This window comes from Pan troglodytes, chromosome 8, assembly GCF_028858775.2.
Source record: "Pan troglodytes isolate AG18354 chromosome 8, NHGRI_mPanTro3-v2.0_pri, whole genome shotgun sequence".
NCBI lineage: Eukaryota > Metazoa > Chordata > Mammalia > Primates > Hominidae > Pan > Pan troglodytes.
In genome coordinates, this window is record NC_072406.2 from 59,209,048 (window position 1) to 59,281,136 (window position 72,089).

The window sequence follows — 72,089 nt, forward strand, 5'->3', positions numbered from 1 at the left end:
AAGGAGCAGAGAGAGACGTCCCTGACACCTAACAACGGGTTGGCATGGAAACCTGCCCACCCCAGACGGCTGCCTGGGACTCTCAGGGACGAGGCAGGGCACACACTGGCATGGCCAGGTCCAAAGACTCTGCTGTGCTTTTGGGATGTCAGGATTCCCCTGGGCTGAGGGCTGCCCGGCCAACCTCTCCTCCGCAGGACCACAGACCCACCTGCCCTGGCCTGGGTACCAAGGACGCCTTGGATCTCCCTGGAGGGTCTCCTGTCAGGGAGTCACATGGGCTGGCTCAGGGGTCAAGTGAGGAGGAGGAGCTCCCCAGCCTGGCCTTCCTCTTGGGTTCCCAGCACAAGCTGCTGCCCTGGTGGCTACCCCAGAGCCCTGTCCCTGCCTCGGGCCTTCTCAGCCCAGAAAAGTGGGGACCCCAGGGAACTCATCAGTCCCCATCTGCTGAGAGAAGAGGCCTCAACCTAGCACCTTCTCCTGCCAACAAGTCCAAGAAGCGACCTCTCTTTGGAAGCCTGTCCCCTGCTGAAAAGACACCCCACCCAGGGCCTGGGCTCAGGGTCTCTGGGGAGCAATCCCTGACTTGGGGGCTGGGTGGCCCCTCACAGTCTCAAAAGAGAAAGGGTGACCCCTTGGTCTCCAGGAAGGAGAAGAAGCAGCATTGTAGCCAGTAGGGGCTTCTGAGCAGGCTCTCTGGGGCCAGTCCCCAAGGATGGGGCTCTGGCATCCGATGCCCCAAAGCGGTCAAAAGCTTCTTCTCCCCCAGTGCTGATCTTGCTGGGCCTTAGCTTTGGAGGGTAGGGGAGGGAGGGGAGGGAGAGGGTGGCTGAATGGGGAGGGCAGGAAGGGAGGGTCTGGGGGGAAGGGGCTGGGGAGTGGGGGTGGGAAGCAGTGCGTTGGGGGCCTCGTGTGTAAGTGTGAATAAATGTAGTTGTCTTGGAAAATGCTCTTGGGGCTGCTGCCTCTGTCCTCGGTGCTGTGCTGCTCCATGGAGGGTGTCTGTGAGGGAGGGCAGAGGAACTGGCAGATGCCAGGCTCTGGGAACCCACAGGGGCTGGCCCCACTCTTTCCTCCTGGCGTAGGGAGCCCCTTCAGATGCTCCAGGGACTGACAGATGCTGAGGAAGCCCTGATCCCTCCCACCACCCACTCACAAGGCCCTGCCTGCTTTAGGGAGGCTTCTTGGGGCCTCCCATCATTATCAGCATCCCTGGAAAATCCTGGGATTGGAGAATGCTGGCTGGCTCTTGTTCTGCTCAGTGGGAGCTGAGGAGAAGGCAGCCACCTGCAACATGGACATGGGGAGAGGAGGCTGCTCCTGCTTAACCTTCATCAGGAAGAGCGCGGGTACTGGGCTGAGGGGAGACGTTGAGGTGACCATCCACACGGGTGGTGTTTGGGATATTATGATGGGTGGGGAGCAGGGGAAGTCCTTCTGCCTGTTTCTGGGCAGGAGAGAGTCTTGTCCAACTAGCTGAAGCAGATGCTCCTTGCTGTGGCCACAGGGACTGGCCTCGGGACACTCAAGATCCTGCATGGAGCCCCCCACAGCGATGATTCCCTTCCCATATGATGACTGAACTCATGTGGAATTGATGTAGACACAGATTTACACTGGTATCTAAAACAGTTCCCTCCCAACACACCATCACCAATGGGAACAAGCATGTCCAGTCCATCAGGTGCAGGGTGGGTGTGTCTGCTGGTTCCAGGGCCCGGAGGAGCTGGGGCCAAGGCCAAGAGGGGCCGAGGGTCAGCCGCCCTTCTGCCAGGCACAGACCCCAAGGGCAGAGCAGGGGCTGCCTGGGATGTGGCATTGGCTGTCTGGGACGTGCCCTGGGAGTCGGGGGCTAGGTGTTCACCAAAGGGAGACTTCCAGAGTCTATGAGTGAGATGAGGACTGCATCAGGAGAGGGACCGAGGCTGGGGAGGATGCTCTGCTCTTTCCCAGGTTGTCCTGTCCTCCCAATCTCTGCTGAACTCCCCTCACCCCATGGGCCAACTTCTGCCCCCCCTTACCTCTAACCCACCCTTAGAATCTCAGATCCCAGCATGGACAGGACCTGGCACCCGCCCTGGTTCCCTCCTGGCCAACACCTTCTTCTGCACAGTCTGATTTCTGATTCCTCCCCCAGGGCCCTTATTGGCTCAGGACCCCTGTGACTGCCAGGGTACTGGTCCCAGCACTGCCTGCATGCAGAGCTGTGGTCATGGCGTGGGGGGCTGGCCCAGCAGCAGAGGCTGGTGGGGCAAAGCTGTCTGGTACACGGTGGCCTGGCCCCTCAGCCAAGTGACAAAGGGAGCCATGTTTGGGTCCTCTCTGGCCCCATCTGGGGCCAGATCTGGGGAGTGAAGAGTCACTGGTGGGTGATGTGGGCAGCTCCCATGACTCCTCTACATTCAGGGCCATCCTCAGGAGATAAGGTAGCACTGCCCTTTTGCAGGGTTTAGGAATGTTAAGTGAGCCGTGTTTGAAGGGAACATGGTCCATACTCTGGTGTGTGTGGGTGCCCAGCCTTCTTCCTCACCTAAGGGTGAAAGTGACACCTTGGGGCTCCTGCTGGTTACCCCACTGGCTGTTGTCTATCCCACTGTCTCTGTCCTTGTTTTGGCTGAGCCATTCCTAGGAGGCAGAACTTGTGCTTCCTCCACCTCTGTGTCCCACCTGAGCCCTACAATCTGCCCCTAAATGGGCACAGTGGGGCTGACTGGGGGGCTCTGTTAGACTGAACACACGTCCCCCCCCAGTTCCTGTGCTGACGCCCTAACCCCCAACCTGATGGTATTTGGGAGTTATTCAGGGTTAGAAGAGACCATGAGGGTGGGGCCCTAATGATGGGATTAGGGCCCTGATAAGAAGCAGAGACCCCAGAGCTCTCTCTCTCCCTGACACGAGGACACAGTGAGAAGGCGGCCATCTGCAAGCCAGGAAGAGAGCCCTCACCAGAACCTCACCACACTGGGACGCTAACCTTGGATTTCCAGCCTCCAGACTGTGACAAATACATTTCTTTTTTTAATATGTGCCACCACCCCCAAGTCTATGGCACTTTGTCCTAGCAGCCCTATGTGACTAGGACAAGGTCCATAATCTCAAGAACTTCCTTCATGACTGGTATCTGGAAACCGTGCATCAGAGCCAAGGGAAAGAAAGGCTCAGCCCTTTGCAACTGTCAGCACACCTCCACCCCAAGTGCAGTGTATCACACATGAACCAGGAGAGCCTGGGATGCAGTGAAAAGGAATCTGTAAATACCCATGATGTCGTCACATCCACGCTTGGGAAGCCATGCAGCTTGCTCACAGCAGGTGCTGGGGTGTTCTGAGGCTCTTGGTCAGCTTGGCCTCCCTGTTCACACACCCAGGTCACTCTCTGGGAGCCAGTGCGGCTGGGGCAGCCCCAGGCAGGTTTGCCTCCGGAGACCCCTCCCTTCACCACTGGATGACAGATCCCTGAAGAAGCCATGGCCTCCTGGGAAACTCCATCTGACAACGTGAGCAAGGCTTGCCCCTGTTAGTGAACATGCTGTGCTTTCTGACATCTACCAGGATGGACTTGATCCAGGCGGCTGCCCTTTTATAGCTCACTTTGATTCTAACTTCAGCGTTGCATGATGCCCTATGAATGGAATATACAATGTGTGTCTTTCACATCTGTCTTCTTTCACTTAGAATAATATTTCCAAGGTCATCTACATTTTTAGTATGTATCATTACATCACACCTTTTTGTTGCTGAATAATATTCCATTAATTGATATACTAAAATTTATCCATTTATCAGTTAAGAACATTTGGGGTTTTTTCACTTTTTGGCTATTGTGAATAATACTTCTAAGAACATTTGTGTACAAGGTTTTCTGGGGATGTATGTTTCCATTTCTCATGGCTACATACCTAAGAGTGAAATTGATGGGCCATATGGAAACTCTTATGTTTAACCATTTCAGAAGGTGCCAGACTGTTTCCAGTGTACATGAACCATTTTATATACCCACTAGCTGTGTGAGGTTCCCAGCGTCTCTCCATATTCTAGCCAACATTTATTATCAACTCTCTTTTTGATAAAGTCATCCTAGTGGTTCTGAAGTTGCATCTCATCGTAGTTTGCATTTGTGTTTCCCTGATGTTGAACCTCTTTCATGTACCTATTCGCCACTTGTATATCTTCTTTGGAGCAGTGTGTACTCAACATTTAGTAATTTTTAACTGGTTTGTGTTTTTTCATTGAGTTATAAGAATTCTTTATATATTCCAGATAAAAATGCTTTACAAGATATAATTTGCAGAAATATTCTCCCATTCTATGGGTTGTCCTTTACTTTTTTGATGGTACTCTTTGAAGCACAAAAGTTTTTACTTTGTTTTTGTTTTTTTTTTTTTAGCATTTTATGACTTTTATTTTACGTGACGACAAATGTTTGCACAACATACAGTGGCTACATCTAAAACTTTGAGCATTTTTTTATGGCGCAAAGAGACAGAAAGGTTAATGACATACTTAACTGTTACAGTGACTTTGGGTAGAGCCCTAAAGACAGCACACGCTCCAGAGGGCGGGCTGAGTGTTGTTCACACTTGGGTCCTGAATTGTTGTTGTAAGGTACAGAGACACACTTTAACTGGGGAATGGGGTCCCCGCACAGTGATCGCCCCATGGGAGGGTGACAGAATATGCCAGGAATTGTCTTGGACATGGGCCCCAGTCACCACAATCAGATGGCTTACTTGAAACAAACAAACAAAAAAACCCTTGATTACAACACACCAAAGCTGTTCCAATTTGTAAAAAATTGTAGTTATTACATTGCAATGAAATCTGACTGTTTACCAAATCTTGGGCCAATGTTTTACTTGGATAGTGCTTACATTATAAATATTGGTTTTTGCCCTTAGTGCTAACATAAGAAAAATCAGTTCCTTGTATACTCAATAACAGAGCTTGGACCAGCCAATGCTGTCTATTCACTCATGGCTATAATGCAGCCGACAGAATTGTTCACCATGGAATGTTTTATAAACCTGTTCATATTCCAGAGAGACAAAGACTCAAAACTACAAGTGCAAAGTTGGAGAAAATGTGAGGGTAGAGATTGCTGCCAGAAACACTAGCTCATTAGGCATAGAGGCCACAGCAAATCAAATTGTTCCACAAACTCATTCTTCACACAAACATTTAAAACACTATGCAGCCAGGTGTGGTGACTCACACCTGTAATCCCAGCACTTTGGGAGGCCAAGGTGGTCGGATCACAAGGTCAGGAGTTCAAGACCAGCCTGGCCAACATGGTGAAACCCCATCTCTACTAAAAATACAAAATTAGCTGGGCATGGGCTGATGGGTGCCTGCAATCCCAGCTACTCGGGAGGAGGCTGAGGCAGCAGAATCGCTTGAACCCAGGAGGAGCAAGTTGTGGTAAGTGGAGATGGTGCCACTACACTCCAGCCTGGCCAATAGAGCAAGACTCCACCTCAAAAAAAAAAATTTATACAATGGCTTTTCCATTTTCCTGGCCAACATTCACTTCGACTTTCTAAAAAAGCCCAACCCAAAAGATAGGGTTAGTGTTTAACACTTAAACAGTATAAAATATTTATGAAACATTATTTTGTAAGCCCTCTTTCCTTAGCACTTAATAAAATCCAAATGGCCTAATATAAAAGTTTCTTACATGACAGTTTAAAAAACATCTGCCCAATACACGATTTTGACATTCAGTCATGATTGTTTTAAAGTTTTATTGTAGACTCTGCTGTTGGATACAAAATGAAGGCATACAACTGTCACAGGCAGGGCAGTAAGTACAAAGTCTAAGCTGTAAAAACCGTTTGAAAATATAAACTCGTTTTTGGAATACATGTGTCAAAGGCTGCCCATGTTAATACCTTTGGTATAAAACGGTAACGATTCCCTTGACAAACCCATCCATCACCTGACGCACATTCACATCTGGTAACTACTCTACCTAGTCTAGTCTCAACCACCCCTGTCAGTCACGACTCACTCCTGTTCCTTTGCAGGCGCAGAGGAGCCTGGGAGGTAGGTCACTAAGAACACCCGTCCTACATAGGCGCTGCGCCCAGCTGGGCTCCAGCAGGGGCCACCTGTGCCCCACAAGCACACGTCCCCACCCACAGTCACACATATCCCTTAAACAAACATGAACACAGACACAAACCAGACCCAAAGTTATCTATCTACCCGCACATCCTCAACCTGTTCACTGCTGGCCACTCTACACTGTGTAAAAATCAGAGGCAAAGACAAGGGGGTCTGTGTTTATAGCAGGGAAGCTCCCTGGGGCTGGTGGTGTGAGGGTGTCCCTGCCTGGATGCCAGGCTGGGAGGACAAAGGGTATGGGCTACACTGAATTTCTAAGCAAAATGACTTAGAAAGTTAGCCCAGCTTCATGGGGAAGGAGGCTGAAGAGGAGCAGGATCCCAGGGAGGGGTAGTTTATGAGCTATGCCTGTCACAGGGTCAGATGGCCTTCCTGGAGTGGAGTCGGGTCAATCAGGAGAACAACTGGAAGGGGCTGGAGTTGGGGAAAGAACCAGAAACAGAGCTGGACACTTACTGCCATGGAAAGTTCTGCTCCTACGCAGACATGTGGGGTCCCAGTGAGCACCAGGCCAAAGACCAGCCCAAGGTGGCAAAAGGCTTGCTCCCTAAACAAAGCCTTGCACCCAAAGTTGCACTGGTCTCAACGATTTAGACGCTCATTCAGCCACATTTCCACTGCCACAAGCTGCACTTATCAACAAGCTCTAGGCCCAAAGCCACATGGCAGAAAGCACATCTAGCAAAGCAGTGGGGATTGTGCCCGGGCCAAACACACAGGAACCAGGAGTGGACCTGCTGGGGCTGGAGGATTATGAAATAGGAAGCAGGGAGCTCAGATACCTCTGGTGGCCTCCAACTGCAGAACAACTCTCAGAATTGTCAAACTGAACCCTTAAGGGAGTGTCACCCAAAAAGCCCATATAGGAAGTCGAAACCCACAAAAATAAATATTGCAAACAAAAGTTCTCACATACACTTCACACTCATTCATACTTTTCCTCTGAGAACCGAGAAAACCTGGCTCCAAAGAGTCTCAGATTCTCATGAAAAGTAGAGATCTTAGACACAGCTTGTTCAACGACAGGGGTCATACGCCTGGGTCAAGACAATCAATTTGCCTTGTCAAGCAATACCAAAATAATCATCTGGCTTGTTACAAAAGTATCTCCAGGCTGCAAGGGAAGCAGAAGGGGCCCGGCAGCCTGCACAGGATCTGGGTGTAGCACGGCAGGGAGTGGGGGCGGTGAGAGGAGGGCGGCTCGGTCTCTTGCCTGCTCACTGGTGGAGGTGGGCCCGGTCATCGGGGCGCTTGATGTGGATCCTCCGCACGCGCTCGATCCGCTCCCGCTCCCGCTCCTCGTCCTTGTCCAGGTGGTGGGAGCGCCCTGCCGCCCGGCCTGTGGCCTCCAGGAGCGCATTGTCAGGTCCCCGGCCATCCTGGGCCTCATACAGCAAAATGTTCAGGGTCTCCTCATAAATCCGGGCTTTGGGAAACTCCACCTTGGTCTGTTTCTTCTCAGTGGCATAGATGACGGAGGTACAACAGACTTCAGCAATCTTCAGGCCCTGACCATAAAAGGACCAGCAGTAGATTTCATCCCCAATGAAATTCTTTATGAACAGGACCCTTCCGTTAAAGCGCAGAGACAGCTTATCAAACAATTCAATGTTTTTCAACATATTGTCGTCAGAATTGCTGGTATATGAGTATTTGTTGTTACTTCTGTTGTAGAGCAACTTCACGGCTGGCTTATTTGAAGTCGCTATAAGTTTTTGTTCTTCCTTGGATGAGGTGATCACAGGGACCTTGCAGAAAGGCTCATAAGTATCTTTGTTTTGTAGGGCCGCCTGGCACTCTTCCACCAGGCCTTGGACTAGGTAGTACTTGGCTTCTGCTAGCAGCTCCTCGATCTCCCGGCGGCTCTCGGGTAAAGGCACCGCCCCGTCTCGAAGGTAGTTGAGTATCGTACCAAAGTGCTTCCCACAGCGGTCAATGAGGATCCAGCCTTCACTGTCGGTGAGCACTTCCATGCGCCCGCTGAACATGGCCTTCAGCATGTGTCCTGCTTGGTCAGCGTCTGCATGGTGGAATAGTAGAGGGCTCCACCCACATTCAGCTTCACGTATTTGGAGCTGGGGCTCGTGCCCTTGAAGGAAGTGGTGCGGGTAGCAGCCGCTGGCACCGCTGAGCTCACCACATTTTCTCCTGACATCTCTTCCATGAAAAGTCGGAGGACACAGGAGTCTCCAAACCTGGACTGAGAGCAAAAGTTTTTACTTTGGATGAAGTCCAATTTATCTGTTTTTTCTTTTGTTACGTGTGGTTTTGATGTCATGTTTAAGAAACCATTAACTAGTCTTAGGTCGTGAAATTTATTCCTATGCTTTTTCCTTTTTGAAAAACCATCTTAAACATTTTAAAGTATACAACTTAGTAATGTTAAGTATATTCACATCATTGTGAAATTTAGATCTTTAGAAATTTTTTTTTCTTTCACAACTGAAATTTTGTACACATTAAATACTAATCTCCCCCCACTCCCACCCCCAGCCCTTGGCAACCACTACTTTATGTTTCTGTGATTTTGACTACCTTAAATACTTCATATGAAGGGAAAGTATTTGTCCTTTTGTGATTGGCTTATTTCACTTAGCATAATGTTCTTGAGATTGATCCATGTTCTAGCATGTGACAAGATTTCCTTCTTTCCATAAGCTGCTTAGTCTTCCATTGTATGTATATACCATATTTTATCCTTTCATCCACCAATGGATATTTGGATTGGATCTCTTGGCTACTGTGAATAATGCTGTAATAGGGATTGTATTGAATTTGTAAATTGGTTTAAGTTATATGGACATTTTAACAATATTAAGTCTTTAAATCCACATGCATGGAGATGTCTTTTCATTTGTTTATATACTCTTTGGTTTCTTGCAGCATTGTTGTTTTGTAGTTTTTAATGTCCAAGTTGTTCGCCTCCTTGGTTAAGTTTATTTCTAAGTATTTTGTTCTTTTTCACGCTATTATAAATAAAATTGTGGGTTTTTGTTTGTGTTTGTTTGTTTGTTTATTTGTTTGTTTTTGTAGTAGAGACAGGATTTCACTATGTTGGCCAGGCTGGTCTCAAACTCCTGGCCTCAAGTGATCCGCCTGCCTCAGCCTCCCAACATGTTGGGATTACAAATGTAAATTGGGATAACAGGTGTAAAATTTCACGCACCTGGCCTGAAATTTTCTTCTTAATTTCCTTTCTATATTGGTCATTGCTAATGTATGGAACTGCAATGGATTTTTGTGTGTTAATTTTGCATTTTGTAACTTTGCTGAAATCATTTATTAGTTCTTACAGGTTTTTTGGTGGAATTTTTAGGGTTTTCTACATATAAAACCATATAATCTGTAAATAGAAATAATTTTACTTCTTCCTTTCCAGTTGGAATGCCTTTTATTTATCTTTTCCTTGTCTAATTCCTCTGGCCCAGTACTGTGTTGAATAGAAGTGGTAAGAGTGGGCATCCTTGACTTTCTCCTGTACTTTGAGGAATAGCTTTGTCTTCCACTAGTAAACATAATGTTAGTTGTGGGCATTTCATGTAAGGCCTTTATTATGTGGTAGTATTTTCCTTTTATTCCTAGTTTGTTGAGTGTTTTTAATCATGAAACAGTGTTGAATTTTGTTGAATGCTTTGTCTGAATCATGTGGTTTCTGTCTTTCATTATATTAATGTGGTGTGTGACTTGACTGATTTTTGTATCTTGACTCATCCTTGCATTCCGAGTATAAGTCCAACTTGGTCATGATGTATAATCCTTTTTTTTTCTTTGAGATGGAGTCTCACTCTGTCACCCAGGCTGCAGTGCAGTGGCACAATCTCGGCTCACTGCAACCTCTGCCTCCCAGGTTCAACTGGTTCTCCTGCCTCAGCCTCCTGAGAAACTGGGATTACAGGCACCTGCCACCACGCCTGGCTAATTTTTGTATTTTTAATAGAGATGGGGTTTCACCATCTTGGCCAGGCTGGTCTTGAATTCCTGACCTCGTGATCCACCTGCCTCAGCCTCCCGAAGTGCTGGGATTACAGGCATGAGCCATCACGCCCAGCCTGTAATCCTTTTAATGTGCTGTTTAATTCTGTTCACTAAAATATTTTTAGATTTTTGCATCAATATTCACCTGATACATTGGTCTTTAGTTTTCTTTTCTTGTGGCTTTGGTTGTGGAATCAAGGTAATTTTGGCCTCATATGAGTTTGAGAGCATTTCCTTTCCTTAATTCTTTGGAGGAATTGAATTGACTCTTTGGTTGAATTCCCTAGGGCTGGGTTTTTCTTTTTGGGAGGTTTTTGATTACTGCTTCAATCTACTTACTAGTTATAGGTCTGTTCAGATTTGTAAAATTTATTTGTGATTCAGTCTTGGTAGGTTGTATGTTTCTACAAATTTATCCATTTCTTCTAGGTTATTCAATATGTTGGCATTTAAATATTAGTAGCATTCTCTCATAATTCTTTTTGTTTTTGTGGCATCACTTGTAATGTCCCTTCTTTCATTTTTAATTTGAGTTATCTTAGTTTCCTTTCTTTTTTTCTTAGGCAGTCCAGTTAAGGGTTTGTAATTTTGTTGATATTTTAAAACATCTAATTCTTGATTTTGTTGATTTCTTTCTATTGCTTTTCTATTCTCTATTTTGTTTATCTATCTGATCTTTATTATTTCCTTCCTTCTGCTAATTTTTGATTTAGTTTGTTCTTCTTTTTCTAGTTCCTTGAGGTGTTAGGTTATTGATTTGAGCTCTTTCTTCAAGCTTATGCTGCTATAATAAAATACTATAGACTGGGTGGTTTAAGCAACAGATGTTTACTTCTTTCAGTTCTGGAGCTGGAGGCTAGGAAGTCCAAGATTCAGGTGCTGGTAGACTTGCATTCATAAACTCTTCTTTCATATTTTCTGTGCTACATTCTAACTGACTTTTTACATTTATCAATCATCCATGTCATCGATTTCCTCTTTATCTGTGTCTAATCTACTCTTTTGCCCATTCACTTTGATATGCATAAGTGTGATGCCTGCATGTTCAATTTCATCATACATTATTAAGAATATTCATTTTCAATGATCAAGATTTAATAACTTTAATAATTTTTACTACTTCATCAAGAACATTTTTTTTTTTAATGAAGTGCATTTTTAGGAACAACACTCTGAATACTCACAAGAAACTTGCACAGTTAACCCTAGGCCAGAGGACACTTGGCAACCACACAGGAAAAGGATACCAGGACAGAGTCCACGGAGGCCAAGGCGGGCCCATCACCTGAGGTCAGGCGTTCAAGACTAGCCTGGCCAGCATGGCAAAACCCCATCTCTACTAAAAATACGAAAATTAGCCAGGCGTGGTGGCATGTGCCTGTAATCCCAGCCACTTGGGAGGCTGAGGCAGGGAGAATTGCTTGAACCCAGGAGGCAGAGGTTGTAGTGAGCCGAGATCACTCCACTGCACTCCAGGCTGGGAGACAGAGCGATACTCTGTCTCACAAAAAAAAAAAAAGAAAGAAAGAAAGAGAGGAGAAAGAAGAAAGAAAGAAAAAGAAAGAAAGAGAAAGAAAGAAAAAGAAAGGAAGAAAAAGAAAGAAAGAAAGAAAAAAGAAAGAAAGAAAGAGAAAAAGAAAAAGTAAACGAAATGATTGGACTCAAAAGTTATGCTGCAAATTAACTGGCACTATAATTCCTACTCAAAATCATTCTGTAGCATAAGCTACAATGAGGCAAACTGTTGACACCTATCAAGCCCCAGGGGGCCCTCTGAGTCCCGCCCCAGGGGGCTCTCTGAGTCCCACCTCAGGGGAGAACCTTGCTAGGGTGTATCCAATGGCCTATGTGGTATCTGTGCTCCTGGAAACAGGTGGAGGCTTTGGGATGAGTGTGGTGCTGGGAGGGTGGTCTTGAGCACTTGTAGCCTCAGGTGGAGGAGAAAGCACAGAGTGAATTTTATTTTTCCACATTTGCCTCCTTTGATGCTGTATATCTGTGATGGTTAATAGTAGATGTCAATTTGACTGGATTGAGGGATGCCTGGATGGCTGGTGAAGCATTGTTCCTGGTTGTGTCTGTGAGGGTGTTTCCAGAGGAGATTGACATGTGAGTCAGTGAATGGAGAGAGGAAGATCCCTGCTCAATGTGGGTGGCACCATACAATCAGCTGGGGGAGTGGCTAGGACAAAGCAGGTAGAAGAAAGGGGATAGTCATTGCTCCCTCTCTCTTTCTCTTTCTCTCCCTCTCTCTTTCTCTCCCCTTCCCACCCCCCCACCGCGCCCCACCCCGTCTCTTCATTCCAGAACAGGATGTCTTTTTCTCCTTCTCACCTTGGACATCAGACTGTAGGTTCTTTGGCTTTTGGACACTAGGACTTGTACCAGCAGCCTCCTGGGGGCTCTCAGGCCTTCGGCCTCAGACTGGGGGCTGCACTGTTGGCTTCCCTGGTTCTGAGGCTTTCAAACTATTGAGCCATGCTACTGGCTCCCCTGGGAGCCATGCTGTCATTCTCCAGCTCATGGGACTTTGCCTTTGTGATCATGTGAGCTAATTCCCCTTATATATCCTATTGGTTCTGTCCCTCTGGTGAACCCTAATACAGTGTCTCCCAGTTCCATTTAGCATGATTACAGGGATGGGAAAATATATTAGGGGCTGGAAGATGGTTTTCTGGAAGAAGGTATCAGGCAGGGTCCTGAAGGCAAGACCCTCCAGGCTCTGTCGTGGCAACTTTGCTGACCAGTACAGGGTGTTCTTGTCCAGGAGTCCATGGACCCTCAAGCAATCTAGGCAAAATTTGGATTCTGTGATGGGCTTGGAAATTTCCGTGAATATTTGGGGGTGTCCTAACCCCAGCTATTTAAGAGCCTCTGCTTTAGATGGTGTGAGGGACCCAACAACCACATTCTATATAGCTGTCCTGGGCATGCTTGGTCTTCCCAGCAATGAATTTTCTGTGGTGTGGTCTCAGAGCTCACCTCACTCCACCCTGAGACTCTTGTACAGTGAAGTGCAAGGATGTGGCCAGGCCAATTGTCAGCAGTCAGCTCCTGGCCTGCCTAACTCAATATAGAGCATGAGTCCACCGTGTGCTACTCTGCTGCCCAGAGTCATCAGGCTCATAAGCCAGATATAAACGCTGAGTCTGGGGCCTGCGTGCCCGAGAGGCCCTGTCCTGTCAGTTGGCCCAGGGAGCATCACACAGGGCACTCTTCTCCTCAGTCTCTCTCGCATCTCTCTGGCAGACAGGTGGTCACGATCGTCAGTGCTGTGGGGCCCTATTATTCCAGAGCAAATGCTGGAGCCAGACTGACCCTGTGGAAATGCACGAGGACGTGAGCTGTGGTGATGGGCACCCTCAGTCAGGCACCAGCTGTCCCGCGTTCCTGGCTTCCACCTCTGGGGCAGCTCCCCGACATTCTCTGAAGTCTGTCCACTACCTTTTCTGTTACAGTTGCCCTTGTCAGGGGGAGCAGTGGGCTTTGTCCTGTTTACCTAAGCCCTCATGTGTGTGCTGCAGCCTGGCTTGGGACACATTTGGTCCCCATGTGAAGACCGAGACTGCGGCTTTCTGCGCTTGGAGCCCAAAAGGACAGGTGGGGCCTGAGGGATGGATGCCCCTGTCCCAGGACAAGGAACTTCCCCCAGGAGAGCTGCTCATGGCCCCGTTTAACTCCCAACTCCCATGGAGGGGCTGATAGGGGCTCCCTGCAGGCTAAGGCTCTGAGCACAGGGACACCTGGGGCCCCACATACCAGCCCCATGAGAAATAGGGCCAAAGAGCCTCATTACCCCTGTGAGTGGCTGGTCACCCACACTTCAGGGCCTCATCCTGCGCTGATCTGCACCTGACATGCTGAGTCTTTCTTGGGCTTCATCCCCTGGAGTCATCCCCTATTCCTGGCTCCCATGCTGGAGTCATCCCCTATTCCTGGCTCCCATGCTGGTGGCCCTGCCTTCTCCCCCAGACACCCAAGGACTCTCCAGGCCATACCTCAGTGACAGCAGCTTTGCCATCCCACTGGCCTCAATCCCAGAAAAACTTCAAGAGAGCAAGGCCCAGGATTTTAAAAGGGCTAAGACTAATGTTACAGAAAATGGGCTGTGAGATGAGGAATTTTCACAAGTGTTCTCCAATTTATACAGAGAATGAAACAGAAATTGTGGAATTGAAAGTTGCAAAAAACAATATTAAGAAATAGTGGTTTAAGCGGATGATGCTTTCATGGATTCAGGGAAATGGCTGCTATCCACAGAGTGTGCAGAGGAAGTGCCTGGTCCTGGTGGGTAGCATGGCTGTGGCTCATCCAAGAGAATGAGACAGGGCTGGGCAAGCCTTATATGTGGAATTCACCAGAGTGAAGCTTGGCTAGTGATGCCAGGGAAGGACCACGATGGTGAGGTGTTGACTACCCATCTCTGCTACCATCAACCCTGATTCAAAGCATTTGCTGAAGAACCAGAGCAGACTGACAGCGAGATTTTGGGCCCCAGGGCCAGTCATCCCTACAAAATGACGTATTTCTCCAAGAACAGACGAGGAGTCACCATTTTCCCACACCACAGACCATATCTTAATAGAACAACTTTTCAAAAAGTTTTAATTTTATTTTAAAGTCCCAGGACACATGTGCAGAATGTACAGTTTCATTACATAGGTATACATGGGCCATGGTGGTTTGTTGCACCTATCAACCCCATCATCTAGGTTTTAAGCCCTGCATGCATTAGGTATTTGTCCTAATGCTCTCCCTCCCCTTGCCCCCGACCCCCTGACAGGTCCCAGTGTGTGATGTTCCCCTCCCTGTGTCTATGTCTTCTCATTGAATAGAACAACTTTTAAAAATGTGCAGCTGGAGCAGCTTTGAAGGGAATTGGTAAGCAGTGAGTGGAGAGTGATGTGTTTCAGGGAGGATTTGGACTGTCTGACTTGCAGGTGACCCTCTTGTCCCACAGAGGCAGTCTGTCAGTAACTCATCGGGAAGCCCAGGTAGTCTTCCTCAGGCATTTCCATCATTCCTGGGATGGCAGAGATAAAAAGGGACTGGAAGAGATGGGGGCAGAGAACAGCCCTCACTACAGCACAGAGCCTCACCTCTCCACACAGTCTCTGTCTCCTCTCCTCCTCTGCCCACACAGTGACTCCCAGCCTCTAAGATTCCTGCTTTCAGCAATGCCCCTGATAGCACACCAATTGTCTGAGGAGTTCTCAAACACCAACTCTTCACTGCCCAATAGCACAATGAAGAAATTGAGGAAAATGTGTATGTCCCTGAATGTTGCTAATGGTCTTAGGGCAAACTGCTGCTTACTCTGCATTATGTACTTCTTAGTTAATTGAGGTTAGGATGTCATTTTTACTGAAATGATGTTAATAGTGTTTGTAAAATGAATGATGTGCAACCCCATGAAAAACTCCGTGCTTTTTGAAGGAGTAAAGGAAGCAAGGAGGAGTGATAAAAATTTTGATTGTTGAAGTGGCATGGGGGCAGGTTGAACTTGTCCAAGACTGCTTCCCTGCAGGCCAGCCTCCTTCAATGCTTCATGAATGCTCTCCATCGCTGGGAGTAAGGTCATCAAAGCCGAGTTCTAGTAGAAGAGACAGTCTAGAGGTCTAGAATGTCTTATACACACACACTTAGAGACACCTGTTCTAGTAGTCCACAATTATGCCTCCACTCCTTAGGTCTTGAAGCGAAATCATATTCATTCATTCATTCTACAAGTATCTACTCAAGACGTGATATTTGTCAGGTGAGTGATGAGCACAATGGTTGATAGGCAGAGCAAACAATAATAAAAAAATGAGTAATAAAGGGTAATGAAGGCCGGGCACGGTGGCTCATGCTTGTAATCCCAGCACTTTGGGAGGCGGAGCATGTGGATCACCTGAGGTCAGGAGTTGGGGACCAGTCTGGCCAACATGGTGAAACCCTGTCTTTACTAAACATACAAAAATTAGCCGGGTGAGGTGGCCTCTGCTGAGCTCTCTTTTGTGTTTTAATGTAAGGTTAAGGAGCTCCTGGGCCTTTGGGGATTCTCAGCCAAACCAGGTCCCATCCATGGCTTTCTCCCCTCTCTGCACGGGCAGACAGATAACCTGCTGCTGCACACAGGACACACAGAGCTCACCCCTGCTCACTCAGGCTCACCTCCTAGGATGCCTCCTAGGCAGGCAGAAGTCGAGGCTGGCTAGCCACACTCACATTCTGGGACCAGGGACCTGCACCTGCCCTTGCTACACTCAACTGTCTCTCGGGCTGTCACCACTGCCCTCAGAAGAGCTCATACTGCTGGGGAGCCCAACTGTTTCTCAGGATCTTACCAAGAGGTGGCAAGAGAGTTTCCCCTACTTACCTGCCCACTGCGAATAAAACTTTATTTACTTTTTACTGAGGTAAAACAGATTTAACATAAACTACCATTTTAATCATTTTTGAGTACAGGGTTTATTGGTGTTAAGTTTATTCACATTGTTTTCTCACCATCACCGCCAATTCATCTCAAGAACTTTCTAATCATCTCAATATCAGACTCTGAACCCATTAAACACCCAGCTCCCTGCTCCCCTTTTTCCAAGTCCCTTAATTTGAAGTGCAATGAGGAGACTATTTTTGAAATTAGAATGTTCACTTTTTGTTGACTTTCTCCATGAAAACCTTCCCTTGATTTAGTCAGAAGTCCCCACACCCTGGTTTCTGGGACAGATTCCTCCCAGGCCTCAGGAGACTGTGCCCCATCTGCTGATGATGCCATAATGGGACCCCAACAGGAAAACCAGGATGTCTAATGTGCAAGGGCAGGGTTTTCAGGGGAGAGGAGGGAGTTTCCCGAGAATTCTGGAAGCATGTCTGGAACTAGAGCCTTGCGTGGGAAGTGCAGCATTTTTCCATCAGCAAAGCACTGATAGAAAAAATGGGGAGACACCTTCTGAGGGGGCATCACAGGCAGGGGAGAGGAGAGGCAGACAAGCACTGGCTGCACTTATACTCAGGCCACTGAGCAGCGGAAACAGTCCAGAGTGTGTGGTACCACTTTCCCATTGGGATGTTGTGCCTTTTCTTACCAATTTTTGAGAACTTTTGGAATATTATGGATAATATTAAGGATAATAATCCCTGCCACAGTTCTGGGCTGCTCCCTGTGGCCAGAGAAGGTGGCCTTGAAGGTGTTGGGCAAAGACCACCTGCCCAGCTCTCCAGGCTTGCTAATGCGGGGGAAGGAGATGCAGCCCAAGGATCCTGAAGCTCTTGCATCAAGTAGCTATTCTCCACCCAGAGCTGCCGGCCACAGGTCCAGCAAAAGAAAACTGTCAGGACCACCACTGCTGCTGCCACCAACCCCTCCCTGGCAATGGAGGTGAATAGAGACGACCTGCCCCCACCTGCTAAGCTTCCCTGCCTATCTCCTAAGGGATTCCTGGGCAACATGGATAAGAACATAAGTAGAACATCAGAATCCAGGAGACTAAAACAACTGCTTGGGAAGATAACGAAGACATGGCAGGGCAGGCACGGTGGCTCACACCCATAATCCCAGCACTTTGGGAAACTGAGGTGGGCAGATCATGAGGTCGAGAGATCGAGACCATCCTGGCCAACACGGTGAAACCCCGTCTTTACTGAAAATACAAAAATTAGCCAGGCATGGTGGCTTATGCCTATAGTCCCAGCTACTCAGGAGGCTGAGGCAGGAGAATGGCTTGAACTCGGGAGGCAGAGGCTGCAGTGAACGGAGATCGCACCACTGCACTCTAGCCTGGCGACACAGCGAGATTCCTTCTCAAAAAAGAAGACATGGCAAACTGCAGTGCCCCCCAGCCTGCCCCTGCTGTCTCCACACCTGCTGAGACTCCCTGCCCCGGCCACCTACACTTCAGAGATCCCACCTCTGACTTGGCCCACATGGCTGCTGGGCCCCTCACCCTGCCTGTCCCTCCACCTTCGCCCACACCAAGAATTGAGTAAAAATTGATATCCATAATTCCTAACTGTCTCGTGGCTCTTCCTGGGGACCTTGACCCCCATTTTGGGGGTTCCACCTAATGAGAAAGGAGGCTGCCCTCATTCAGTTGCAGCTTCAGCACCTCTGACCTCTCACCCCTGCCCCATACCTCCTAGCCCCGCATCTTTCTCCTTTCAGCCTCCCTTCAGAAGGGAGCCTCCTACACCCATATGTGTGTTTTCCTCTCCTCCTCTTTCCTCCCCAACTCCTCTTCCAGCACCTTCCACCGGGATCCCTGCTATCACTCATCAGCAGATGAATTCCACAGCAGCCATTTCCACCATCACAGCAAGGGCATCTGCCCACCTGGCCTTGCAGCCTCCTTGAGCCCTCAGCTGTTTGCTACGGACATGACTTCCACTACTAACGCTGTGGTTTTCAAATCTTCACCAAGCTCCAGAGTGAGCACCCTCTTAATTTCCCAAATTCAGTGCACAGTAGAGGCACCCTGGAAAGACATCAGCCTACATCTGCCTGGCTACATTCATATTCTCCAGGCCCACCCCTCAGCCCACACTTGGGGCCCCCGATGGGCAGCAATGAAAAGCCTCTGTCCCCAGTGCCCCTGTTTTTCCAAGCCTTCCCATCAGGGCTCCTCCAGGCACCTCCAGTTTCTGGAGCAGCGCCTCTGCAACATCCTCCTCCAGAACAGATGGTGCGATGGGGGATGGCACCACAACTGCTGCAACTGAACACAATTAGGGTCCCCATTCAGAAAGAGCACCCAAATCCCACCTGGTACACACAGGTGCTATGATGGGGAACAAATAAGAAGCAAATCTCCCTCCACATATGGTCCCCATGAATGGACATTGCTCCTGGAGGAAGGGGCTCAGTCCATTGAAGTTAAATTTAAGCTGCTCTCTCCTTATAAAAGCCAGAGGCCCCAAACCTCAAAGTGTGTGTGTGTGTGTGTGTTTGTGTGTGTGTGTGTGTGTGTGTTGGAGGAGGATGTGGGGCTGATGAGCCCAATCAGAACCACAGTGTATTTGAGGCACTCCCCTGTGGACAGAAGAAGAAGCCAGCATGTGTCATCATCAGCTGTGCCCTCCCTGGCTTGGCTGTTCATCTGGCTGACCAAAGCCCCCAGCCAGGTCTCTATTCTTTGAACTGGCAGGCTGCCCGCTGCTATTTCCAGGTGCCCCTCTTCCCCTTGCCTGTTTACTTTGATGGGCCCTTCTCTCTCCTGATTGTGCATTAAAACCTTATTTTTGTTGCTCTGCCTCTGCTCATGTGTCTATATATTTTATAATATATATCTTACATATTTTAAATTTTATTAAATATTACATATATTAATTATATGTAACCTTCAAAGTAGATATAAAGAATGTAGGCATATAGATATCTTGCAACCATAAAATCTAAAGAAACTTGCAGATCAACAAACGTAGGGACCTCATAAAATTCAAATGACAATTTTAATATAATGGAACAAAGGCAGAACAGTCACTCTCCTCCGCCTTGAGGAAGTGGCGCCCCCTGCCCACATGCAGACTCTCCTGAGATCCGCCTGTTGGTGGCGTGCTTTGCAGCTTTGCAGTAACTGGATGCTTCCACCACTTGTCCCTATGTAAGTTACACAGAGGCTTCCTTTGTACATCCTGTAATGAAGCCTTTTGGCCTTCACTTGGTGAGAACACAATATTTCATATTAACTCCCTAAGCATTCTTTTTTAAAAAATATTTCTCTACAACAAAGAAAATGTCATTCCCTGGCACCAAAGAAATGTTAAATAGATAAAAATATGGAAGCTCTCTGTTAAGTCGATCATCCAAATGAACCAAAATATGTTGATCTTGATCGGTCACTCCACATCTCCAGCAATATGACCCTGTAGGCACCTGATCTCCTCCATTAACACTTTATTTACAAAATCAGACTTCAGGCCAAAGCTGGCTATGGTTTGCTGACCCCTGTTCTAGTAGAAGAGACATTCAACAACTAATTATACAAATAACAACCACTAAGTTCTATCAAGTAAAAGTACTCAATGCTTAAAACCCTCTAAGAGTAGAGATTGAACCTATGCAGGGAGATCAGATTGCCCTGAGGGAGTGGGTCTTAGATTAAACGTAGTTAATTAGTCAGGTGAGGGCAAGACTACTCCAGATGGAGGAAACCACCTGGGGAAAGGATTGGGGCAGAAGGCAGCCTGGCAAACCCAGTCTGAAAGAGGCTTATGGAGCGGGAGCAGGAAGAGTGAGGGCCAGCGCCTGTGAGCTCAGGCTGAGAACAGCAGGGAGGCCAGCCCCTCTGAGGTCCTGTGGGTCTTGTGAGGGAATTAGGTCCCTATTTAAACACAGAGGCTGCGGCACAAGAGGTACATGCTCAAGGCTGCACAGCCTGCACAAGATGGAGTTGGAAGCCTCCTCTGTTCACCTCCAGACCCACCTTCTGTATCCTCTTTGTGTTCATTTTGGTTCTAGGCTTGCCCAGTGTCTTTACAAGTTTCCCTCCATGCAATTCCAAAATCTTCCAACAAAACAAAAAGGAAAGGAAATTTTGTCTGCACCTAGGCTATCCTATAGTGGAGGAACTAGAGGACTGGAGAGAGCTGTGTTCCTGCTTCTCCTTTCCTCTCTGATGCCCCCTCATATGGAGTCTTAGCAAAGCTTTCTCTGTCCTTGATGTCAAAGGAGCCTTCAGAATATCGCCTGGGCTCCTCCTCCTGTGTTACCATGCCTTCTGGGTCTCGCCCTGCCTGCCTCTGGACTCTGTCCTCACTGCCTCACTTCCACGCTCCGCTTGGGGACACTTGCATAGCTTGCTGCCCCGTGAATGCTCCATGTCCCCTTTTCAGTTCCACGTTGTTCCTCTGCTGGCAGAGCATGTGCCTCGCCCGGCCCCTTTGTCTGGACACCTTCTTTTCTTTAAGAATCCACCCAGGAATGGCTCCTGATGCTTCCAGGTCTGCAGGAAGCCATCCCCGGCCCCTTCCTCACCCAGCCTGAGCACTGTGCTCCCCTGCAGTGTCCACACAGTTCCCGGTGTGAATGACTGACATCCCAAACTACTGTTCACGTCGGCCTGCTGCACCGCACCCTGAGCTTGTGAGCTCTATGACAGCAAAGGGCTTATGTGAAGGGCGTTTGGCACGTTCCACGTGAAGTTTAACCCATTTACCTTGTTAATTCCATTTGTTCCCACCTCTTAGGTACCTGCATATTTCTATCCTTCAGATTTCCTAGCACTGGGCCTTATAGCAGCATTTCTTAAAATGGGGTTCCCAGTCCAACAGCATCAGCATCACATGGGAATTTGCTAGAAATGCAACTTCTGGAGTCCTCCTTGGACCCCTGGGATCTAAAACTCTGGGGTTAGGTGCAGCGATCTGTGCTTTCATAACCCCTCCAGCTGACACTGAGGCCGGCTAACGTTTGAGAACCACGGCCTCCCAGGAAGTCACTGCTCATGAAATTGTTGATTCCCTGAGGACAGTAACTGGTTATTTTCAATCTGAAAAAGAAAAACAGTAACTGAGGAAATGACAAAGAAAATTTTTACTTTAGAAAAAGAATTTTCCGACTTGATATTTCAAATACGTGACTTCCAAAGAAGGCCTAGCTTTGTACATTTAAAAACAAGGTTGATTCTGCCTGGCTCAGTCTACCCCACGTGTGGTTTTGCTGAAGGGCAGGTGTTTGGAAGAGATAACCTTACCAGGTGCCCTCCACTGCTCAGATTCTCTGCTTCTAGGATATTCTATGTAGCATAAAATAAATATAAGCTAGAGAGGAGGGCATGGTTGCTAGGGGAGTAAAAAGATGGTTTCTGTTTTGCAGGATGAAAGTATTCATGGATGGATGGTGGTGTTGGTTGCATAAAAATGTGAATGTATTTAATGCCACCAATCTGTGCAGTTCAAGATGGTTAAAATGATCAATTTTATGTTATTTATGTTTTACCACATTTTGAAAATAAAAATAAAAAGATAAAGCTGGCACCTAAAAATGTCCACGTAACAATAAATCTGGCAGAGTGAAGTACAGGACTACCCATTGTATTTAGAGCAGCCCAGCAAAGCAGAGACCCCTAGAGAAATGGGGGATAAGAAAAGCGAAAGATTGTTATTTCCAAAATAACCACCTACAAAGTACAAAGTGGTCTTCCTAATGGGAAGAAGTGATTGTTCCTTGGCTCATTTTCTTTTTTTTCCTTTTTTTTTTTTTTAGTTTTCAGGGTTTTTGTTCAGTTTGAATTCATATGTGGGAGGATGTCATAGTGTTTGCAGGCCTTTGGATTCTTGAGAACTTAATCAGGCCAAGCTGTTCATGAGGAGTGGGGTGCTCAAATTCATTCTTCCAACAAGGGGCTGTTGGGTACCACTATGGTGCCAGCCCCATGCTGGCCACAGGGATGAAATGCCCAGTGAGGGCCACATCCTGTGTCACCTACCAGGCCACGGGCTGAGCTCCACAGCTGCCTGAGAAATTTGCTTTCAGGGGTAATTTGTAGAGATTGTAGCTGAGCTTTGGGTGACAACCTGAGGTGCGGTCAGACTTTATCATCACAACCAAAAGTCACATGCTGATGAGAGGCTCCAAACAACACCTGGAGCCCATGACCCAGCAAATTCCAGATGTTGAGTTGGGACAGGGAACAGGCTTGTCTGCTCCAGATGAATGCCCTGGCCAGAAAGAGTAAACCAGGGAGGCACTGTTGAAAGAGAGTGTTAAGGAGCAGTGAGCCCCCTTCCACCTCCACCAGGAAACGTCCCCAGGACAGACAGCTGCTGACCTCTTTCTGGACGCGCTGGGCCTCAGAAGATTGCTGGTTCCTGCCTACTTGCTCCCAAGGCATATTCTTGACCAGAAAGGAGGGAAGAAGTGCATAGGCATAGGGAGGAGGGGCAGGGAAGAAGTCACAGGAATGCCCACAGCAGAAGTCTGTGGAGATGCTGGGCTATCCCTGGTGGCAACACTCTTGGGGCTGGCACTGGGTGAGGATGGCCTCCAAAGCACCCTATGCTGTGACTCCAGCCCCCAGGATCCTCCTCAGGGTACAGAGAAGGAGCTCAGGTGAGCTCTGGGTGGATGATACTGTCTTTTCCCATTGAAATCACAGAATTTTACAACTAAAGAGAACTTCCAGATGATTTGAGTCAACCGCACTCTTTTGGGGCCTGGAAGCAGAGATGAAAAGATTTAGACAAAATTACACAGTTCAATGATTAACAATTCAGACTAAGTGTCAGGCCATCTGACCACAACTGAGGCCCCCCGATACTACTCTACTAAGTGTATTATACTGTGGTGTGTATGTAGGTGTGTGTGCACATGTGTGTGAATGTGTGTCAGGACTACATGTATATACATGCGTATTGTGTAAGGGTGTGAGTATGTGTGTATTTGGGCATCTGTACATAAGTGTATGTGTATAGGTGTGTTGTGTGCATACATGCTCATATGTGTAATGAGTTAGTGTGCATGTACCTATGTGTGTATTGAGCATGCGTGTAATTCTATGTGTTTGTGGGTACACATATATGTGTATTTGTGTGTGCTTAGTGAGCGCTTCGCTGGCCATAATGGCTTGTTTTTCTGGCCAAGAGACTTGATTCTCCCTGATTCAGCAGTGAGTGTGCATTTCCCAGGGTCAGGGTGACTAACCAGGACATCCGGAGAACTTTCTTCTTCTCTGCCCCACCCATCCTGCCTACTCCATTCTCGGGTGTCAGAGGCTGAGGCTCTGGCCCCAGTGTGAGCCCCACAGGAGGTCTTCAGAGCCCTCAGGTTGCCTCACAGCCAGCCTCCATGAGCATCTTTCTATTTTCCAAGAGGGTGAGCCAGGGCTGCTCCTGTCAATGACAAGATGCTGTGACCTGGATTCACGTGCAAGGAGAAACCAGGCACTGGGGGCTGAGCATCCAGCTGCTGCTGGGCTGGGAGTCAGCAACCTCTGTGCTTCCAGGGCTCACCCTCCCTGGCCATGGGCAGTGCCCCTTGGCTTTGCGGCAATTTGAGGCAATGAAAGTTTTTATTTCCTCTGGCTGTATTTTCTAGACATATTTTAACGTAGCTATAATCATACAAAATGTTGAATTTTTTGTCCTGCTTTTAAAAATATTTTAATTAGGTTAGATTATAACAAAGGCGGGTGGATCACCTGAGGTTGGGAGTTCAAGACCAGCCTGACTAACATGGAGAAACCCCATCTCTACTAAAAATACAAAATTAGCTGGGCATGGTGGCACATGCCTGTAATCCCAGTTACTCGGGAGGCTGAGGCAGGAGAATCGTTTGAACCTGGAAGGCAGAGGTTGCAGTGAGCTGAGATCGTGCCGTTGCACACCAGCCTGGGCAACAAGAGCCAAACTCCATCTCAAAAAAGTAAATAAATAAATTAAAATGACTAATAAATACTTACTGAAAGTATAAGTATAAAAAACTTTAATTATGTTAATTATGAGATTTTAAAACTGTATTACTGGAGAAAAGAGACCAAATCTCCTCATAGTACTTTTTTTGTTAATTTATTTAATAATAAAGATGAACATAAACACCTGTGCAATTCAGTGTTTAAAGTTTGCCAAGGTATATATATATATTTTTCCCAACGTTGATGCTGTGAGAAGCCCAAGCCATGGAGAGGCCCCAGGCAGGTACTCTGGTCAACAGCCCAAGCTAAATGCCCAGCCAACACCAGCATCTGCAATCAGCCCTGTGCGTGAGGCTTTGCAGATGTCTAGTCTCGTCAAGCCCTGCAGATGTCTAGTCCCGTCAAGCCCTACAGATGTCTCCAGCACAGATAGAGCCTACAGATGTCTCCCCGTGAAACCACACAGCCAAGTCCAGGCAGAAAATGTGAAAGATGTTTCTACCAAGCCACTGAGTTTCTGGGTGGTTTGTTTTACAGTAATAGAGGAGAACCAGAATGGCCTGTTCCTACACTCTCCAGTGGTCCCCTATGTTCAAACACTCCACTTAGCAAGCTTCATCACCCAACACCTGGACCTAATCACGCTGCAGGGTCTCTCACTGCAGTCATTTCTCAGGGTTACTGACATGCTAGTCTCTGCTAAGATGCGCACCTCTTCACCTTCCCTTAGTGACTGGCTGCTCTGGTTGATATTGTCTTTCCCTTCCTCCTGGAAACCCTCCCTCATTACCTCCCTTTCCCTAACAGTTCCAGCTCCTTGAGGTCAGGGCCTGTCTCTTCCACCATGGTGATAACCTGCATATGTTGGGTGCTGCATAAATTCTAACTGTATCAAATCTAGGACCCAACCTGCACAGTTAAGGGATTTACCTTGGGAATCTTCCCAATCTTCTTGCTAACATGGGCTACTTTTATTATAAAATTTCACAGTTGCCATTTTTGTCATTTTATGTCAAAAAGATGGTTTTAGCAACGACTAGGGAAGGGCACGTAAGAGTCCAGCATGGCACATGATCCAGTTCAGATGAACTTAAATGGAGCCTGCTGGAGGCTTTGTGGGATGAGGCCCCATTGTCCTCCTAGTTTTCTTCCTGAAAGATTATGGAGTCTATTCACTAAACGCTTTTAACTATCTTTTATATGTTTTTTCAGTGGGAACATGACACTTTTGAAAAAACACAGATGATGAAACTATGTGCTCTTTTAGCCAATACAATGTGGGAAGTTTTTCTGTTGGTTAAAATAATTCAGGTGCTTACAGGTAGCTTGGTGTGAATGTGGCCACAGACTCTCAGTTTGGGTCCTCTTATCTGTCTTCCACCTTCCAAGGCCAGCACACCATTCCTGAAGCCCAGCCTCACACCCTGGAGTTTATTCCTCATCCCTTGAGGACCCAAAGACAAACAGCCTTGCCAACGCACTAGTGCCTTGTCTCACCTCAACTGCAAAGTGGCCATGGGGTCTTCACCAGCAGCTGGGGAAGATGCTCCAGAAACTGGCCCTGATAGCTTTGCCCTGTAACTTGGCTGGGTTGCAAACATTGTGGGTGAGATAAACATGATCTCTAAGGCTCTTTTTCAGTATTGAAATTACATGTATGTCTGATCACTTTAAAGAAAAATGTGAATTTTTTTCTTTATTAAAACAATTTTCCTTTGTGCTTATAGATCATTTGTCATATTTTGCTTCAATCAAGACTTGGGTCAGACACAACCACTGGGCAGCTGACATGAGATCTGCACATTTGTTACCAGAAGAGCCAGAAGGCCACCCACTGTTCCTCCTAGTGAACCACTGGTAGAGCAGGTATGGCTTAGAGCCCAGTTTCATGCTTGACTACTGATATGGTTTGGCTGTGTTCCACCTAAATCTCATCTTGAGTTTTAACTCCCACAATTCCCACATGCTGTGGGAGGGACCTGATAGGAGGTAATTGAATCATGGGGGCAGGTCTTTCCCATGCTGTTCTCATAATAGTGAATAAGTCTCACGAGATCTGATGGTTTTATAAGGGGAAACCCCTTTCGCTTGACTCTCATTGTCTTCTCTTTTCTGCTGCCATGTGAGACATGCCTTTCACCTTCTGTCATGATTGTGAGGCCTCCCCAACCACGTGGAACTGTGAGTCTATTAAATCTCTTTCTTTTATAAATTGCCCAGTCTTGGGTATGTCTTTATCAGCAGCATGAAAACAGACTAATACAACTACACAAAAAAGTCAGTGCATCAAAACAGAAAGAAGCCCCACCAGTACATTTGAAATTAGTTTATTTAAACAGGTAAAATTGTATATATCCTTTTAAAATGAAAATACAAAGTAAGTGAATCAATAATACAAACATGTTTATAGCAGTAATTAAAATACAGGTAACATTTACCAGTGTGAAAATATCAGAATTCCAATCACACTTGGATCTTCAATGATTGAAGTGTGCATTCCACACAGCAGGGGCTGGTAGATTGAAGATAAATTCCTCCTTTGGATGTGCCATCCTCAGTCAAGTTCTTCCTCATCACCATCCATCAGCTCACACAGTGGGGTAGCTGGCTGCTGTGGCAATTCCACAGTTGTTCCTCCGGTCTTTGGCCATCTTTATGTAGCCATCCATGCCCCAGTTTTTACCCCAGCTGAAAGGAGAGCAGGTTTTCCATTTCAGAGGAAGGATAAAGCACATTGGGTTATTAACTTAAACAGTGTGCCAGAAGCCACAGTGTGCCAGAAGCCACAGGCTTAACATAAAGAATCAGGAGATGCTGATGTTCCTGTTCATCCCTTGTAAATTCTTGAGTCAAAACCTGCATATCGCTTCAATCCCAGACCCAAAACTGTGACCTTTCACAGAACTGCAAAATCAGAAACAGAAAAAGGATAGGATGTCTTTCCAGCCAGATATACTTCAGAATTAAGAAAATGTTCAGAATTCAGACATGCAATGGGACAAATATCATATTAATATCCCCAGCATGCTCGTGACAGTATCTTGACGTTACAATCAATCACTAATATTCTGTGTTCTGCCTAAGGGGGAAAAAGACTTCTGGGATTTCAGAAATGTGATCAAGGGCTTGTGGTATGTAAATACTGATTGCAAAAAAGGATTCCCTTTTGAATTTCAACTATAAGTCTTTCTGGCAATTTATACCTGTTCTTCACCAGCCAATATTTACTGTTATCTGAGTCTGCTCCTTCATAGCTGTAGCCAACCACCAGCATAGCATGATCCAGGCCTTCAGGGTCACAGCATAGCTCAAAATAAATTCCTGAGAGAATAAAATGAAGGCTGGGTGGGAAGTTCCCAAGGACACCTGACAGTAACCCACCCTGTCACCCACAGGGAGGGAGGCATCTCTAAAATCAGTGAAATGACACACAGTCCAGATCAGGCTTAACAAGATCTATTGTTATCAAGGCTAGGGAATTAGGCTCTCATCCACAACTAGCAGAAATAGAAATTAGCATAAGTCCCTCATAAAAATCTTTCCTACAGGCATAAAAGACCACTCATTTTAAGCTTGTAATTCTACTCTAGAATATCAATCTTAAAAATAGCACAGAACACCAAAATCCTTGACTCAAAAGGCTCTTTTCAGATTTAATCACAGAAGTAAAAATCTTTGGAAAAATTCTAAGAATACAACAATTAGAGAATATTTAAGTAAATTAAACTATACTATAAATAACATAGCTATTTATAAAAAGTTATGAAGTACAGGTATTCATGGAGATACGCTCAATGTAATATCAAATAGAAGCATTGGGTATGATTATTGCATGTATAGAGTCCATCATGCTGGTGTGTCATGGTGGTTTACTTTTTTTCTGCAATAATTTCTATGAAGAAAGATGCTTACCTTTTTTATAGAACTGGAAGGAGACATGGCTTTCATCAATAGCAACAGAGATGGGCCCCACAGTTGCCACTGCCTTCGCCAGGTCCTTCTCCCGTGAAGGGATGTCCACAAAGCCAGTGTCATTAGCAGCAGAATACTTGGGATTGTACCTACAGGTTTTAACCTTTTAAAGGTGAAGAGGGAGGCGACTTGATTACTACCATCCTTCTCCTGGGGAATGTGAGTCAGAACCACAACACTCAGCAGTTTGCAGCATAGAATTTCCAAGTCAACACTGTTACAAATCATCCAAGGCAGTGAAATGTTATTATTAATAGTTAATTTGAAACTGAAAATTAGCTCAGTTCTCTTCAGCGCGACCCCTAGGTTTACTTTCCGTAAGACATTTTTCACAATGGAGACATCTGTATTATATGTAGAATGGTTTGTATATTCTCCATGTCACATAGAAGCAAGAACAGCTGCATGTTAACCATGTAATCACAGAACTGTGTGAAGGCTATAATTTATAATGACAACACTGTCACTTTGCAGATACAGATTACACCATCTAAAATGTGAATTCTGAAAAGTGTCTGTTATCTCTGAAAGTGTCCCAGTAAAACAAAGCAGGAATGGCAGCAAGAAAAGGAGCTCCATTTACCTTTCCTTCATATGGATAGGATGCCTCAGAGTCCAGGCCTCTGTTCTCCTGAACATACCGGAAGGGATTATCCATGAAGCCACCACTGCAGCCCTCATTGCCTTGAGGCTCAGAGCAGTCTACCAGATTCTGCTCATTCAGTGAGATAAGTTTGCCTGTTTTCCAGAACATCTACCCTTCCAGAGCACCAGTTGCACCAAAAGCCCAACAAGAGCCACACTGACCCTGAAAAGAGAATAAAAAAGCTGATATCCACACACACACACACACACACACACACACACAGAGCAAGACTTTTAACAACATGAGTATTTAGCTCATGTAGCTAAATACTCCTTTAAAAAGTGAACTGCGGCGTGGAAGATAAGGTGGCGCGGGAAGTGGACACAGGGTGGGCTGGAGCATGACCCCCGACCCTGGCTTGCACCCTGAATCTAGCTGCGAGCCTTGGGCAGAATGGATACCTGAGGAAAGGTATGGTTTCTCTCCAGCTCAGATCTAACTGGACTCTCGCTCCTGCTGGCTGGACATGGAGGATTTGGAGGAAGATATAAGGTTTATTGTGGATGAGATCTTGGACTTTGGGGGGCTGTCACCATCTGACAGCCGTGAGGAGGAAGACATAACAGTGTTGGTGACTCCAGAGAAACCATTTCGACAGGGCCTCTCCCACCGAAGTGACCCAAATGCAGTGGCACCTGCCCCCCAGGGTGTGAGGCTCAGCCTAGGCCCCCTCAGCCCAGAGAAGCTGGAGGAGATCCTCGATGAGGCCAACCGGCTGGCCGCTCAGCTGGAGCAGTGTGCCCTGCAGGATCGGGAGAGTGCAGGCGAGGGCCTGGGGCCTCGCCGAGTGAAGCCCAGTCCTCGGCGGGAGACCTTTGTGCTGAAGGACAGTCCTGTCCGAGACCTGCTGCCCACTGTGAACTCTTTGACGCGGAGCACCCCCTCCCCAAGCAGCCTGACGCCTCGACTCCGGAGCAATGATAGGAAGGGGTCGGTCAGGGCTCTCCGGGCTACATCTGGAAAGAGGCCCTCCAACATGAAGAGGGAGTCACCCAATTGCAATCTGTTCCCTGCATCCAAAAGCCCAGCATCTTCTCCTCTTACCCGATTGACTCCCCCAGTCCGGGGGAGAGCCGGGCCCAGTGGGAGAGCAGCGGCCAGTGAGGAGACCAGAGCAGCCAAGTTGCGGGCCTGCCAGCCAAATTTCACTCACCAGCTGGAGTGTGTCACCTGGCAGAGGTGCCCTACCTCCGGATTCTCTGTCAACTCGAAAAGGGCTTCCAAGACCAAGCACTGCAGGACACAGAGTGTGGGAAAGTGGACACAAGGTTCCTGTTTCCCAGCGAGTAAATCTTCCTGTCATGGGTGCCACTCGCAGCAATCTGCAACCCCCCAGGAAAGTGGCAGTCCCAGGACCTGCCAGGTAAAGAGATCAGGACAGCAAGCAAGACTTCAGTAGCAAACCACTACGGTCAGTACCTGGACTCGCCTCTACCCAGCAGACCCTGACTCCAGCAGACTCTGGCCCAGGGACAGGAGGAAGAGATGCCACCAGGGCTGGTCTCCCAGGAGTAGAGACCATGGGAAATGGGGTGGATTAGGATTGAGCTGGAGAAGACTTAAACTCTCTGGGTTGAAAGAAGATTAGGGGAAAAGAGGTCACCTTCCAGCAATGAAATGAAACAAATAGAAGATGAGAAGTACAGGCAAGTGGTTTGTCTTTATCCACCCCCACTGTTGTGGTCAGCCCCAGAGAATTTTATCTTCTTCCTTGGCATTGGTTCACTGGACATTTCCATGTGAGCGGCCTCCGTAGCTAACCTCCCCGCCCTCTGAGGAGCCATCTTCCTGAATCGCATTCTCTACTGGACTCTGGCCTGCTTGGAGAGGTGGCAGCAGGCACCTGGTCTTCAGAAATTGTTTCCTGTGAATTCTGTGACTCCTAATAGGCCAGTTTGTGATAAGCTTACTCTATGAGTCTTCATTTTTCTAAAATAAAGTGAATGTATTTAAAAAAAAAAAAGTGAACTGCATGTTGCTGCACAGTCTACCATAGCACAAATGTCAATTGCTTCTTGGCTTTCCTGGGGTGATGGGAGGTCTGAACCTAACACAGTCTCACCTGATCCTTCACAGGAGTCACGTAGCCTTTCTCTCTCCAGTCCACAGATGTGGGGATCTCAAGAAGCAGGCGTTCCTGGAACTGTTTCCCCTTCCTGTGCTTCTGGTATTGAAAACCATTCATCACCTGCCTGAATTCTTCAGTGGTCTTCAAAGAAAAGTAAATAAAATGTTAAGAAGCAAGAGATTAATTTGGTAAAGAACTGAGGAGGGGAAGCACAGAGCTGGGCAGCCCACAGCATAGTTACCATGTCTCCAAAGGCGTTCATGGCCATTGTGAAGCTGTGTTTCCCTTGGCTGTATTCCTGATTGTGCTGCTCAGTCATCTTCATGTTCTTCTCTCATACTGCTCTCCTCCATCCTTCTTCATTCTAAAGGCAAACATGTAACTGATGCTCTTCATTTCTTTTTTTTTTTTTTGAGACGGAGTCTCGCTCTGTCGCCCAGGCTGGAGTGCAGTGGCACGATCTCAGCTCACTGCAAGCTCTGCCTCCCGGGTTCATGCCATTCTCCTGCCCCAGTCTCCTGAGTAGCTGGAACTACAGGTGCCTGCCACCATGCTAACTTTTTGTATTTTTTTTTTAGTAGAGACGGGGTTTCACCGTGTTAGCCAGGATGGTCTCAATCTCCTGACTTTGTGATCCGCCTGCCTCGGCCTCCCAAAGTGCTGGTATTACAGGCGTGAGCCACCGTGCCCCGCCAATGCTATTTATTTCTAATTAAAACCCAACATATGCTAACCAAGTGAATCTTCAGACAGAGATGTAAGAGTAACCATGGCCAGGGAAGGCTTGACACTTCTAGGAGATGTTCTCCAAGCTGAGACACAAGGGTGTATGCCCATATCGTGCTCATAATCAGTGCTATTAAGTTATTGCGTTAGGTTATTGGTAGGAGCCAGCCTCTAGAAGCCACTCTCTGGCCATATGATCCCAATAGCAATGCCCATCTCTCTGGGGTTCCCCTGGACAGTTTCAGATGCCACCAACCATGTCATATAATCTCTTGTGCTTTGCCTTCCACTTGGTCCATTGTGCGTCTAAACTGTGGTCACATGTTAGAGCAGCTGAGGCAATTCCCAGGCAAAAGGCAGCCAGGAGGAGTGAAGGATTCATGTTTCAAAAATCTAGGAAGGGAAAAGAAATGAGGATCTGATTAGACTGATCCTAAAAAGCCATTTTACTACGCCCTGAGAAACTAGGGCCACCATGGTAGAATAAAAATATTTAAATTATTCTTCCAAGCATTTACCTAAGGACTGTGGAAGAGGCCAAGGATGTGGCTGGAGAAAAACAGGGCAAGTGGAGGTATTGGATGGACCCACCAAAATGAAAAGCAGCCTGTCCAGAGCTGTAGGAGTTGAAACAGTTTTCTGGGATGATGATGACAGGCTATGAAAAGGACAGGAAGTTACCTGATGGGCGAGAAGCTTAAGGCAACAACCAGGAAACTAGGAAACCGTTGGCCCAGGTTTTGTACCAATTGTGCTGAGGTCATCCAGGCAAAACCTCAAGAATGAAGACATCTAATTTCAAGAAGGGACAAAGGGATCCCCAATAATTGGGAAGTCACATCACACCTTGTTCTTGGCTAATACACAGCAGAAGGTGAAGTATGTTTTCCAAATGCCCCTTGTAATGAAACAGTTCTTGAATGTCTTCCCAGGACAAACTGGGAAGGAGAGCACCTATCTACCGCCGTTCCCGCAGTCCTGCAGTCCTGCAGGTGGGCCAGTCCTGCCAACACTCCAACTCCCCTCACAGAGCATAAACTGAATCAGGTGGCCGAACCACCGGAAGCCAGAGTCCCCAGTGTCCGCGCCCACACAGGGGTAGGCAGCTTCCCAGGCTTTGGGCTGGGGACCCAGGCCAGGTCCCCTGGCTCTTGCTCCCGCCCTCCGCTCATGCTCACTGTGGCCCCAGGACGTGGGCGATGTTGCAGGGAGCAAGGGGCGCCTCTGCCTGATTTGCCGGGGTCGAGCCTCCCTGTCCCACCCCCACCAGCCCTGGGAATACTGCGGCCTGGCACTCCGGAAAATCCCTCACTCACAGAGCTGAAGGACTTGCTGGGTCCCTGGTGGCCCCTGTCCAATCTTAGCCCACTGGGGTCTCAGCTGCTGTAGCCACAGGTGGACAGGCACAGTGGGCAGGTGCTGGGTCCAGGAGTCTCCTGTCGCCTAAGGCCGCCCGAAAACAGCTAATTGACCTCTAAAGCCCCTAGACCCCCCTGCCCCCTTGCCGCCCAGGCAGGCCCGCCCCCACCGCTTGCCCGCTCTGCGATTGGCTGCGCCAGCCGCTGGGCGGGGCCTTCCGGCGTGCTGACTGCTGGCATGTGGAGCAGCTCAGTCCCCTTGCCTCAGTGGAACCGGGGGAGGGGAGCTGGGGGCTACGAAGAGAAGGGTCGGAGGTCTCCCTGGAGGGTTCGGATCAACTAAGTACCCTATTTAATGCCCTGGGCGGGTGGTTTATGAAAAGAAATTTACAGGAGCCCTGTGTGCATTTTCAGCCTAACCCTGCTTTTCCCTTAGGCCTAGAATTTTTGATTAAAATCTCCTGCAGGGCAGAGAGCCAGAGGACTCTAATCCAGTGGTTCCTGTTTAGTCCACAGCAAAGGTGCGGCCGGTTGGAAGAACGCACAGCCTGCAAGCAGAAGCCTTATCTCCCAATTAAGGGTGTAGAAGAATCTGGGCGTGTTGCTGGTGGCTCATGCCTGTAATCCCAGCACTTTGGGAGGCTGAGGCAGGCAGATCACTTGAGCCCAGTAGTTCGAGAACAGCGTGGGCACCCTGGCGAAACCCCTTCTCTACTAAAAATACAAAAATTAGCCGAGTGTGGTGGCCCGCGCCTGTGGTCGCAGCTAGTCGGGAGGCTGAGGCACCAGCATCGCCCAGCCCGGAAGGTTGAGGCTATAGTGAGCCGAGATCGCACCACTGCACTCCAGCCTGGGCGAGAGGAGACTCTGTCTCAAAGACAAAAAAAACAACTGGTAGGAAAACGCACCCTCAAAACACATGATGAGATGGTTGAGACCAGACCCTAGGAGGGTGGGGACTGGCTGGGTGGGTATCCAGAGACCATGGGCGTTTCATAATGCATTGTTTCCCGTCTCCTCCACTCAGCGACTCTTCTTCCCCTGAAGTCTTGCATTAAGTAAGTGAATGAATCAATCATCAAGTTAATGAAGCTCTGACTTTGTACTTGTCCTTTGCTTGGTACAGTTGGGCACTGCCTTAGAAACAATCTCCAGGTAATTTTCCCAACTGCTTTTGTGAGGCCCAGTTTTCCATTTTAAAATCTAAGATTACCTCAGTAATCTTGCTTTTACAGCAAATGGGCATGGAGCCTGACAGATATATTTAAACTAAGTTACGGACAAGCTGCCTGGTGCATTAGGTAGCATAGGAGCTAACCTTGTGGGACATCTCCCTATATTCGTAATATTCACCCCTACATCTATAATCAATAAATGCTTGTTTGCAGGCCATAGAAACTCTTCCTGAGATCTGACCTGTGTCTTCTGCTATCTGCCTGATTTCTCCCCATAGAACAGGAAAACACTGTGTAGGAGATATTGTGAATAGAAATATGAATATAGGCCGAGCGTGGTGGCTCACACCTGTAATCCCAGCACTTTGGGAGGCCAAGGCGGGTGGATCACCTGAGGTCAGGAGTTTGAGACCAGCCTGGCCAACATGGCGAAACCCTGTCTCTACTAAAAATACAAAAATTAGCCACACACGGTGGCAGGCGCCTGTAATCCCAGCTACTCAGGAGGCTGAGGTAGGAGAATTGCTAGAACCCAGGGAGGCAGAAGTTGCAGTGAGTGAGATGGCACCACTGCACTCCAGCCTGGGCAATAGAGTGAGACTCTGTCTCAAAAAAAAAAAAAAAATTATAAAAATTAGCCAGGCATGGTGGTGGGCGCCTGTAATCCCAGCTACTCAGGAGCCTGAGGCAGGGACAACGGCTCAAACCTGGGAGGCAGAGGTTGCTGTGAACCGAGATCGCACCACTGCACTCCAGCCTGAGAGACATAGCGAGACTCCATCTCAAAAAAAAAAAAAAAAAAAAAAAAAAAAAAAAGAATATAAATAGAAAATACAGTGATTCAAATAAGCAATTGTTAGTTCCTCAGATCAGAACTGTGAGTTCTATACTAGACTCTTACATGTTATTTCTTCTGGTATCTTAGCAATGATTCTGAATAAAGATCAGACTCCTTAGTCAGCAGGTGGGACAGTTCTCAATAACAGAAGCTGGGTTCTCAGGGGATCCCGTGGATATGAGGATGAAGGTTAGAAGCACTTGGGACCATACCTGCAGGTCTGATTTGAGGACAATGAGACCAAGACAGGAAGGCAGCAGCTGCTGAGGGGCTGGGGGTGGGAGAAGGGAGGAAACAGGACACAGGAAAATAAGTATAAACCACCAGACTGCAGTCAGTGATCAACAAAAGTTCCCAAGTTTATATTGAGAAGATTTCCCTGGTTTGGGGTTTTGAAGAGATTATATAAGGGATTCGGGTTGCTTGATTTTTTTCATTCTTTTTCTTTTAACTTGGTCTCAATTTTTTTGTAAAAAAAAACAAAAAAAAAGAATGTCTTATGTGCGCCTTTAGAACTGGTGAATGAATGAACCTCCCTTTTTAAATAACTGAGATTGTCACTGAAGCACTGTCATCCGATTTAGGCTTAAAAATCTGACACTGAATTTATCCTAGATGATAAAGTGCAAGTCTCTTGTCTCCTAGAAATGATCAGGCAAGGAAACACCCAGGAGGCCCAGGGCAAAATGCCCTCCTGGAAGCTGGTGGGGTAGGAAGATGCTGAGGCCCAGTATGGTCCCTGGAGCATGCATTCTGTGTGGTGACAGAAATTGTTTGCTTGACCATACATTAGTCAGGCTTCTGAACCTTCTGCTAAACCCATCTGTGCACTTTTTGTAAAATTTAGTTTTAGCAAATTACCCTGCTAAGTCAGTTTAGCTGGCAGGAATCCCTGTCCGCCATATACTGATCAGGGTCCTCATCCCCCACCATCCCTCAGCTGATGTCAGATAACCTTGGCCTGTGCTCAGCGAGAATCTCGTTAGGTCAGTTTAGCCAGAATCCTCCCTTACCCTTGATGTTCCCTCGTAGTCATTTCCCATCTGCTAACCCCATCCTCCTCCTTGAGTATAATTACCACTTCCTTGTGCTGGATTCAGAGTTGAGCACAATTGCTCTCTCCCACTGTAAGAACTACTTGCAGTGCTCCTAGACCTACATATGTGAACCTGTTTCTTTAACAGTGACTCACCTGTCTTTTTCTCCTTTCAACTTGACACTAGCTGAGGCTTATCCGCATCAAAGTGGAGGGACTGGCCCCAGGGGATCCTCAGGGCTTCACCTTGATGGCCTGCAGGCTCACATTCCACTTTTTCTGGTGGCTTCTGGCTCCGAGTCCAGTTTGCCAAACAAGTGATGGAGGTTGGAAGGAGGGATGAGGTGACAGAGGTGAAGGAGGGTAAATTCTTTTCTAAGCCCTACTTGCCTGACATGCATTTAGGTTTTTAGAAAGGAACCTGACCCCACCCTTTATTTTCTATCTCCCACTTCCATGACCAGCCTTACCTGTAAAAATGGGGCATAGAAGAGCCCTCATCTCCTAGGGCAGTGGTTTTGAGCAGGGGGTCACTGAACAGTAGCACCTTCATCTCTTGGGACCTTTTTAGGAAATTCTGGACTTGGGGTGGTTGATCATGCCTGTAATTCCAGCACTTTGGGAGGCCGAGGCTGGCAGAACACGAGGTCAAGAGATCAAGACCATCCTGGTCAACATGGTGAAATCCCGTCTCTACTAAAAATACAAAAATTAGCTGGGCATGGTGGTGTGTGCCTGTAGTCCCAGCTAATGGGGGGCTGAGGCAGGGGAATCACTTGAACCTGGGAGGCGGAGGTTGCAGTGAACCAAGATCATGCCATTGCACTCCAACCTGGGTGACAGAGCAAGACTCTGTCTCAAAAAAAAAAAAAAAAATTAATTCCTGGAAATGGATTAGCTTGCTGACAAGAGTTATTCCATTGTGTGTTTCTACCTGCAATACCTGAGGATGCCCATTTTCTCACGATTTATAAACTAACTCATTTTATACATGTAATTTTCATACATTTGGGGGTATTGTTCTAACTTCATTATTATTACTTCAAGGTGTTATTATTTCCCCATCATCATCATTGTCATTATCATAACTAGTTGGTGCTGACAGTAGTCACCCTGCATTGAGAACTCATGCTCCAGGCCCTTTCCACATAGACTTGATTTAATTCCATTCACTCCTCACAACAATCGTCTGAAAGAAAGAATCACTAAGCCATTGTATAATTGAAACACAAGAGGCGAGTGACTTGTGTGCCCTTGGGCAGGTAATTTAAACACTCTGTGCCCCCAAGTTCCAATAGATAAATGTAAATAATAATATCTTTCTTACCTAATACATGGGGTCAACAGTTAAAGTACTGTACATTTGTGAGGTATTTCATGGCACCTGTGAATTGCTCATGTGATGACATAGTGTGCTTCCAGTGTCAGTGTGCTGGGAAGGAGACAGAATAGGAAGAAGACTGAAAAGATGCCGAGTCTAGTGCAGGGTATCCTGGGGAAAACACCTCCTGTTTGTCCAACAGCGATTGGCCACACATTGAAGACACACTACCTGCCTGTGAACTGGGGTGACCCTGTTGAAATCTTGTGGAAAGCTTGAGATGCTCCTTAGAGGGTGTTTATCCCTCGAGCTGGCACAAATGCGGTTTGTTGTTCAGTTTTTCCTTCTACTCTGCCTCTATCTGGTACAAAATGGAATTGAAGAGGATATAAACCAGCAAGGAACAATCTGAAATCAGAATGGTGACAATGGGAGAAAGTAATCTTGGTTCAACCCAATGTTCACCTGAAGTCTCTTTATTAAAGACTACTAACAGGAACAAAATTGCATAATAATCTTCCTATGATAATTTCAAGTTCCAGAATTTCTCTATGGAACTTTCAAATTTCACCTCTGTTAACTCATGGAATTTTCCCTAGAATCTGCAAATTACCGAAGTCTTTGGAGGTTTGATGATCACTCACTGGTCAGCGGTACTACAAAAGGATTCTGGGGAGTTTGACTCAGTGGTCAGCAAAGGCTCTTCCGAATCTTCAGTCTGATTCTGAGATTCCCCGGGGAGAACTGGAGCCTTTCTTAACAGCTCTTGATTGGAAAGACCACCTGCTTCATCCTCTATTGCAACAGAAATAGCCATTGTGAAGCTCCATGGGGAGGCACAATGAGTTTTTTCTAGCATGTGTGACTCAGGTCATTTTGTTCCGTGGTTTCCAGTTGTGAGGACTTGGCAAGGTCACACCCTCCCCTGAGCCTCAGTTTCATCAGTCAGAAAATGAGGATAACAATTCTACTTGCCTCATAGGATTGTTGTGAAGATTAAATGAGACATGTAAACATTTGCTTATAGTAATTTCACACCACTTTATTGTGGAATCAAAGACAGAATTCTTACAGAGGTCTTGGTTAGTTAAGAAAACATCCATTCAAAGATTTGATTCACAGGACACCCTCACTGTCTTTCTTTTTTTTTTTTTTTTTTTTTTTTTTGAGACAGGGTCTCGCTTTGTTGCCCAGGCTGGAATGCAGTGGTGTGATCTCAGCTCACTGCAACCTCTGCCTCCCAGGCTCAAGAGATTCTCCCACCTCAGCCTCCGAGTAGCTGGGATTACAGCCATGCACTGCCACTCCTGGTTAATTTTTGTATATTTTGTAGAGATGGGGTTTTGTCATGGTGCCCAGGTTGGTCTTGAACTCCTGGGCTCAAGCAATCCACCTGCCTCAGCCACCCAAAGTACTGGGATTACAGGCGTGAGTCACCACACCTGGCCCTTGCTTACTTTCGTACTTCCCATGAGGCAGGTTACCAAATTGGTGAAATTAACCATAACGTCATTGTGATGGGCAAGCAGATATATTAAAAGCAAAGATACAGCAGGTAAACATTAAATTTTGCTCATCCCAGGACAAACCTGGCCACAGGAGGCCTTTGCCAGTATTCTGAAAAGTGTTGTGACCATCTCCTTTAAAGCTCAGTTAAAGGTTTCTGGCTGGACTCCAGGCTGCTTCAAGCTCTTTGCTTGTCTTTATCATTCTTTAAGGAGGGACCCAGACACAGTGTGCAGAGGCCTGAATCCTCTAGACCATTCTCTCTCCACCATGAGTCCTGCCATGGGGACCTTTCCAGCTCCCTTTGGCCTTATGAGCAAGAAAATCAGGCTAGAGCCTAAAGAGAACAGAAATTTCAGAATCAGGCTTGTTCTGCGACTGTATGGGGGAGCTGAAGGACACAATGGGCTTTCTATATTGGAGACTACCCATCATACTCTCTCTGACCAGGGAGAAAGGACAGATGCTGTGTGATTTTGCAGTCTGTGATTTGGCTTCTCATTCTCGCTGCTCTCTACACCTCATTGTTTACTTCACTCCCCTGAAAAAAATGCTCCCTAACAGGCTCAGTACCCAACTTCTGGGTATTGCTGCCCACATTTGCCTTGGTTCTACCTTTTCAGATTGCAGGATCCTGAGGTTTTGCTTGGAGCAGCTCAGATTCTCCACTAGATCTAAGATCTCACCTAGTCCTGAGGATTTCCTTAAAGGGAAGGGGAAAGATAGATAGATAGATAGATAGATAGATAGATAGATAGATGATAGATAGTTGCTGCCTTTGCTCTACAGCATCTGCTTGGTGAAGAGGCTCAAGATCTGGATCCTGGCCTCTCAGCTCTCAGGAACCCCATTCCCCCCTGACAGGGGTGGCAAGTTCATCCTATTATTCATTAAGAAATTTGAAAACAATCATTCAGGAATTTTAGGTCAAGAGCTGGAAAACCCCAAGCCTCTGTGACCTGAGCAAAGGGAGATACTGTGAGCACCTGCAGGATACACCCATGTTCCACCACCTGCCTGAAGAAGCCTGTGGTTCTTGTCAGCTTCTCAAGGGTGAAGCGCAGATCATTTTCTGCTTGAGCAGAAGAGCAGACCAAAGAGCTCATTGACTCAAGGAGCATCATGGCAACTGAGCTGCACCTGGAAGAGAAGAATCCAGGGTGTGATCCACAGCCAAGGCCTGAAGCAATGGGGCCCATACTTGACCTCTCCAGGGTGTGTTGTGACCCAAGTACTGGGCTTTAGCCCATGAGTGGTCCCTCTTGCCATTTCCAGTTTCCTCCCAAAGAGAGGCCAGTGTTGGTGATTTCATTTCTTATAATCTCCTTAGGAGCACAGGTTTTGGTTTGTGCCTTTTTTGGATCAGGTTCCCTGCATTGCAGCTGCTATAATTAAAACTATTAACAACAACACAGCACCACAGAAGCAAGTTAGTTGCTAATGGAATTTCCTGATAATGCTATCTTCTAGAGACCACTCTAGTAACTGGAGAGCCTTGGTGTAGAGCTGATGATAAAACCTGTTCCTGCTTTTGTCAGTCATGAGGAGCATTTCCTTTCTAGACAGAGGAACTTAAACCCACATGCCAGCCCAAATTTACCAAAAGCAGTCACTGGAATACTCATCACACCATCATGTCTCATCTTATCCCTTTCGTTACCTTCAAATACGGCCCCATTTCCTCAGGACCAGAACTCCCTTATGTGGGCAGCAGGACTAAGGCCCTTGAGTTACCTGTGGTGACTCCTCATTAAATGGAGGAATGTGCCAGTATTTTCAGCAAAACATGAATCTGATGAAACACTGACTGAACTGTCTCCTAGTTTCAAAACAAATTATTACCACTCAGGGCCTCTATTTAGGGCAATCAGAGTCAGAAGTGGGAACGCATCTTGTCCTCCTACCTTGATTAACAGTAACTCTAATTGCAGGATGATGGTCAAATCCTCTCTCCTCTAATGTGCAGTTGTGAAGGATTTAGGCTCCACTGCTCTTGCATTTGGGTGGGGCCTGAATCACTTTCAGTCTAGCACAGGCGGGTCACTTCAGGCCTTCCCACCTCCATCAGCATCCTTCAATCCTCCCCTGACATCTCTCATTTATGCTTCCTATTGATTCAGAGGTCCCAACCCGAGTGGCTAAAAGAAACATTCATTAACCTTTCTACAAAGTCATGAATACTCCATGGATTACATTGAATTCATCCCTACTAAAACCATCTTCAGAAATTCAGATGTAGTAACCTTCTTTCTGAATTTTTTTTTTTTTTTGAGATGGAGTCTTGCTCTGTCACCCAGGCTGGAGTGCAGTGGCATGATCTCAGCTCACTGCAAGCTCCACCTCCCGGGTTCACAACATTCTCCTGCCTCAGCCTCCCAAGTAGCTGGGACTACAGGCACCCGCCACCATGCCCGGCTAATTTTTTGTATTTTGTTTAGTAGAGACGGGGTTTCACTGTGTTAGCCAGGATGATCTCGATCTCCTGACCTCATGATCCGCCCACCTCGGCCTCCCAAAGTGCTGGGATTACAGGCATAAGCTACCGTGCCCAGCCAAGTATTCTATCCTTAATGAACACATATATGCACATTATATCTATTTTTTATAATATATATATTTAGAATTGAATGTCAGAGTACATATCAGTGTTGGAGGAAGAGAATAAGGAGGAAGCACAGAAAGTAAAAAGGAAAAATAGGCACCAAAAAAGATTTGGAGAATGGCAGATGGCCAAGGAGATGCAGTTGGGAAGTGCCTCTTCCATGGAGAGGAACCCAAATATCTAGTAAACCTTCACATTTTAAACAGATCTTTTGAGAGAAAACACTGAAAGTTGACACAGAGGTGACACAGACACCATGGTTGAAGAGGGAAGAAATGGGACAGTCTGCTCAGAGTCACTAGACATCAGGACTGGCCCATATACCCTGAACAAACCCAAGGAAGGGGTGAGTGAAGGAACCCTGGGACACTACATACCCATAATGTACCTCTGAGATCCTAGTTACAGGAGTTTCTACGACCCTCATAGATCTTTGGACTGGTAGGAGAGCTGCCTCGAGCACATGCAGAGGCACAGTTTGAACCCACACAGAGCCCAGAAGGCTTTGTTGTGCTGTGCAGCTGCAGCAAAATGCAACCCTAGGTGCCCATCCCACAAGCCTCCATTTCATACTGAGTGGCTAAGTTCCTGCTGTCCGCCAGGCTGGGAGTGAACCACGCCTGGCCTGCTCACATGCCCAAGATAGGCCCCATCACCAGTGCTGTGTGATTAAGTTGCATCTGGTCCACATGCCCCCTTGCCTGTCAACCCCTTCCCAGACCTCATGCCTGGTCACGCCTGCAAGAGGGTGTCCACAGCACAGCATCCACTGCATAGCTTGAGTGTTTTGTTAACAGCCTGGGAAAAGCTCACCACCCTGTCCCCAAGTCACAGCCAGTGCTTGAAGCTTAGAGGCCAGAGGACAAATCCGTGAGCCCAGTCCCAACTCCCCAAGACTCAAGTATACCACCCAGGGACACTGAGCTGAGATTTGTAACCTAATCTCAAGTGAAGGAGGATCCTCCATAGTCAGAATGCAGAGAAGGGTGTGGTATGGGTTCTCATGGGGGCATGGGAGCTGGACGCCCCTCCCTTTGCAAGACCAGACCATGAAGGATATGGCCTGATGGTGGTAGCTTCTTTCCCAGGGAGTGTCCTGGCACAGAATGCCTGGAGCAGCTCAACAATGTGGGAGCAGATGGCTTGGGGAAAGCCTAGTTGGTTGGGCATGCCGCCAGGGCAAGTGTCTGTGGGAGATCTGCTGGGTCAGGGGAGTATAAGCTAGGCAGACTCCATGGTTGCCTGCTGGGCTGAAAATCATGGGCTGCAGACTCCATACTGGTGTTGCACCCATTGTGCCACTGCCCTGCCTGGAGATCCTCTACCCTTGAAATACTGCATCATCAGAGCAACTGCAGACATACCCTAAAACCTGCTCTGACTTTGGTAAGCACAGTGGACTGGTGGGTCTCTGGAGAGTTGTGTGTCCCTAGAGATGTAATCCTCAGTGTGGATCATCCCTAAGGGAAGGGGGAGTGCAGCCTGCCAAAGCACAACATGAGACAAAGAAAATGTGGCCATGGCATAAGCCACTGAAAGGAGCACCACCAAGGCCCAGAACCAGACTTGGAGAAGGAATTATGTCTCGCCTCCATCTCCCCTCCCCAGTGCACTGTTGCAGATGCAACAATAGCTCTTCCCATAGGGGCCCAGAAAGCGTGCACTGAAAGAAGTTGTTTCTCATGATTCTCCAGTGAGGGCAAGCATGCACCAAGACCCCACCTGCCAGCTCTTACTCTTAAGTCCATCTACCAGACTGAAGTTTGAGTTATACCATCATATAAAAATACATTGCTAAAACAAGCAACATCTGTGAAAGCCACTGCAGCAACCTATCTTTAACCAAGGAACATATATGGAAACTTCACCCTCTGCAACTACCGAGAAATGAAGCCAATCAATCACATACACCACTGTCATACTTTCAAAGAGAATAAAAATATAAAAGCCCTGTGATGGTTAATATTGAGTGTCAACTTGATTGTATTAAAGGGTGCAAAATATTGTTCCCAGGTGTGTTTGGAGGGTGTTGCCAAAGGAGATTAACATTTGAGTCTGGACTAGGAGAGGCAGAACCACCCTCAATCTGGGTGGGCACCATCTAATCAGCTGCCAGCATGGCTAGGACAAAGCAGGCAGGAGAAGGCAGAAGAGCAGACTTGCTGAGTCTCCTGGCTTTCATCTTTATCCTGTGCTGGATGCTTACAGTTCTTCAGCTTTTGGACTCTTGGACTTACACCAGTGGTTTGCCAGGGGCTCTCAGGCCTTCAGCCACAGACTGAAGGCTGCACTGTCAGCTTCCCTACTTTTGAGGTTTTGGGACTCGGACTGGCTTCCCTGCTCCTCAGCTTGCAGATGGCTTATTGTGGGACTTTACCTTGTGATCGTGTGAGTCAATGATCCTTAATAAACTCCCCTTCAAATGTACATCTATCCTATTACTTCGGTACCTATAGAGAACTCTGACTAATACAAACCCCATCTAAATGAAGCAAATTCAAAAAAGAAGTGTCAACTCCCGCAGATGGAAAGGAATAAGCACAAGAAGTCTGGCAATACACAAAGCCAGAGTGTTTTGTGATCTCCAAAGCCTCTCACTAGCTCCCTAGGAAAGGATCCTGACCAGATGTAAATGTCTGAAATGAGACACATAGAACTCAGAAGATGGATGTCAAGGAAAGTCAATGAGACATAAGACAAAATAGAAATCCAATGCAAAGAAACCAGAAAAACAGTCCAAGATTTGAAAGACAAAATAGTTATATTAAGAAAGAGCCAAACTGAACTTCTGGAACTGAAAAATTCACTAAATAAATTTCAAAATATAGTTGGGAGACTTAAAAACAGACTAGGCCAAGCAGAAGGAAACATTTCAAAGCTTGAAGACTGATTCTTCAAATTAACCCAGTCATGCAAAAATAAAGAAAAAATATTTTTTAAAAAGACAAAGCCTTCAAGAAATATGGGATTATGTAAAGAAACCAATTCTACAACTTATTGGTATTCCTGAGAGAAAAGAAAGAGTAACCAACTTGGAAAACATATCTGAGGAAAAAATTCAAGAAAATATTCTCAATTTTGCTAGAGATGTTGACATGCATACACCAGAAATCCAGAGAACCCCTGTTATATACTATAAAGACAGTCATCCCCAAGACACATAGTCGTTAGACTATCCAAGGTTAACACAAAAGAAAAAACAAATCTCAGACACAGCTAGAGAAAAGAGCAACACTACCTACAAAGGGAACACATCAGACTAACAGTGGACTTCTCAGAAGAAACCTTACAATCCAGCAGAGATTAGAGGTCTATTTTTAGTACTCTAAAAGGAATGACATTCCAGCATAAACATTCATATTCTTCAAAACTAAGCTTCATAAACGAAGGAGAAATTGAGTCTTTCTGAGTCAAGCAATCGGTAAGGGAATTTATCACCACCAGACTAGCCCTGCAGAAATGCTTAAGGGAGTTCTCAATGTGGACATGAAAGAACAATACACAGAAAAAGCACAGTTAAGTACATAGTCCACAGACTCTATAAAGCAACTACACAATTGAGACTGCAAAGAAACTAGCTAACAAAACTATGACAGGAACACAATCTCACATATCAATGTTAACCTTGAACATAAATGGCCTAAATCCTCCACTTAAAAGACATACAGTGGCGAATTGGAATAAAAAAATCAGAATCACCCATCTGCTGTCTTCAAGAGACCCATCTCACAAGTAATGACACTCATGGGTTCAAAGTAAAGGGATAGAGAAAGATTAATCATGCAAATGGAAAACAAAAAAGAGCAGGAGTTTCTATTCTCATATCAGAGAAAACAGATCTTCAGCCAAAAACAGAAACAAGGACAAAAAAATGTTATTGCTTAATGACAAAGGGCTCAATTCAATAAGAATAATTAACTATCTTAAATAAATATGCACCCAACATTAATTGGAGCATCACGTTACATAAAGAAATCACTACTAGACCTAAGAGGTAGACAGCCCCTCAGTAATAACTGGGAACTTCAACACTCCACTGACAGTGGTAGATAGATTATTGAGGCAGAAATCTAAACAAATAAATTCTGGACTTAAATTTGCCACTTGACCAATTGAACCTAATAGACATCTACAGAATACTCTACCCAACAACCACAATATATATATTTTTTTCTCATCTTCACATGGAACATACTCTAAGAGTGATCACATATGCAGTTATAAAGCAAGTGTCAAGAAATAAAAAAAATCAAATAATATCAAGCATCTTCTTGGACCGCAGTAGAATAAAAATAAAAATCAATAGCAAGAGGAACTCTAAAACACAGACACTCACACACAAACACACACGGAAACGAAAGAAATTACTCTTGAATGACTTTTGTTTGGGTAAACAATAAAATTAAAGCAGAAATCAAAGAATTTTTTAAACAAATGAAAATAGAGACACAATGAACAAAAACCTCTGGGATGCAATAATAGCAGTTTAAAAAGGAAAGATTATAGTGCTAAATACCTACATCAAAAAGATAGAAATATCTCAAATTAACAATCTAACATTGCACCCAGAGCAAGTAGTAAAACAAGAAAAAAAACTACATCCAAATATAGCATAAGAAAAGAAATAACAAAAATAAGAACAGGACTGAATAAAATTGAGACTCAAAAATCCACACAAAGGATCAACAAAATGAAAAGTTGGTTCTTTGAAAGTGTAAACAAAATTGATAGACTGCAAGCAAGATTAACAAAAAAGAAAAGATCCAAATAAGCACAATCAGCAATAACAAAGGCAACATTCAATCGAGTCCCACGGAGATTCAAAAGATTCTCAGAGACTACTATGAACATTTCTATGTGCACAACTAGATAACCTAGAAGAAATGAATACGTTCCTGGAAACACACAACTTCCCAAGATTGAACCAGGAAGAACCTGAAACACTGAACAGACCAACAATGAATTACAGAATGAATTGAATAAGTAATAGAAGCCTGGGACTAGATGAATTCATAGCTGAATTCTACCAGACATACAAAGGGGAGCTCATGCCAATCCTACTGAAACTATTCCAAAAAATCAAGGATGAGAGATTCTCCTCTAACTTACTCTACAAAACCTATATCATCCTGATACCAAAATATGGCAAATACTCACACAAAAAAGAAAACCCTAGGCCAATATATCTGATGAACATAGATGAAAAAATCCTCAACAAAGTACTTGCAAACCACATTCAGCAGCACATCAAAAAGATAATACAATGTCAAGTGAACTTTATTCCTGGGATGTAAGGGTTGTTCAAATATATGCAAATCAGTTAATGTGATTCACCACATAAACAGAATTTAAAATGAAAAAAAAACATAAGATTATCTCAACAGATGCAGGTAAAACATTTGATAAAATCCAACATGCCTTCATAATTAAAACCCTCAATAGACTAGGCATTCAAAGAACATACCTAAAATAATAAGAACCATGTATTGACAAACCTAGTCTACGTTATACTAAACAGGCAAAAGTTGGAAGAATTCCCATAAGAACAAGAACAAGACAAGAATATCCACTTTCACCACTCTTATTCAACTTAATACTGGAAGCCCTAGCCAGAATGATCAGACAAAAGCAAGAAACAAAAGGCATCCAAATAGGAAAAGAGGAAATTAAATTTTATTTCTTCACTGATGATAGGATTCTATACCTAGAAAACCCTAATGATTCTGACCAAAGACTCCTAGAGTTGATTAAAAATTTCAGTAAAGTTTTAAGATAAGAAATCAATATACAAAAAGCAGTAGTATTTCTATACAATGCAATATTCAAACTGAGAACCAAATCAAGAACACAATCCCATTTACAAGAGCCACAGGAAAAAAAAAAAAAAAGAAATACTTAGGAATACCTCTATCCAAGGAGGTAAAAGATCTCTTTAAGTAGAACTACAAAACACTGCTGAATGAAATCATAGATGACACAAACAAATGGAAAAATACTACATGCTTATGGATTGGAAGAATCAACATCATTAAAATGTCTTTACTGCCCAAAGCAATCTACAAATTCAATGCAGTTCCTATCAAACTGCCAAAGTTATTTTTACACAGAATTAGAAAATCAATTCTAAAATTTGTATTTAACTAAAAAAGAGCCTGAATAGCCAAAGCAATCTTAAGCTAAAAGAACAAAGGCAGGGGCAACACATTACCTGACTTCAAACTATACTACGAGGCCACAATAACCAAAATAGCATGGTTTGGGTACAAAAACAGACACATAGACCAATGGAACAAAATAGAGAATCCAGAAATGAAGTCCCATACCTACAACCAACTGATCTTTAACAAAATCGATACAAATACAATGGGGCAAGGATACCCTATTCAATTAATGGTGCTGGGAAAACTGGCTAACCATAATCAGAAGAATGAAATTAGACTCCTGTCTCTTACCATATAAAAAAATTAACTCAAGATTGATTAAAGACTTAAATGTAAAACTTTAGACTATAAGAAGCCTAGAATTAGACCTAAGAAGCTCTTTTGGATATTGGCCTATGCAAAGAATTTATGACTAAGTACTAAAACACAAAAGCAACAAAAACAAAAGTTGACAAGTGAGACCAAATTAAACTAAAGAGCTTCTGCACACTTGCATGTTATATTGCAAATATGAAATAGCAAAGACATGGAATCAACATTGGTTTCCAACAATGGTGGATTGGATAAAGAAACTATGATGCATATACACCATGGAATACTATATAGTCACAAGAAAGAATGAAATCCTTTCCTTTGCAGTAACATAGATGTGCCTGGATGCCATCATCCTAAATGAATTAAGATGTAAACAGAAAACCAAATACTGCATGTCCTCACTTATAGGTGAGAGCTAAACTTTGGGTACACAGGAGCAAAAGGATGGAAATAACAGACACTGGGGACTCCAAAACAGGGGAAGGAAGGAAGGCAAGGTTTGAAAAGCTACTTATTGGGTACTATGTTTACTATTCAGATAATATGTTCAATAGAAGCCCAAACCTCAGCATCATGCAATATATTCATGTAACAAATGTACACATGCATGCTTAATCTAAAATAAAAATTAAATAATCAAATAAAATGATTTTCATGAATAAAACGGTAGATATGATTATGTGGAAAATGCTTTACTATTTATTATGTGGTGAATAATTTAATAATATTTAATAAATACATGAATGAAAAATAGCTACAACTGTGTGTTAGGATTTCAATAATTTTTTATTTCATTCCTATAACTTTTATGTATTATTATATACATAATAATATATATAGTTAATAATAACAAAAACAACATGGTATTGAAATAATTTCCACCCAGAAGGAGGATCAACATATTTAAGTGACTACACTACTCAAGATAAAAATCATTTATCAAACAGATCAAAGTCATTTACCTGCTTTCCTTTTTATAGGTCCTAGGAACACACGTGCCATAGACAATAAAACATCACTTCCCCCATCCCACTACCTTGGACTTTATTTAACATCTTTGGGTAGAACAGAAACTGTTGATAAGGTGAGTTTTGTTTTATAGACAAGAGAGGAAAATGGATACTTTGTGTGGTCTGGGCCTTAGAAACAGACTAAGATCTTTTTTTTTTCTCTTTTGCTTTTTTTACTAGCATAAAATATTAATTGGCAAAACACCGAATACAAGCTTCACTATCATAAAATCAAAACATTTAAGCAATATTCCAAAAAAGATTTGACAAAAACTAGTCACCAAGAGTACAAAAATTACACATCAACACAAAGCATAAAAAATGTGAACTTTCAAATTAAACAGTCAAAAACATGTACCTGCGTGATCACCTCCACACCTTGACTGCCTTCGTCTGCAGCACGCTGCTGGTAAAGGCTGGGTGGCTGCACCGTCGTCCCCTAACCCAACATTGCTTTCATCTGGGAAAATTCGCTTGATAGCCAATTAAGCCATGGAGGCTATTACATTTACACGGGGCTACGCACAATCTCAGGGGACGCTCAAACAGCAGTTCGTTTCTCACACGCACTGTTGGGTGCAAAGGGCACCTGGAGAGTGAGGGAGACCTGGGCGCTTTCCTGCGGGGCCTTGGCCACGCGGCCGTCGCCCGCACCCTGTCCCTTGCCTGGCAGGGGACACAATATTTGTACAGATTATGGTATAATTTGAATGATTTTCTAATCTACTTATCTTAATTTATATAGTTTATTTAAATGTCAAGGCAGAGAAATACATTGATCATGTTAAGGTCACGTGATGTGGTGGCGCAGTAATGACTTCCTGAGGAAACAGAAATCGGATGTTTTGTGATTTAGCTATGTGCACTAAACTTATTTTCCATGTTTTGAGAGCACATTAAACATTCACGTACAATGTGGGAATAGGCTGGCTCGTAACCAAAACGTCCAACCCAATGCCACCCTTTGAATCGCTGTGAACACCATCCTATTGCGGTTCAGAGAAAACAAGCAAGGCTGCGAAGCCCGGGGGTTCAGGCAGCTGCAGCGCTTGGGCCAAGGTAGCTCCGCTCTCTGGTCTGAAGCCACGTGGCCCCACCCCGGGGTGGCCTGGCTTTTTTATATTGCTTATTGCTGTGTTTGGCATGCCATTCAACCCATCGGGATGTTGGATAGTGACTTGAGAGCAATCCCTAGATTTGCCCTGTCGGGATGTTGCATACTGAGTTCGGAATAAGCCCTGCTCAATTGAGGCACTATCACTAGGAGGAGGCACTGATTCCCGCCTTTCAATGCTATCTATTGGTGAAAGAGGAGTTGGATGGCATCTGGGAAATTAGTATCACTTCTACTTTTTCTTCTTTTCTTTTAAAGGTTAAAAATACCTTGTATTAGTTAATACTGCTATAAAATATGAATATCCAAATCTCTGTGGCTCAGTAAAATAGATTTTTTTTTTTTTTCACTCAGAGAAAGTTCAGGTTCACCCTTAGTAACCCAGGCTGACAGAGACTCTTCCATTTTCTATACATAGCTTCCCCAATTGCCCAGAGAAGAGTGGAAAGATTTTATAGGTGACTGTACACAAGAATAAGAACTTAGTACCTAGTCACTAATTTACTCGTTGAATAAACATTTATGGAGCTTAACATATTAATCACTGGGCAGACGCTGGGACACAAGAAAAATCTTTAAGATATGTCACTGCTTATTACCAATAATGTTCTAGTGAGTAACAAGAGTTAATAACACGACTAATTATAGTATTGTAAATATAATTACAGTTCCAATAAGACATACACACACACACAACGATTTTGTCTGGTTGTTGAGGAAATCTTTATTGATTTAAGATATCTTTTGATGAACAGGATTTTTCAATAACTATCAGAAAAAGAATGTCTATGACTTATTTTTAAAAACTATTTTCTTATCTGCCTTGCATATCTGACACTTTCATCTCCTATCTTCCTTGAATACAATATAGAACCTGACATTTCTTTCCTTTCAAAGATCCTTAGAGCATTTCCTACATTTAATCTGAATGTCTTTCTCAGTAATTTTTCCTATACAAGCAATTATGGCTACATTTTCTTAATATAATCATGAAAAGGTGAGCAAAACTGAAAATTTAATTTGGAGAATAGATACGAAACATTCAATTAATTCAAGTTGTTGTTAGGCTGCATATGTTCAGCTTTCAGTGAAGATGAACAAATGATGATAAATGAGAAACTGAAAGAAAACAAACCAATAGGTGTTTTTTAAGAAACAATATTATTAAAGTGCATGTGTTTTCTACTGAATGAAAGCAACATAGACCTTTTCCTCACATTGGTAGTTAGTAAGATGTATAAAAACAACTTTGTAAAGAACAATTAATACAGGTTAATGAATCATTGTGAAAAGGGGATAACACACTTTATTCTAGCAATGATCTGCAAGGTGTTAAATGTTAAAAAAGATGAAGAACAATTGAGTAGTTATTTGATCATAGTGTTTATTAAATTGCTTTTCCTGTATCTGGCAAGCTTTACAGAAATGTCTTCAACAGAATAACTGTATTAAAAGCCAAATGAAATGCATTATGAAATATGATTCTTCACTTGGTGTGCAGGTATAATCTCAGGTGTAATTCAGACAAGAGACAAATTCAATTTTAAAGTTCCATTTGTTACAATTTGATGATTGTGATTAAAGAACCATAAAAATTTTATCTTTGACATTTCATTTTTTCCTCACAAAAGCATTCTACTGCAATTTTCTTAGTTTTCTTTCCTCTTAACTGTGGTGTTACCTATAAATGCTGGATTTCTCTGTTTTACGTGCAACAAATCTACAATCAACTATTTCTGGAACGCCACTTCATCTTAACAACAAGGACCCATAAATATTTTAAAAATTCAAAATGTTATATATAAAATGTTAAATGATACACATAATACATTTCTAAGTAGTAATTATGATTATGCCCATAATTATACCCATAATTTAAAAATATGTTACCTGAAGTAAATTATTATACGTTTTATGTTGGAAGTGTTCATTTATCTTTGATCTCTGTTAACACATTGTACTATGTGGTAATAATATAAACTGCCTTACTGGATAATGATGTATCTTTGGTTTCATATTGTTACTGGACTAATATTCCAACACTATAGATAGTGAAATTTAACATTGAAACAATTTGATAATGCCATCGATGAATCCAGTTTTTAAGAATGGGATCCATTTTCTAAAATTGAGTATATAGATACTTCATGAGATATCTTATCATGCATCCTAAACCAAACCAACCTCTTCCCTTGACTGTCTTACAGTGTATTATTATTATTTTATCCACCGCAGCAACTAGTACATTTTTCAGAACCTAGTAGATATTCAGTCATTGTCTATGGAATACATGAACACATTCTGAATTTGGACAGTCATCATTCTTGGTGTTTTAAAACAAACACTTCCTGAATTGCATCCACTATTTTCTAAGAAGCCCTAGGAATTCATTGAAGGAGGGTATGGGTAAGTTGGGGGTGAAACTGTAAAGATGTAGGTCCTCCTCCCAAAACTTCTTCAGCGTATCTTCATTGCTGTTTGTTTGCTTGCTTGCTTGCTTATTTTAAAAGAGATCTAGATATAGTCTAATAAGAATTGTATAAATGTGATGTTCCACAATGATTCTAACTTACATGGTGCAAAATAATAAAATATTACATTCTAGCTGTTTGTAGAAAACCATGGATACTATAAAGGATCTAGATTTTCTCTCTCCTTTCCTCCTAAGATTTATTCACTCAGCAAAGACTTACCTGGTGACTACTTAGTGCTAGACACTGTTTTAGATACTTGGGCTATAACAGTGAAAAGAACAGTAATTGAATTAAAGAAAAGTTCATTTTAATTAGCTGTATGGTAAAATAGGGAACTAACAAAAATAAAATATAACATGTCAAATGGCAATGACTGCTCTGAGAAAAATAAAGGAGAATAAGAGGTTCTAAATTATTATATATGGCCAATATTACCAACATATTATAGAAAGAAATGAGTTCATAATGTTTATCAGAGAATTCCATGAAAATCGCTAAATTTTTCTAGAAAGCCAGGCACTGATAAGAGAATAAACAAACAGATAACCAATTTTAATTTGATCTTCTCTTACAGGTGCAGCTATGATCTGCCATTGTATATAATATAAAATTAAAATTGTTTATATTTCATTCACGTTAGCATATAATGTTCTTACTTTTTTTTTTTTTTTTTTGAGACGGAGTCTTGCTCTGTCACCTAGGTTGAAGCACAGTGGCACGGTCTCAGCTCACTACAACCTCCACTTCCCGGGTTCAAGTGATTCTCCTGCTCCAGCCTCCCAAGTAGCTGGGACTACAGGCAGGCACCACCACGCCTGGGTAATTTTTGTATTTTATTAGAGACGGGGTTTCACCAAATTGGCCAGGCTGGTTTTGAACTCCTGACCTCAGATGATCTGCCTGTGCTTCGGACTCCAATAGTGCTGGGATTATCGGCGTGAGCCACAGTGCCCGGCCAACGTTTTTACATTTAAATATCAGACATCTATCAGATTCCTTTCTCCCTACTACAAACATTGTATGCTTTTCAATAGGCATAAGATTTTGTTTTCATTCAGGTTGGATTCAACAAGTATTATTTAGCAGTTCATTGCATCTATCCATTTACCCAATAGAGGAAGTATACAAGATACAAATGAATAAAGTGTAATAATTCTTATACTATTTGCCCTTATGTCATGTAACTGCTCCATGTTTGTATTCTGAAAACCTAACTGGGAGGGAAAACTCAGAAAAATAGAATAAAAAGTATTATATATCTCATGCATCCTCATTTTTGAATATTCTAGGGGTACAGATCAGTATAAATAAAATACTCTGGTAAGTGCCCACCACATCATCTGTTCGTCATTCTTAGACCCAGAGTATACCATTCTTTTAAGAAAGAAAACTTGCTACTGTACCTCCTACCCAGTAACATATATATCACATATCATATATATATCATAACATATATATCATATATCATATAGACACATATCATATATCTCATATATATAACATATTTGCTACTGGTTAGGAGTAACACTCAGAAAATTATACTTAATAATGTAGTACAATTAGGTATAAATTCACTTAGTATTTTTAAATTTTACGTGCATTCCTATTTATATGAATCGTCATTTAAAATCACATCTACTGATCCTGATAGCATTAAAGGCATAAGAGGTACTGAGGATATTAATTTAATTTTGTTTACAGCTATGCACAGATATTTTTACTTCACTGAGATTTAATCCAGTAGTCTATTATTTGATTAATTGTACAGCTATCAAATCATTCAGGACTCCCACTGTTTCAACAACGAGAGTGGAAAAATATTTTTTCATTTATGTTTATATGCAGCTATTTGTAGTCTAAATTAATATCCTAGCAATTGATGGTGAAATTAAAATTATTTCTGTCAGATATGGTAATTTGATGACAGTGGATAAGCATGGGAATAAAAGAAAGTTTTGAGGAAGAGGGGACAGTTTTTGTTTACTTAATGATTATTCCAAAGATGTTAAGTAAACATTCTATAGAATGCAACAGATAGTGGAATACAGCATTGAAACAATTTAATAATGTAGTCAATGAATCCAGTTTTTAGAAATGGGATCCATTTTCTAAAACTGAGCATACAGACACTTCATGAGATGCTTTATCACGCATCCTAAACCAAACCAACTCCTTCCCTTGACTGTCTTGCAGTGCATAGGGCATCTCTACACTCTAGGAAAGGAATTATCAATCTGTTTATATGCCACTTATAAAATCATACTTAATGTACGATTAGGCATAAATTTACTTGCATTTTTAAATTTTGTAAAATGTTAACGGAAAGTGTTCTTGAAAAACATTTCTGAGAATATTTTCCAAAAAATGAACAAATTTTAATACATAAGGGACAATATCTTTCTAGTGAATTGATTATCAGAGTGTAATGTGGTATGTTCTGATTATGTTACATAGTATTCTGATTAGCAGAAAATTTTGAATAAGTGAATTTAGCAAAATGTTTAGAGGTCAAGAAAACTGTTTTAGACTGTCTATGTTTTCTGACCCAAATGTAAGAAAGAACCCAATAAAAAGAGGCAGCCAGATAATGCTGTTGTTTGCAAACTTAAACAGAAGCTTGCATGTAATTTATGACTCAAAGAAAAATAAAAATAGAAGTTATACTTTATTGAGAACTTAATGACAGTGAAAAATTACACATAAAAAGGAAGACTGTTGAATACAGCAAAAGCTGGAATTATATAAGAAATATAAACATAAACACACAAAATAAGTGTAAATTATAATGAAGTAAAAATATATCAAAGAGAAAGAAGGAAGTAGTACAATAAAAAATAAAGTTGATTCTTTAAAAACCATAGTTAAATAGACAACTTTCCAGCCAGATTGTTTACCAAGTAAAGAGAAAAAGAAGGAGATAGATCAAAAGACACAAGATGATGATGAAAAGAGGGTCAGCACTTATAAACATAGTAGAAATTTAAGCCATAATAAGCACAAGAAAGCATTATCAACTTACTTTTGAATATATAAAATAAAGACACTTAAAAAAACTGAACAAAAATGACTTACTAGTTTTAAAAGAAAAAAAAAACATCAAACATCAAACATCTATCCTTCCAAAAGTATAGACCTCAAAAGTATAGTCCCAGATGGGTGAACATAAACCACACTTTAAGCAAGAACTCTCAATTATAACTGCTTGCAATTTTAGAGGATCCCAGCCACACTCCTGAACCAGAGCTTGGCACTGGGTATTCCCTCTGGAACACCTTTTTATTTCCTTCTCTAAGCAAAGACATGGAATCAACCTAAATGCCCATCAGTGGTCTGCTGGATAAAGAAAATGTGGTATATAAACACCATGGAATACTATGCAGCCATAAAAAAAGAACAAGATCTTGTTCTTTGCAGGGATGTGGATGTAGTTAGAGACCATTATCCTTAGCAAACTAACACAGGAACAGAAGATCGAACACTGCATGTTCTCACTCATAGGTGGGAGCTAAATGATGAGAACACACGGACACATAGAGTGGGGGACAACACACACTGGGGCCTTTTGGAGGGTGGAGAATTGGAGGAGGGAGAAGATACAAAAGAATAACTAGTGGTTACTAGGCTTAATACTGGGGTGATGAAATAATCTGTACAACAAACCACCATGATACAAGTTTACCTATGTAATGAACCTGCACTTGTACCCCTGAACTTAAAAGTTAAAAATGAATGAAGCCTGTCAGAACCACCCATTTACCAGTCTAACATTTTCCCTAGTATTCCCAAACCCCTTTGCCTAGCCAATATTTTTCACAGCACTTTTTGTCTTCAAACTACTGGCCTGAAGCAATCTGGCTTAGCTTTCTGAGTAGCTGGAATTGCAGGTGTACCAGTGTGCCCAGCCACAGTTTTTTCAAGACCTGTTTAAGACAACAGGTTAGAGAAAATCAAGATAATATTTTGAGGGGGAAGAAGGTAAAATCAATTAAGACAGGGTGCACAGAGTACTTGAATGGTACAGATAATGTTTATCCTTTGTACTAAATGGTGTGTATGTGGGAATTGGTTATATTATTTTGACTGTTTGTAGTCATATTATATACATATGTGTATAAATAAAAAGAAAAAATATAAGCTAAATTTATAGATATATTAATTTTATTTAAATATAACAAAGATTTGCCAGTATTCAAATGTCTGCAATGATTCTTAAAATGCACAGAACCTGTGTTTAGGTACAGTATCACTGTTCATCCAGCCTTCATTCACTCGAATCTACTCTTATCTAAAATCTGTACTGTAAGTAAAATTACATTCTGTATGACAGAAAGCAAATTACAATATTAGAACAACATTATGGAAAATTGGCATAACATTGTACAATCATCCATTACTTTATTATTTATCATTTTGCAAATTTTTATTATATTAGTAAAAAAAGTCTAACTGTACTTAATAGCTAATACATATATTATTTGATATTTTTAAAGACCATTATTAAAATAATAATAATTTGGGGGTGAGAAGGCCTATTGAAAAATGACCAACGTGGAAATCATAAATAAGTTTGATGCAACAAATATTTGTGAGTCTTATAGTTAAAAATGTAAAAATTCATTATAAACAAAGCTAAAAGACAATAATATGCATTGGGAAATATTTGCAACATTTACTTCAAAGGTTGATGTCCTTAAGAGAATTTTTACAAATTAATAAACATTTAAAAAGGTGAGGAGTGGTAATAGCTATGACAGACAATTTACAAAAACATAAAAAATATGAAAACTGTTTAATCTGTAAGTACATCAATAAAAATTTTATTATAGTAGTTATTTTATCTATTAAATTAGGAAAGGTCAATACAATTGGTAATCTTCCAAGCAAATATAGGGGAGAAGGGCTTTCTCATACACTTATAAGAATATTATTTTGTTAGAATGCAATTAAATAAACACTTGGTAAAAATCCATATCCTTTGTCCAAACAATTTAAGTTCTAGACCTCTAGAATCCACATGTACATATACATATATACATACATATACACACACACATTCACACCTATATATTAACAACTCAAATCCAACTCCAACTCTTTTGTAAGTAGTATTTTGTCCAACAAATAAATTTATCTCAAATTCTTCTTGACTTTCCTCCATTATAGAGCCAGCAATTCTACGTGTAACTCTACCTCTAATTCCTTTATTTGCATTTATTTCTGCTTTCAAACCCTTATATGAGGCAAGTGGGATTAATTTATTTCATTACCTTAACTAGATTCATTGCTTTACTTTGTCAAACTCTGATTGATTTGCTCAACTCAATCTTATGTGTTCAAGAACTTAATGTGGATTCCTGTTCCACCTTATGAAAGTCTTTTCCAAAAACTTGCTAAATTCTTGACTCAAGACATTGCAGTCAGTAATGCATTTCTCTCCTCAAATACAATGGAACTGTGTTCTAATAAATACTCTTCAACAATGTGCAGTTATTTCTCCACAACTATCAATTCCCCTTAAAGCAGAATTTTACTAAAAATGGCTTTATCCTTCTGGGGATAATCAGTAAAATGGCAATTGGTGGGTGAATTAAAAATATACTAAAAGCAGATGGCAGAACATGAGTGCAGATTTTTACTACAAAGCTTAGGAAAAGCAAAAGGAACTTGAATAGAGAAAATGCAGAAAAGCCCTCCTTTGGCTATTAGGACGGAGAGAGCAGAAGTATGTTTAGAGCTTCAAAGAGTCTGACTCTTTGCAACTGTTTATCTTAGGACTTTAAGGAAGTAAAAGGTGCAAGTGAAACACTCTGGATTATAAAATAGAATCTGACACAGAGGATTCAACCCAGTTAATATGCATGTTGCTTACATGGAAATGCTGAGAAATTTTTAGCAAATAGATAGAAAATGACAGATGGTAGGTATATAGAAAATAATTGTAGGAAAAAATGTAAAATGAAGATTTATGGTATTCCTTTTATATTTTATTTTGTTAATATGTTGCCCATAATGCTTTATTTCAAAGAATGCAAAACCAAAGAAGTAGTTCCTTCCTACCTTCCCCTGCAGCCTTGTCTTGTGGAGCTTGTATTTTACTTCATGAGAAATGCCAAGGAGATGTCATTTAAGCTGAAACCTCCAGCAGAATTAGCCACAATATTTGGGAAAAAGATGTTTCCAGAAAAAGAAAGAGCTAGTATAAATGTCCTTAGGCAAGAAAGAGCTCACGATGATTGAGGAACAACAACAAAAAAGATTATTTCACTCAAGAAAAGTGAATTGGGAGTACAGATATAAATGATGAGGTCTGAATATGATTCATGGGGCAGGTCACACTAGGGTGTTTGGGTATGGTCTAAATGAATGCGCGGCATGAGTTGTTTTAAGGAGAGGAGTGACATGATTTGACAAGTTCTTAAGAGATCCCTTTGATTACTCTGGGGAGAACAGAACATAAAGTAGCAGAAATGAAAGCAAAGGGAGATAGTAGGAAATAATTGCACATTTATAAGCAAGAAATGATGTTGGCTTGGACTCTGGTTATAGCAACAAATAAAGAAAAAAGGAAATACTGAGAAGAGTTGATTGGATTTGCTGACATTCTCAACATAAATGGAAGTCAGTATTTTTTTCTAATAAATATAATATGCATAAATATTTTTAAATATTTAATTCTTTTACCACTAATGGGGCACGAGTAGACTTCAGGGAACATGCCAGTACAGAACCAAATAAATGTGATCATTGGTAGAGATAGGAATTAATAGGCATTTGAATGTCTCCCTCAACCTGGAATACCACAAATAAAGCTCTTTGCTTTTCATGTTGCATTGTTATCATACCCTATAGTTTTCTGCCATTTTCAGTTACTTAATATTATGTTTTGCCTCAATAGATTATAGTGCTTTCTCTTGTTGTGTTATATTTGCAGCAATTATTAGTGAAGTTTTAAACTTCAATATCACATCTAAAACAGAACAAAATTGTTGCATACTATTTTCCATTAAAACATGAGACCACTATGACAAAAAAAGCTAAACGTGTCATGAAATGACTTACATTGGATGAAAGTATATGCAATATATTAAGAAATAATCTCTGACTTTATAGTTTTTTATTTGTAGTTTTTACTAGAACATGAAATCAATATGTGAACCCTGGCTGGAGTTTGCATCTAAATGTAATACAAGAAAGTTTAATATTATCATTGAAGCATTAATGTACATTAGCGAGCTGGACTATATAAAATAAACTATATTATATTTAGCATTTGATTTTTATTTATGTATATTATAAATTGAATATAGTTTATATTATAATAAAAATAAAAGAAGTAGTATGTTAACTAATTAGTATAAGATGCCTACAAACTACATATCTGCCTAAATTTTTGACCCATGAAACTTCAATGATTTGTGTTAATGTTGAGGCCTACATTTATTTATATATATATATAATTAGGGGAGGAATTGTTAATTCTTTCATTTTAAAAATTTTAACTTTGCAGACAAAGTTGACTATACCTGTGGCAGAACACTGCAACAGCTATAAATAAATAAATAACTTTTATTTTCTGTGGAGCTCCCAGAATTATGAATTATTCTGTAGATTGAGATTTGCCAAGGTCCTTTTCTTAGAGTTGCAAGAGCATAGGAGAAAGTCAAGGGAAACAACAAGCAGCACTTGATTTCCTTTACCACAGTGGATGGGCTTCTAAAACCAAATTACCTGACTATAAATCCAGATCTATCTTCTGCAGGCTACGTGATTGTGGATGTTACCTCTTCTGTGCTTCAATTTCCTCATCTGTAAAATGGAATTATAGCCTACCCTATTTTGTAGTGTAGTGAGGATAAATAGAATGAATGTATGTAGTTCTTAGAATAGAGCATGGCACGTGATAAGTGGTCAATAAAATATTGTTTACTAGTAGTTATGTAACAGTCACTTCACACATAATAATGATTTAATAAAGGAGCAAGAAGAATGTAGAGCACAGCTTCTCAACATTGGCACTATGACATTTTGGGTCAGACAATTATTTAATGCAGAGGGGGCTATAGGATGCTTAGCAGTGTCTCTGGCCAGTAGTGTACCTCCTCCTCTCCAAGTTTTGACAATCACAAAGGCTTCTAGACATTGACAACTATCCCCTGAAAAGTAAAATTGTCCCTGCTTGAGAACACAAATATAAAGTAACCACTCAAAGATTACATTACTAATTTTAATTGAATTTGACCAGCATTATGAAATAAGCATAAGCTTAAGTTTCTACCCTTGATTTTGTCATTGTCAGTTAGGGCAGCAGAGAACTCCAATTCTGAAAATTCTGAACATGTGCTAATACCCTATAATATAATCAAAACTTTCATTTTTGAATTGTATTTCTTAAAAATTAGAAAATTTATTAAGCAGCAACATGGAATAATTAACCACAAAAATGTTGAACATAAATCTCATTTGCCTAAGTTCTCTTTTGAAGTCCTGTTTCACTATATAAGTATTATGTGTTTTGTTTCACAGCTAGATAACAGCCAGTTTTTTCTCTGAGCCTGAGGTTGCTTCTCAAATTTATGGTGGCTTATAGCTCTTCTAAGTTTCCATAAAACTTCAGCAACCTGCAGCAGGTTGAAATTTATTGATATTGAGTTATTCACCAGGTCATATTACAAAGTCAGGGATTGACTTGCCCAAACCAGATGCTCCCCCTGCCACCAGATCACTAGGAGATATTGCAATCATTTCCCCTGGTTACTAAATTAGCAAAAATTCTCAGGGAGAGAGAAGGGCAAGATGGCACAGTTTAATACTTACTATTATTCTTTTATTCTTTACCATCATTCCCTTTGAATGGATTAAGAATCTGACATAAATGCAACTTGCTAAAGAAAGGCTGTTAGGTGAGAGGGAAGTCATATTGGTCTAAGAAAAGTCTTAGAGAAATATTTGAAAAGAGGTAGAGAGAAGGGTTGGATTGGAGTGGGTGGGTGGGGAATCACACTAAGGAGATGGATCATTCATAATTTCTTTAGACATGGTGAGGCAGCCACAGGAGTCTGAACTTGTTGAAACCCTAGTCTGAAGCCAATAAAAGTGCTCAATAAAGTCACACTTTGATCTTCTCTGCCTAAAGCAGTTATTCACCCTATCTTTGGGAGAGGAAACATCTACAAACCTTTGTTCTCTTTGTTAGCAGAGGGATGACATGAATTTGGGAAAAACGTTTGAGAGACAAAATGAGATTTAGCTCGAGCAAGTGATCGACCTGTGCTGGGTTGCAAATGGACTTTTTCAACAGGCAGGTTGAAACTGTGCTTCAGCAATTAGGATACCAGATATAAACATCCATGCACGGAATTGGAAATGTTCAGCTTTCATGGTTGCTATGGTTTGAATGTTCCCTCCAAAACTCATGTTGAAACTTAATCCAAAATATGACAATATAGAGAACGAGCTTTTTAAAGAGGGGATTGGATCATGAAAGTTCTTCCCTCATGAGTGGATTAATCCATTGATAAGTCAGTGGATTAATAGGTTATCTTGGGAGGGAAACCATTGGATTTATAAGAAGGGGAAGATAGACCTGAGCTAGCATGTTAGCATACTCAGCCCTCTTGCCATGTGATACCCTGTGCTACCTTGGGACTCTTCTGAGAGTCCCCACAAGCAAGAAGGCTCTCAAAAGATATGCCCCATCGACCTTGGATTTCCAAGCCTCCTTAGCTGTAGAAAATAAATTCAGTTCTTTGTAAATTACTCAGTTTTAGGTATACTGCTATAAGCAACAGAAAATGGACTAAGGCAATGGTCTTATCCAGAACTTTGTAAACTAGAATTGGCTGTTTAGATTCAGTATGTATTTTTTTTACAGATTCAAAATAATTTTGTTTTGAACTGTACAATGAAGGAGTGTCATAAGCTTTTCCACATGTAGAGGCTCTAAATATCAGTCTGGCATTGTGATAAAGCAGAGAGTTTAAACCCAATCCTATTTGTGCCCCATGACCGTTCTTTCTGGTTACAGTTCAGAAAAATAGGAATGGATGCGTAACTCAAGGAGAAGCATATAATACACGAGGCTTTTTCTCAAAATTTTGATTTAGAAAATGAGGTATTTTAGTATGTTAATTATAGGCATTTCAACTGAGAAGTCTAATAGCATTGGACCAGAATTGTCGCAGCAGTCCAAAGCCATGGATAAACAAGTTAAAAGGAACAAATACTAACAGCCTTCCAAATTAATCTGTATTGGAGAAGATGATAAACAGATGAATGGGAACTAGAAACCATGCAGACTTGGAACTAGATATAAAACAAACAGCTATCTAATGATTCCTTATTTACTCTGAGACCAAGATATTCTTGTATCCTTTTAGTTAAACCTCTGTTTTACTAAGGAAATTTAAATAAGATTCTGTCTCTTGCAAGAAAATAACATCTAAGACATCTTTATATTTAATACTGCCTTAATTTTGTTTACACCAGTGGTCCCCAACCTCTTTGGTACCAGGGATTCGTTTCGTGGAAGACAATATTTCCATGGACAGGGTTGGGGGGAAGGTTTCGGGATAAAACTGTTCCACTACTCAGATCATCAAGCTACTAGATTCTCATAAGGATCAAACTAGATCACCTGCATGCGCAGTTCACAGTAGAGCTGGTGCTTCTGTGAGAATCAAATGCTGCCAATGATCTGATAGGAGGCAGAGCTCAGGAGTAATGCTCACTCATCCACCTCTCCCATTCTGCTGCGTGGCCCAGTTCCTAACAGGCCCGGTACCAGTTTGTGGCCCGGGGGTTGGGACCCCTGTTTTACACTGTAACATTTCCACATGTCTCTCATGGCCTTTCAGATCCACTACTTGTCTCAACTCAAGTCCGGCTACCTGAAAATTCGATTATTTTTTCAAAGTGAATTTGAATATCTTTATGTTGAATACACAGTCTCCACTTTTACGCAGCCCCTACTGTCTTATATCATACCTCTCTAGCCCTGGAAGATATCAACTTTACATTCACTTTTCCTGTTTTAGGGCTATTATTTTATCTTCAATTATCAAAATCTATCTACATTTAGATACTTTAACTTGCAAATACATAGTAAACAATTACAGATTATTTAAAATAGCAGTTTTCCCATGAGTATAAAAAAAAAGAACAATAAAAGCAATATTTGTTGAGTATTTTAAAGTGCCAGGCACTGTGCAGTGTGCTTTGCTTAAGTAAATGTTTGGCAAAATAAAAGGTCTTTTAAAAGTTCCATGCTTTAACATTAATAACCATACAAAGATAAGGTTAGACCTTCTATCAAATTAGCAGTTTTGTGAAGATAGGCCTTTTCTGCTATATAGAATCTCCTCAAACCTGAGTGTTCGTATTATGGATTATCTAGTATACTCCATAGCTATCAAGTTTGTGTATGTATGTTTCTTTCTCAAGCAAGTTATCTTATTTCTCCTTATTTCTTCAGACTTATCCTTTCTTTTCTTTTTTCTTTTTTTTTGAGATGGAGTTGCACTCTTGTTGCCTAGGCTGGAGTGCAATGGCATGATCTCGGCTCATCACAACCTCTGCCTCCCGGGTTCAAGTGACTCTCCTGCCTCAGCCTCCCGAGTAGCTGGGATTACGGGTATGTGCCACCACGTCCAGCTAATTTTGTATTTTTAGTAGAGACGGGTTTTCTCCATGTTGGTCAGTCTAGTCTCGAACTCCGCCCGCCTCAGCCTCCCAAAGTGCTGGGATTACAGGCATGAGCCACCGAGCCTGGCCCCTAACCTCTCATTTCTAAGGAAATGACAAATTAAGTCTTTTATGCAAATACAGTGTAGGGTCATTTAAAAATATTTTTTGTAATAGGTGTCTCTGTACATAAATCTATTTAATTTTTTCTCTTTTACAGTAAAAAGGCAATACTGTGTTTTAGTTTCACCAAAAATTTCAGTAGACCAATTGTGTAAAGGGATACATTTATATGAATTTTTTTGACACAGTAAAAACTAAGAGGGGAAGTTATTCAAATATTTCAGCATAAATTCCCTTTCCTTGAAATTGCAATCGTCATGTGTAGCTACAATTCCTCAGCACTCCTCTGTAGTATAAGTAGCTACAATTCCTCAGTATAAGAAACACTAAGGTGGAAAATTAATTGTTAAGAGAACAAAGTCATAACAAAAGAACAAAACAAAAAAGTAGGATATAGAAACATTAACTCAATATCACTCTTGAAGCTCACATAAGAGAAATTATTGTACTAGACACTGTGGTTCATCATCCAGACCCCATCTTCATGGGAAGACATCAATCCCACACTCATGGGGAACATCAGCAGCTGACCATTCACACCTGTACCTTTCACTAAATATTGCCCTAAGACAAACTAAAATGAACTAACTCGCCCAAAGTGGTGCCTCCTTTCAGAGAGCAGCCATTGACCCACGGCTGGCTAATGTAGTTATACAAACATGCAACTGCTTTGCATCAATTTGGGACAACTCTGAAAGAGGCCCAGTAGGATTGGCTGAAGACTCAGTTCAAAGTTGTCAAATAAAGCACACCATGCCCAGCTGAATTTACATTGTTTACTATGAGTATATCCCATGAAATATTTAGGAATTACATATACTAAACATTATTCATGATTTATATGAAATTTAAATTCAACTGGGCAACTTGTACTTTTACTTGGTAAATCTGGGAGCTTTTCCTTAGTTGCATCTGCATGGCAGGTAAGCATGTCGGTATGCCCAGACCTCCCTTCTTTGCTTCCTTATAAGTGCATCCCAGAAAACAAGCATTCATCTCAGAGCCAATAGGCATTGAGGCTTTTGATAATCAAACTCCCAAAGGTCAAGGAAAAAGAGAGTATCCCAAAAGCACCAAGAGAACAAACAAACACATAACATACAAGGGAGCTTCAGTATATCTGGCAGCAGACTTTTCAGTGGAAACCTTACAGCCAGGAGAGGGTGACATGACACATTTGAAGTGCTGTTTATGGGTCCCTTCGGATTGTAATGGGGAAAACAAGAATTGTAGCAGGAAGAATTAAAAGAAAAGAGAAAAGCTTTTTTTTTTTTTTTTTTAAATAATCTGATCTTTTTCTATTGAGAGGCAGGCACCCAAATGCTGCTTCTGTCAGGGAGTGAATCTGTAAATTCTTTGTAACTCTGTGCTATCTATTTGTTAACCTGTGTAATTTGTTCTCCTGCTGATTTCTTGCAAACACTTGCCAGTAGGTACCTGAAGCCTCTTACATCTTCTGTGGCATGGACTTGGCCTATATTTAGCATATTCACTCATCTAAAGTGGGAAGAAGAATCTGGCATCTTTTCTCTTTCCCCATCTTGCCATCAAAAGCTGCCTCAATGAGCATGTAGCCTTCAGAATTTTGAAAGCAAGAAGCAGGTAACAACTGGCCATGTTTAGCTTCATCTTGAAACTCTTGAGGACACCTATCAAACTTTCCCAAAACTGTCTCATCATGTATGGTTCCATTGCAGGATGGGTGCAATGCTGAGTGCCAGAAGGAGAGGGATATCCCATTCTTTCCTTCTTGAAATTGCTCCCAGTCTTTTTGAGCTCTCTTCCTGTTTGGAAGGAGAACTAAAGCAAGTTTAGTTCTCCTTACAAAAGAGAAAATAATTAAAAGCACTCTCACTTAGGTAACTAATTCACTTTCTATATGATAATTCTTAGAATGTCTAGTCCTCTCTTTACATAAGAGTACAGGTAATTGAGGTCAGTGAAGGTTTTAGTTACAGAACTGGTCTGGCTACTTTTTATTAAAACCTGCAAAGACTTAACTGTTCTTCTATAATTTAGGGATACTCATCATTTAATAGGGAATAAACAAAAATTTGAGACATAAGGAAATTCTGTATCCATTTCATATATATACATATAAATTACATATAGAAAAAATGGTTTAGAAGAGGAGTTAATATCAATTTAAAAACGGGAATTTTAAAGCTGGGAATAATACATAGCATAAATATGTATAAGGATTCAGCAAAATGTTAGTTGAAACAGGGGGCTAAATAAACTTGAAGTTTAAGAAAGTTAAGAAATGAACCCAAATATGCATAAATCTGAGGACAAAATTTGATATTGCTGCTAATAAAAAAGGGAGGGGCATCATATTGGGAGGCTTCATTAATAAAAGTAACAAATTATGAGAACAAATAGTCTTGTTATAGTTTATCTGGTGAAGCATTTTAATGAGGCATAGCTGTCTGTTCCATTACCGAACGACTTTTCTTATGTGTGCTCTGGTAGATTTTCATATGGCTACACTGAAAGATATTCCCAAATGTCTGACTAGTAACTCTATCTATAGGCAACTGTTCTGAAGGTTTAAAGTAAGGAGGATGGGGTTCATTTAGAACCAGTGGGAAAAAATGCTAATGCTGGGCTTTGAATTTTATGGATGCTGTAGCTGTTACTTTTCAATTAAATAAATGTTTTATATGCCATGTTTTGTAGCTGTCGCAGTTAAACTGCCCTCATCGTTTTGCCCAGCAAAAAACCCATTAAGATCTTCACTGAGATTGAGTCTAGGTTTTTTATAAAATTAATAACTTTGCTAATGGTTTCTCAAAAATGAGTAGAAATGACTTTTCAAAGCAAATGCCAGTTTTTGATACAGTGAAATTATCCTGTCTGCAGTGACTATTTGAACTTTTATCGGCAATTGGACACTGAGAGACTTAATATATGAACAGATTTATCCTTAGATTATCTAATACATGCTTTGCACCCTGCACCATAAAACATGATCTATTTTTAAAGCCTTGGTTGTTCTGAAAAATGAAATGAAATTGTATTAAACGGCATTTTGACTGGGGAGAAAAAAAAAAACTTCATGTGGTTTAAGAGAATGGATGCCGGCAATTGACTGTCTACTGTTTATTCAAAACTTATAGATTAGCAGCCAGATGTGGCAGAAAGTTGGCTGATTTTTCATTCACAACAAAAACGATGCTGTGCTTAATGAATGGAGGTTTGTTATCCCAGTAATAAGTAAAAGGAACATGAAAGCCCTCGTGTTTAATGTTCATGCAAATAAGCTATTTGCAGGTGGCTTTTGGGCAGGGTCAAGTATTTTCAAATATTTTTCAAAACTGGGTCAAGTTTTTTAATTGTCAAAAATTACCAGCTAGAGGAAAACCTCCTAAAAACTTTATTATGCTATTTCCCAAGTAAATGAAATGACAAGTCACTTATCATTTAATAAATTACATATGAGAATTCTTTTCCTTATGATTTTGTCAATAAATAAATTCTAGAGGATTCTAGATATATTTATTTGGCATCTTTTTTTTAATGTGGTATCAAATTTTGTGGATATTCTTTAGAGAATCAAATTCTTAAAATGGCATTGAACATTTAATTTAAAATGTCCTTCTTGAACCATACATGTTTATTAAAAAATTATTTTATATAGGTTATCCATTAAAAAACAATTTTCTATATATGTAAACATTTATGATAACTGCTCATTATTTTGGTCCACACTTATTTATCTACCTATTTATTAAACAATACAAATCATACACTTTGTAAAAATAAAGGCCTAGTCTAATATTACTCTCTGTCAGAAATAAAATAATTCAGAGAAGTCTGTATTACAAGACAAAATAAAACAAAATAGAAAATGATGAGAATCAGAAAACCATTGCCAAATTTCCAGCTATGACATTTACTCTCTATGTGGCCTTAGGTATCTTACTCTCTTATTTTAACCTTTCTTTGATTACTGTAAAAATAATTTGTTACTAAGAAGCCCTCTTGCTTTAGTAGCTGTGAGTATAAAATTAAGAACATAATTCTCAAAAAGTGTTTTAGTCTTCCTGGAAACATTTTAAAATATCAATTAATCATTGAACAATACACAATCGCCTGATCATTTGCTAAGAGAGGGTTGCATTCTCATCTCTGTTCACTCTGTCCTTTCTGAGACTCATACAGGTATGAGAGCTAGAAAAAATATTAATGTGTAGTAATTCAAAATTTCTCATTCATGAATCACTTCAGCAGTGCAAAGAATACTTTGTAATTTTTAAAAGGCATTTTTATTAATATACTTCTACTATTCTACCCCAATCAACAGCAAATTTACCTAAATCATGAGACTACTGGTACTGCTAATTTTTAGAAAAGAATGACATAAACTACTATTAAACCCAATGAATTCCTTTACCTGCAATGAGAATGTCCACGAGTCAGCTCTTCTGACCCTCTGGCCAGGGTTCTGGAGTTACTGATCTCCAACTTTCTAATTGAACTCTAGCTTGGTATGTGAGAGCAGCCATGGGTGAACCAGTGGAGCAAGATTTAAGCCTTGACATTGCCATTAATGATTCACCACCTGTTGCAAGTTCAATAAGTTATTCACACACCAAATTGTGGCCGCAGAATTCAGGGAGATAAACTAAGTTAGAAAGATTGTGGGTGAATAAATGTTTGCTAAATCAGAATTGTTAATGATAGAAATCTGTATCTTAACAAAGTTGAGAAATCTTGTCTTCTTAATGTGTATTTATTGACTTCCCAGGATATGTCTTAGTGAGGAAACATAGCTTCTGGCATTTATTATTAGAGTGATAAGGAATAATAAACCACAGTGCTTGAGAGACAGGGAAAGGCAGGGGGAGCTAGAGACACAGTAACAGAAGCAGATTAATTGACTGATGAAATAAACTTGAGATAAGAGAGCACAGAGGAGATTCAAGAGATGGAACCATATATTCCTCTCTATCTGCTCCCACCATCAAGGAAATTCATAGCATATTTTATAATGAATCCCTGATAAATATTAGTCTATAATTGAAAATCTATTAAAATGACTATTTCTTAGGGTACACAAAAATATTACAGCAAAACAAGTAAAGAAAAGTTGCCATGGGATGGAATATTATATTTTCCTGCATGTCTGCTTCAAGGCAGAATCCTAATGGTCATGTATGTAGGTAAATTATTCTTTTTACAGCAACTTCTGGGAGGTGGTATTTGGTGGAATATAAAAGGCAAGGGGTGTAGTGAGGGTAAAGTGTAAGTACTTTGATCTTGAGCCTTGACTATATTGGACTTGGGATCTCAGAAATCTTGGGGATAAACAGTGGATTAAATCCATAAATTAGTAAAGTGTTGATTATACAACAGGTAGAACTACGTGCCACTTTTGGAGGGACAGTCTTCTTTTTTAAAAAAAACAAAAGGCCTTAAAGGCTTTATATATATATATAAAGCCTTTTTAAATTATAATAAATACATTTTTTTAATGAAACAATCTGCACATATACAATTCCACTCTCAAGAAAGGCAATTATTTACATAATTATGCAGAAATTCCTATAATTATGAAAATAATTGCCTTTCTTCAGAGTGGAGTTGTATATGTGCAGATTGTTTCATTTTAAGAAAAGAAATATTTATTGATTTGATTAACTGAAGTTCTGGACGCTTAAAAATGATTAAAATACACAGATCTACTATCTGTCTTCATGAACTTTAAATGTCTTGTAAGAAATTCAAGTAATAAAGACTACAACATTTATTATTTAACTGGAACATGTATTATTTATTATCCTAACTGTGGTTAGGAAGCACCATTATTTATTATATCTATATTAATCAAGTTGTATCCTGTAACAGGTTTCCTGTTATCCACTCATGTCTTCTAACTTCTGAAGTATTGTTTAAATTACAAGGGAGAAACCTAGACACTACATTTTCTAGGATCTCAGGACAATAGAGCTCCAGGTGAAATTATGCTAAATAAGGGCATGAGTGTAAGATGTGGATGTCACAGTGAAGAGATTTAGAGCATTTTTCTGGTGACCTCCTGTTTAGGTTTGACAAGCATCTAAAATCATTGTTAGCAACTTTCCCATAATTATTGCATTTTCAGCCTTTATGAAAATAGCAGCATTTTTTTTCCTTTCTTTGCCCATGCACACCATCTAATCATGAGATAAGTCTCCTTCTGAGTCCCTAAATACATGACATACATAGATTGGGATCTTTTTCTGACCTGTTCCTGTCTGATACATTCTTCAACTCTAAGATGAGTTCATACTCATCTTCTGAAGCCCCTGGGAAATGGAAATATTTTTTCATATTGGATGTTGGTAGAGACCCATCATTTAATGAACATTTCTGTGCCAGGAATTGTACAAGGCACTTAGATACATTATTCATGTACCTCACACAAATGTATCAACAACACAACAAAATGTCTGTGTGAAATAATAATTATTATATCCCTTATATGGAAACAGATCCAGAGAGGAAGATACACTAGCATGTGTAAATAGAGGATTCAAGAATTAAACATCCATCTGTCCAACTGACTACAACCTCTTTCATAAAATGCTAATTTCTCTCCTGCTTCTAATTTTCTTATCAAAAATTGTCATCTATTGTTATTGGGTCTATGGGTGGGTAGTGACTCCTTGGTTTCCATTTTGTTCTAGCGGATTACTGTCTTCTTTATTTTTGTTCTAGTGTTTATTGAGAGTCCTAATTAATTAACCTGGCTGCTCTGACTTCCATCAGCTCACCATTGTCTCTTCTCCCAGCTCATAATTTCTGTAACAGAGCTCTAGGCTATGCTAAAGTTCTGCTATATGTTGCCAGTCTCTCTAGATCCAAGTGCCTCTTGTCGGCCAAGTTTACATGCACGTGTTTAAAATCTTCTTATTGACTCTATATACAAAGTCTTCACATGCCTTCCTCCTTAAAATAATAGCATTGTGAGAAGAAAAAAAAAATCATCATTCTTTTTAAAACTAATTCAGGATGTCTATGTTATACAACAACAAGACGTGGGGGAATATTTACCTGGTAGTTCTGTCCCTCATTATCATTCTCACTCATTATAAAATTGGTATTTGAAAAAAATCTTGCTGCAAAAACAAAAAAAATGTATAGGGTATAAAGAAAAAGTTTGCTTCACATCATAACCATTACCCATGCCATTGCCAAAGGGAAGATTGTACACTACATGATTCCGGGGAGCAGCATTCACATAGACTATAGTGTGCATGGTACATGCAAGAGACCCCATAGTACTACCTGCTTTGTCCTCCTTGTAGACATGCTCACAGATGATCCATGCTCCCTGACCTGGAGTAGTCAAATAAAAGAGTAGCATCAATTTATTAACATTCTTTCCAGACCATTTTCTAGGTATTCCCATTATATATTCCTTCAAATGGAAGGATTTTATTCTGTACATCACATCTCACTGTACACATTTTTTTCTGAAATCTGAAATCTGAGTATTTTAATTTTATACAGTTTCAATTGTGAGAAGTACCTGACAGACTGACCTGACCTAA

At 42.1% G+C, this 72,089-nt stretch overlaps 3 protein-coding genes and 1 pseudogene across 3 annotated transcripts in view; 2 read left to right on the forward strand and 2 right to left on the reverse strand.

Moving 5' to 3' along the window:
• Window positions 1-985, forward strand: part of LOC735373 (NUT family member 2A-like) — a 16,054-nt gene extending 15,069 nt beyond the window's left edge. The window contains exon 9 of the mRNA XM_054660102.2: window positions 1-985. This exon is cut by the window's left edge and continues 109 nt beyond it. Coding sequence (XP_054516077.2) covers window positions 1-32 — 32 coding nt within the window. The 3' untranslated portion in view covers window positions 33-985.
• A 4,736-nt stretch (window positions 986-5,721) lies between these two features.
• LOC101057787 (BTB/POZ domain-containing adapter for CUL3-mediated RhoA degradation protein 3-like) lies at window positions 5,722-8,323 on the reverse strand. The gene is given in 2 exon segments (XM_054660109.2): window positions 5,722-8,124; window positions 8,127-8,323. Coding segments are annotated over 2 exon segments (945 nt in total). The 5' UTR covers window positions 8,287-8,323; the 3' UTR covers window positions 5,722-7,339.
• Window positions 8,324-26,809: 18,486 nt separating this feature from the next.
• Window positions 26,810-34,789, reverse strand: LOC107972147 (procathepsin L-like; annotated as a pseudogene).
• Window positions 29,339-31,008, forward strand: LOC450549 (proline/serine-rich coiled-coil protein 1-like). Its single transcript, XM_054660110.1, has 2 exons — window positions 29,339-29,373; window positions 29,474-31,008. The coding sequence occupies exon 2, from the start codon at window positions 29,512-29,514 to the stop codon at window positions 30,442-30,444; it is 933 nt and encodes a 310-aa protein (XP_054516085.1). The 5' UTR covers window positions 29,339-29,373; window positions 29,474-29,511; the 3' UTR covers window positions 30,445-31,008.
• Window positions 34,790-72,089: the final 37,300 nt, after the last annotated feature.

Excerpts from the sequence above, each read along its gene's own strand:
- LOC450549 (XM_054660110.1), top strand. The coding sequence starts at position 29,512 with ATGGAGGATTTGGAGGAAGATATAAGGTTTATTGTGGATGAGATCTTG.